Source organism: Euphorbia lathyris, chromosome 3, assembly GCF_963576675.1.
Source record: "Euphorbia lathyris chromosome 3, ddEupLath1.1, whole genome shotgun sequence".
Classification (NCBI taxonomy): domain Eukaryota; kingdom Viridiplantae; phylum Streptophyta; class Magnoliopsida; order Malpighiales; family Euphorbiaceae; genus Euphorbia; species Euphorbia lathyris.
Window position 1 is genome coordinate 73,858,743 of NC_088912.1, and position 72,089 is coordinate 73,930,831.

Below are 72,089 nucleotides of genomic sequence, written 5' to 3' on the forward strand. Positions count from 1 at the left end.
AGCATCGAATTGCGAGGTTGAATATTGGTACGAGCATCCGTCATCCTTGTGGTTGTCCCACAGATGACGAGTATATGGCATCATATCATGGAAAAAATCATTAGTAACGATGAAATAAGTTATTCACAAAAATAGAAAATAATATTTACAAATGCTTAAACTAACAATAAAATGTTTTTGTCTAATATTGCAAGAAATTATAAATCCCCGGAAACGGCGCCAAAAAATTGATAGCGCGAAGTCTAGCGTAGTAAATATGAAATGTATGTTACGATGAGTGCGTTACGACTATGGATGTGATCTTTCTAAATGCTCTATCTTTACTAGATGTCACTACTTAGGGGCAAGTGTACCCCGTCGTATCAAGTAATAATCCGGTTAAGACCGGGTATCGAATCCATGGGATTTATAATTGCAAGTATTAAACGACTCGGTTTTATACGTTATTTAAGCGGTGAATACTTTGAGTTGGTGTGAGACACAACTACAAACTACTCCTAACCTATTGGTGAGACAGATTTATGTAACGGAAAACTCCAAGGAATGATATGGGTGACGATAAGTTATAAATATAATATGCAATAACTCCGAATATATTCGGTTGACAATTTACTCTTGCAAAGACGACTACGTGTAGTTCGACCGACCCGTCAAGTACTTAGACTACGTGGTTCCTAGTCAAGGCGTGTCTAATGTTGGGGACCAGAAACTAGGGCCCGTAAGTTCCGTGGCTTGTCAATTCCTACGGTTTCCGGTTTGTCACTTCCGGTAAGGCAACACCTATATGAGTCCCTAAAGATAGCCCGAATGGCATCGGAAATCGCATTCCCCTACACAATAGTCAATTATGAGTATCAAAACAAGCAATAAACATCAACATGTATATAGAAACGGAAATTGCAAATCATATATTATAAATATGGAAAGCGTAAATGCGGAGTACAACCAAGCCTAGTACATAGGAAGAGTGCAAGCTAGTTAGCAAGTGAAGAGGGAAGAATCGGCCCTCAGAACTAGCTAACCGGACTCAAGGCCGTCTCTTAGGTCTTGGAGGTGGAACTCTCGAGCTTGGTGGACGAGGATGGAATGGAACTTTGACGAATGACGGATCAAATGAACAAGCTCTCAAGGTGGTAGGGTTTTATTACATAAAAACTGAATCTAAAACTAAAAGAACAAGAATTCTATCAAAAGAAGTAAAATGTAGCTATGTACAAGGTATATCTAAATGAGTGCTAGTCACTCTTATTTCTACATCAAGCTAGGGGAAAAATTGTAAGTTCACAAGGTATAAGTATGGAGCAACATTAATTTCTACAGAAATCCCATAATACGCCTCGCGTATGGTGGTGTACACCCTGCGTGTATGCCCATTCCGTCAGAAATCTCCTGCATGTGGACCTAAATCGGATCTTGCTGTCCCAAGTACGCCCTGCGTACTTTGATATACGCCGCGCGTGTTGGAGCTCTTGGCTAAAAAGAGCTTGAATTACACCAACTACGACCTGCGTATCCTGAAACACGCCCTGCGTATGATAGTTGACTTAGGAGACAATGCAGTCTGACATTTATGATTGGGCCAATTATTGCTTTCTACGCCCTGTGTAAGTTGGGTATGCCTTGCGTATTATGCATTGGATCCACGTGGTGTCTGCGAATAAGGCAATTATTTCTGACTCAATGTTTCACGCCCTACGCACGGAGTGATACGCCCCGCGTACTGGCATGAATTTTGCTCCTTGCTCGTACCTGAAATACAATTCTCGAGAGCCGAGTTAGCTTGACGTTTTATTTCATAAATTCAACTGTTAGACAAGGTGCCGAATGGCCTCGCCCGGGCGGACCGGGGGGTGGACACCTCATGGCGACGTAAGTGGTGATTGGCGCCGAAAGCAACCAATCATGGAATCAAGCTGCTCGGCAGGACCGGAGCTCGGAGTATGGAAGAGTCGCCACCCACGAATGGGAAAATGAACACCGATCCCTTGCGGGAGACCGGTGAGGGTTCGTGAAACTTAGGTACGAGCCGAGAAGGCTAGCTCCTTTCCGGAGAAAGGCTACTAGGCACCCCGACATAGCCCGGTTATGAACCACCGGCCTCCTACTCAGCGTGTTAGGCGATAACGGACTAATCACATATTTCTTTAAGTTTAAAATTCATTTGAAACCTTTTCTTTCTCGCTTTGAAAACCGTTTTGAGCATGTTATTCGAAAGCCATTTTAGTAAAGAATCACCCATTTTGCATAAATTTAAAGTATATAGGAGAGAGAGGGGGAGAAAAAAGAATTGATTTATTCACAGTGTGATTTTATGCTTCAGACTATACACTAACTCTAAGCTAATCTCATTCCCCAAAAATGAGTTTATTTACATGGTTCGTACCTTAATCGCCGTTGGAACAATTTAGGCACGTTTCAAAACCCCGTTAACGACGTTCACTCGAATCGCCGTTGGAACGACTCGAGCGTTTGAAAACGTTGAGCAAACATTTTTAATCTAAAAGCATAATTAAGCATACAAGTCAATTTATTTAGTACAAAAACCATTTAATTAGGAAAACAATTCAAAACTTCATTATTCACAAAAGCAATTTTAATTACAAGGTTCGCTTAATCCGTTGTTGGAACGAATTAAGATTTTAACACGTGATGCTTTAGGAAACAGTTTAAAGTGATAAGAAAGCCTTTTATTTACCTTAGGAACTTCTTAACAAATTAAGTTTAAATAAGCAAATTAAACTCTCTTTTTTATGATTTATTTCCCCCTTCCACTCAATTGAACATTACTTGAATATATGTACAAGAACGAACCATTTAAATCCCCCAAAATTCACAAAGTAAAACAAACTTGAAATATGTACATTAAAGTCCAAAAAAATGAAGTGAATATACATATATACATATATACATTTTTATCTAAAAATAAGGATATGGTTTAAAAGATAAGTAAAAGATACTAAATATATGCATAATAATGATAATACAAAATACTAAGTATAATACATTTTTATCCTACAAAAAAACATATGAAAATAATGGGCAAAATCCATAAATAGAAAATAACATTTATCTCAAAATAGTTTTACATAATAAATATATAAAGAACAACTTCCACTCTAAATAATAGCTAATATAGCTTAAATAAGCCAAAAACTATATATATATATATATACAAATATAATGCTTTACAAAACCAAATCAAAACGGATTAAATTCCAAATGTGAAATATAAGCTATATAATACGTATTTAATAGTTAGAGGACTCAAAAATAATTTTTATAATTATGTTACATAATTAAATATATATATATATACAAGCACAAATATCAAAAAGTTGAGAAAAGAGGGTTAAAAGGGTAATTTTCGGATTCCAGCAGATTACCGACAGAAAATCCGTCGCTAATCTTCTGTAAGTGACAGAAAAGGCAGAATATCAATAGCAGTCCCTATACTGTCCAGATTTGTTCAAACACCTTAGATTAGATCTATTCTATCGTTTTGGACCTCCGAACTACCCAAATTGGATCATAGTCTATAACGGAGACTCCTAAAACGATGTTTTCTTTTTAAAACGTCATTTAGAAATATTTTCCAAAACTTATAATTACAACGTTTTTTAATCCCGAACTACCTTTAAATCGGATCACGGTTCGTATTGGGATGTTAAAACGAGGTTTTTTATTTCAAAACAAAACCAAATGTTTATTTAATACGAGACAAAAATTAAATAAATACGGAAGATTTAAATAAAACGTGATAAATAAATAATTAACTAAATAAATAAAATTATAACATAAAAATAAATAAATAAAGAAAATAAATTAAATAAAATAAAACGAGTCTAGTCCTCGGATAATACCTCAAGATCGGTATTGACAGCTGAAGTCGGTTGATTCCACGAATCGTGATTTTCCGGTGTTTTTTGTGTTTTTGGTAAAATATTTAACTTTGGAAAATTTGGATTTTTTAGGAAAAAAATGTTTTTCCCAAAAAAAAATCACTTTCTCTCTCTAAAAATTTCCTTAGAGTGAGAAAGCTCTCCCAAAATCCTCCTCCTTGGGCGTAGCCCGACGGGCGTCGGGCTACGCCCAAAATATTTTGGGCCTATGCCGAAAATGTTGGGCGGATGCCCAACTTGCGTTGGGCGAACGCCCAACATTAGTTGGGCGCGCGCCCAACAGGCGTTGGGCGTTCGCCCAACGGATGTTGGGCGTCCGCTCCACCTACGTTGGGCGCTCGCCCCACGTCGTTGGGCGCTCGGCCAACGGCTGTCGGGCGCGCGCGCCCAGCGGCCGTCGGGCATGCGCCCCGCGCTGTCGGGCGCGCGTCTAACTGTCGTCGGACTCGCGCCGACTGCCGCTAGGCGCTCGCACCACGTCGCTGAGCACTCGCGAGCCGTCCACTCGACGACCGCAACTCCTACTGACCCCTTGTTTTTTTATTATTTTTTTTTGCTTTAAAACTACCGGAACCAACCGCTTCAACCGTCTTGTTACAGGTTTTCGTCACAGGTCCTCCGACTCGGTGTCTACATCAACCAAAAACAAAGATAATTAACTAACACTACGAATTTTATTCTTACTACGTTATTTTATTAAAACACTCTATTTTTGTAATTAAACTTATTTATTTAGTCTCAAATTAAACCGTAAACCACGCTAAAAGATAGGGGTAAAATACCCCTATCACATGTCCATTGGAAATGAATTTCAAAAAGCAATATTAAGGATCAATTAGCATTTTGAAATACCAAACTCAAACTCAAATGGTTCTCTTTGAAAGCAAGAAAATCAAATTCATGACAATTCTAAATACCCAAATCTAAACAAGACTCAAATGAAAACAAAAGTATATGAACTTCCAAAATACTCAAATCAAAACAAGACCCAAATCAAAACCTACATGGATTTCAATCCACACCTGTGAAATTATTCAAATCAAAACATCTAACCAACATAATTTAGCTCCTGTAATTAAGGTCATTAACATTGCTCCTCCTACTGTCACAAGTGTCCCTATCACTTTTGTCCAGCTATGCACTTTTCTTAACCTAACCTTCTCTAGCCTGAAATTAATTAATTCTATTCATATTAATCAATGAAAGTAATTAGAAGATAATTATATAATTAGTTTTAATTACCTTAATAACCAAGCCATGAGAAATGCAAAAGTTGGAAAAACATTACACATGGTAGCTGCGAAATACATGGTTCAATTTCAAGGAGATTCATATGCAAGTTTGTGAAACTATTCGATAAAATGAAGTTAACTATTTTATTTACCGAAACTAAATCAGCAGCTTCAACAAGCCATGTAACAAATTGGATTCTTCCGTAATTGTTATTGATGACAAAATGTCTATTTATACAGAGTACAGTTTATGTTGTATTCAAAGACTAAATCTACATACTGGCCTAGAACTGACTATTGTGATACAGTGTTATCTACAACTAACTAATATATTCTCTAATACAAGTGCCTAAAAGAGATTTATGTTCAATCAGATACTTGAAATGAGATCAAGTTCTTTCAATCCATGTTAATAAGAAGAATATTTTGAATAGGAATTGTTTAATCAATTAGCTATTTTATCAAAAAAGTTTAGTTTAGCATTCTCATTGGAGTGTGACAGAAATTTTCTCAAATCCAACCTATACTTAAATCCAATTCAAATTTGATCCCGATAGAATCAATTACTAGAATGTGAAGACAACTGTATGAATTCAAAGACAAATGGATCACAATAGGCTGCATACCAGACACATAATCTAACAATCACGTTTTAATAGCCAGGGAAGAAATGGAAACTCGAAGTTGGAAAAAGAAAATCCAAAGAAAACGAAAGAAGATGAAGAAAAAAATATATTTAAATTAACTAGACACTGAACCCCAAAAAACTCTCTTAAAATTCAAAATGAGAACAAACTCAAAACAATATTATGATAGAAGCTGCTCTAACTAAACAATTTAGGAGAAACATTTACCATCTCGTACTTGTTGCAGAGTGTAGCATACAGAGCTTCCATCTACAACAGAATGTAGTAGCCCATACTCAGTGACAATAACATAATCATACTAGAAAAATAAAACTATGAAAGCAAGTTCCTAAAATTACTAAAAAAGTAAGGAGGTTGAAGACAGACGAGAAAGAAGATAAATACACACCTTTACTTTCAATTTATCGAATGTAAGAAAAGTATCTTAATCCCTTTGTATAAGAACAAAGGCGATGTCCAAGATTGTGCCAACTATCGGGGAATCAAATTAATGAGTCACACTATGAAACTTTGGGAGCGAGTGATCGAACAAAGGCTCAGGAGGACGGTGAAGATCTCGAAAAAACAGTTTGGCTTTATGCCGGGAAGATCAACTATGGAAGCCATCCATCTAATGAGACAATTAATGGAGCACTATCGAAATAAGAAGAAAGACTTGCATATGGTTTTCATTGACTTGGAGAAAGCATATGATAAGGTACCAAGGGAAGTACTTTGGTGGGCCTTGATAAGGAAAGACATTTCGCGGAAATATATTGACATCATAAAGGACATGTATGAGGGAGCATGCACGAGTGTACGTACTAGTGTTGGGAAGACTGAAGAGTTCCCTATTACGATTAGAGTGCATCAAGGTTCCGCACTAAGTCCATTTCTTTTTGCCATCGTTATGGATGAACTAACAAGTTCACTTCAAGATGGTATACCATGGTGCATGCTTTTTGCAGATGATATTGTGTTGGTTGATGAGACGAAAGAAGGAGTGGAGAGGAAGTTGGAACTATGGAGACAAACTCTAGAATCTAGAGGCTTTAAGTTGAGCCGAAGTAAGACAGAATATTTGGAGTGTAAGTTTAGCGGCCATAGGAGTAGGGAGGCAGGGACAATCACCCTAGATGGGAGAGTTGTTCAGGCCTCGGATTGCTTTCGGTATTTAGGATCTATTATCCAAACGGATGGAGAAGTAGATGGAGATGTTGCTCATAGGATTAAAGCTGGTTGGTCGAAGTGGAAGAGTGCTACGGGTTTCCTTTGCGACCCCGGCATGCCTAATAGATTGAAGGGAAAATTCTACCGGACGACAATTAGACCAGCATTGTTATATGGTACGGAGTGTTGGACAGTGAAACACTGCCACATCCATAAGATGTCGGTGGCGGGGATGCGTATGTTGAGATAAATGTGTGGCCATACGAGAAAGATCGGGTGAGTAATGAAATAATTAGGACAAAAGTAGGGGTCACATCTATTGAGAATAAAATGAGAGAAAACCGACTAAGGTGGTTTGGCCATGTGAGACGTAGAGCTCTTGATGTGCTGGTTAGGAGAACCGAAGAGTGGCAAAGGGATGTAGTGGTGAGGGGTAGGGGAAGACCTAAGCAAACTTGGAGGAGGGTGATCGAGAGTGATATGAGTTAACTGGGAATTGAGGAAAATATGGTAGTGGATAAGACGCAGTGGAGGGAGTGAATTTGTGTCGCTGACACGACTTGATTTCACGGTTTTATACGATGGTTCATGTTAGCCGACCCCGAATCATTTCGGGACTAAGGCCTTGTTGTTGTTGTTGTTATTGACAGCATTCGTCTAAATTATGATTCAATCACTTTAATTTTTCACAGCGCAAAACCAAAAATGGGCGTGGATTTACACTTCGGAACCCTAGAATTGAACCACTACATAAAATGGATTCTTGAACAAAGAGAGAGTGAGGTTGTCCGTGAACGAAATCAAAATTTTCATTAGATATGCAAACTCAAACTCAAATAGTTCTATCTTACCAGAGTCACAGTCGCGCTGAAAGGAGGAGCTCAAAGCCAGAAGACGAGCAGGAGTACGAAGAACAGTATGAGGTAGGCGGAGGTGGAGGTGGAAAACGCAACCATGGAAGTTCCGTCTTGTGAGGAGAAGAGGGGGATGGGATGGGAGGCAGCTGCAAACCAGAAACACTAAACTTAAAATCCAAATTTATACTTAACACATTTGCGCCCGTCTCGTATAAAACCGATGCAAATAATTCAATTGATATTTACATCGGCCCGTTTAAAAGGCCGATGCAAATAATACAATTATTTGCATCGGTCCTGTTATGGGGCCGATGCAAATGATACAGTTATTTGCATCAGTCCTTGTTAAGGGCCGATGCAAATACTAAACATCACAACATTTGCGTCGGTCTCAAATAAAGGGCCGATGCAAATGGACCTTTTGCATCGTATTTTATAAGGGCCGATGCAAATAGGTCGATGCAAATGACTATTTTTCTACTAGTGAATCCACTTTGATACAACTAGTGTAGCATCAGATTCAATCATAACAACATGAAACTCTCAATCTGAGCCAAGATGAGAGACTTGAGGATTGCTTGAGCTTCTGCCGCCTCAACGGTAGCACACAGACAAATCATAATGCATGCGAAAGCCATAACAAGATCATTTGAATCCCGAGCAATCAAACCAGCTCTGCAATCACGGCTAGGTTGTTAATGAACCAAGGTAGTTTGCAAACTATTTGAGCTTAGCTCGGTCAAAGTTTGGTCAAAGATCGATTTGAGTGGGCTCGGCTTGAATTCGATCAACTGGAGTTATTAACGAGTCGAGCATGAACTTCCTTAAGTTTGGTTTGAAAGTTCGCTAATAGACTCGATTCTTTTTTAATTACTATATATAATTCCTTAATCTTTAATTCAAAATAAAGTAACTAATAACCACAGAAAAAAAAGAGAACAATTAGTCATGAATTTTAACTCTCAACTCACAAGGCTCATATAAAAAAAACTTAAAGAATACTCTAGGCATTTGGGTAGTCCGAAAATTAAGAATTCAAAGTTCAAAATACAAAAACCTTATAACTAACTAGCTTCTTCCTTCCAAAGTTCTCTCTCTAACTATCATACACACTAATATCACTAATAACTACCATCCATAACCAACCACACTCGCAACAAGGCAATCCGTGATCCGTGAGTTTATCTTCTCCAACCACTAGTAGCAGCTATTATTCTTAGAGCTCGACGAGGACAAATGATTGTTTTTATTTTTTAATCTTTTAAACTCATGTGGATATGTTAGGGTAAATTTACATTTCAGTATGTATTATAGTTAATTAGTTCCTAAATATAAAATCAACCTTGGGTTAAAAGGGTATTTTTAGCAGTATGAAAATGTTAAATCGGTTAGAATTGATAAACTAGGTTGTTGGATTAAATTGCTATGTTGTTGTGCTAGATTTATAGGGTTTGATTAAGTCATATGTGATCGAGTCCGACATCGTAGTATAAATCGGAAAGACGGGTTCAAATGTCCCATCACTAACTTATTTGTTTTACAAGTTTAATAGTTTTGGTTAGGGCTGTTCAATTGTATATGATTTGATATTAACTCGGGTTGTAATTTATAATTCTGAATTTATTTATCGCTTTCTGTACTAATGTGTGGTGAATATATACGTAAACTGCAAATAACATAGAAATATTGGTACTTTAACAAAAGACAAGTCTACGCGTTTATTAATCAAACTCTTAAAAATCTTTTAATTTATGAACCCAACTTTGAAGATATGGCATAATGTGAGCCCATATGTCATCTAAATTATGTTTCCGGATATTAATCTCAGGTGGCGACTCTGACATATTAAATTAGCCCGAAAACATTATAAAGGGATAATAAGTAAAACATACACTGGAAGGGACACACTTAGTGTCGTCCTAAAAAACGTTAATGTTCAAATGGAACACTTTTTGTCTTACCCTTTTTTTTTATCATGTTTTAAGCTAATTCGATATGTCAGAATCTCCACTAACTCATTTGTAGATTTAGCCCTTTCCAAAACGACGATGAATTGAGAAGTATTACGTGGTCCATCGGCCATGCCTTGTAGCCGATCAGCCACACCCTAAAAATACCAATTTTCTATGAAATAAGCTCGGGTTTCAATTCGTGATTCCGCACAACGTGAGGTCCACCTGTATATGCTGAGCACATGCAACTTAATCTGATCATTAGGGTCGGAAAAGTTCATGCTCACATCGCCGAGCCCCTAGTCATTCTAAACAGCCTTACTTTCGCTAGGAACTACGACAATCTCCGTCACTTCCGAAACTCAGATAAATGCATTAGAGATCTGATTGCTTATGGTTTATTGAGAAACCAAAAGCTATTTTTGAAGTATAAAAAAGTTAGCATAATTTATTTATATAGCTAATTGTTTTTTATGAATATTTTTTATTGTCTAAAATATTATTTGATTATCTAGATTATTTTTACTAACATTTGTATAATATTTTTATTTGAATAATTGTTATATAAAAACATATCATAACTAGTCTTTTTACATTTTAACAACAACTCATTTGTAGATTTTTGGGATATTGTTTATCAAACAACTAAATATAACAACTAACAATAAAGACGGTTGCCAGAACTAAATAGACTTATGAATTCATGTTTCCCGTTGAACTCGCGTGATATATAATAGTAAGACTTGAAATAAAGTTGAAATTGATAAATACAAAGTAGTATTATTAAGTTGAGACATTAATACACAAAATATACCATATCAAACACAACAATGGGTTAAGATACAAAAACTACTAACATTTTGTACCTTCAATCCACACTTATTATACATGGGAATAATTATACATATAAAAAGTAACAACTACCTTTAATTGCAGTCAAGATTATATAGTCTAGAATCAAGACGAGGAGTAAGAACAACTTCAAGGTTATGCTCCTTATGCATAATCATATTCTGACCTTCAGTCATATCCACAGGCTTATTATTAGGAGTGGTAACATTGAAACCTTGAAGCAATCTAGCAAGGCTCAAATTCATAACATGCATTGCAAAATTATTTCCAGGACAAGATCTTCTTCCAGCACTAAATGGTATGTACTCATAACTGTTCCCTGTTATATCCAAATATGATTTTTCATTCAGAAATCTTTCTGGTTTGAACTCCTCAGGATTAGACCAGAGATCTGGGTCTCTATGTAGCTTCCATATGTTTAGAAACAAGTAAGACCCTTTTGGAACAAAATATCCTGACATGTAACAATCTTCTCCTACTATTTTTGGTGTTCCTATTGGACCTGGTGGGTATAATCGAAGTGTTTCTTTGATCACTGCTGAGAGATACTCTAGTTTTTCTATGTCTTCAACTTGTACTATCCTGTCCTTCCCAATTTTGAGATCTAGTTCTTCTTGGCAGCGTTCTAGTACTTTTGGGTGGTTCATTAAGTTGGATAGAACCCATGTTATTGATATTGATGTTGTATCTGAAGCTCCAATGATGATAGTCTACAAGAAAACATACTAATACCATTAGAAAACAGGTTTGAGCAGGTTGGACCTGTCAGAGATTAATATAAGATCTATAAGATCTATGATTGGACCTTAACTATAAGCTTGAGCTTTTAGTTCAATTGGTTACGTGAGCTCATAAACAGATCTAGTTAGGGGCATAGTTGCAGTTCCCAAAAACCGTTTAGAGGCAAATTTAGACCTTTATCCCGACAATCTAAAATACTGAAGTAATATTAATGTAATGAAAAAGATGATTACCGTTGCTGTTCCTTTGATAATGGTAGATTGATCAAGGCCCAACTCTTCATCATCAGTAACTTCAGACAACATAACATCAATGAAGTCCTTTTCATCTTCATTTTTATTGGTATTCATCTTATGTTCTTCAATCCATTTATCAACAAGTGTACCAACTTCATCGCAAACATTCTTCATAGTTTTAACAACTCCTTTAATATCCAACCAAGCTATGAATGGAATAACATCACCAGGTACAACTTGCCCTGTAACATCAATAAGTTCCCTTATAACCTGACTTAAATTTCGACCCTTTACTTTTTCTCCAAGATGATTTCCATCAAAAACTCTCTTCCCTGCAACCATTCTTGTAATTGTGTTTAAGATCATCCGTTGAAAAGATTCGGTGATATCGACATGGACAGTGCCATTGTTGCCTTTGGAATTGTTGTACAGATCTCTGATTAGGTAATTTAGCTCTGAAATTGGAATGTAATTCAACATCTTAATCCTTCTCCCGGAGAGAAGTTTAAGGGTAGCTAATTTTCGCATGTCACGCCAATAGCGACCATAAGGGGCAAAGCCGAACGATGAATTGTCGTAGCCGACGAACTGGGCTTGAGTTGAAGGAGGGCGGGAGGCGATGTTTATGTCGTTACTGATGAAGCAATCTTTGATTCCCCGTTTGTCGCTAATAAAAACAGCACGATGCTTACCTTTATTACATGGAAATATGTTATCATTAGTTACCACAATTTATCTTGTGATATTTTGTGTAACTTTTTCAGGGGAAATTTGCGTCAAAATTTATCTTTTTTGTGGCACATTTGTTTGACACAAAGTTATCTTTTGTGGCGAACTAAATATTTTGTCATTAAAGTTATAATGCCGCACTTCTTGTGGCGAGTTTCGTCACAAAATGTTTTAGTGGCGTTTTCTTGTACTGTTCAGACATAGCTAGGAAACAAAAAATAAAAATGGAAATGGAAAGGCATAAAATGATATTTAAGAGGAGTTTCCGTGCAACATAGATGCTTACCAAGCCTTACAGAAAAGATGGGTCCGTACTTATCAGCGAAACCTCCGAAAATTCGTCCGAGACTTTGCTTATCTCGAAGAAGATGCATGTGGCCAAGTATAGGTATGCCACCTGGTATTTCTGGAACTAGCTTTGCCATTTTTTCGTTGTGATTTGGCCTCTTCCATAGCTTAATGAGTAAAAGCAGAGCTATAACCCCTGAAACTGCAAGTAGATTGGAAAACAAATCCATGCTTCCTCCACCTACCTAATCATGAAAAACCTTTTGTAAGTGACTTGCTTAATGCTGAGCATTCTTATAAATGCAATTACAAATATAGTAATTATGTATCTAAAACTTACTCAAAGGAGAAAATTTTGACTCTTTTTCGAGTATGTATTGTTTAAAAATACATGAATAAAAGGTTGTAATTAGGGAATTTCAGGGAAATCATTTAATGTTATAATGAGTAGCAGTAAAACAATACTAATATAATCACTACTATTAATTAAAAATAAATCATTTCAATTAATTTTTTTTTTTTTGTTTCATAGCAATTTCAATTGGAGAAAAGTTTAGATAAGAGTAGATGTGTAACACTATTAATTATTAATAACATTATTCACTTAAAATATCCAACTAAGATGTTGATATAATTATATATAAAAATAAAGATGTTGATATAATCAGTTGAAAAACTCGACAATAATTCAGAAAGTCAACAAAATTAATTTATGAAATAAACATATACACATTAATTTTATCACTTATTTTTTTTTAATACACATAAATTTTATCACTTATAAAAAAGAGCTGATGCTAGGAATATTTAGGATATAACGAAATAAATCTTTGTCTTCTTTATTATAATACTAATTTATGAATATTTATTTCGAAATTCAGGTTATATATGATATTGTATGTTATACAGATAATTGACAGTAAATAAATTGTCATTTGATCACTTGGAATTATGAGAACTTAACCGTTATTATTTCATATTAAACAAAATTACAATTAATTAATTAATTAAGTTTAATAACAAAATGAATAGTAAAACAAAACCGGCTAACCTTGAGAGAGAGGAAGAGAGATTGAAGGAAGGCGAAATTGAAGCCAGGTTTGGCTGTGGATAGGATTGAGGGACGGCTACAATTATATAGGCGTGATAGTGGGCTTAAATTACGAAATTGTCCACCAAATTTTATGAGAAGTCAGCGTCGATATCGGGGCCTATACGCCACTGGTAGTCTTTTTTTCCAAACTCGAGCTTTCAACATTTTTGACCATATTTATATAATTCAGATTTATATATTTGGGAACCATGAGAAACGATAACAAGGTGTGGTCAGCTTTTATTTTATTTTATTTTATTTTATTTTATTTTGGTCTTTGTTGTACAAAAACAATGTGAGTTTTGCACAATAAATACATTTGTACAAGACAAATGATCATCGAGTAAATTACACCCATGGCTACTGAACTTTATAATTTTAACATTATGGCCACTGAATTTCAATTCTTAACAGTGTGGCTACTGAATTTTACACTTTTTAACATCGGTGGTCACTCAACACCTCAAAACGATCGTTGACGGCCTCAAAATAAAAAATTCAAAGAGTTAATGATATTCTAAGGATTCTTGAAAATTTTCATTTTGAGGTTATTTAGGTGTTGTTTGGTTAGGAGAGAGAACGTATATTTTTTAGAGAGAGAAAGCTCCAAAAAATGTGATTTTGGAAAATAAAAAATGTGGTTCCATGGTAAAAGTCGTTCTGAACAACTTTAATTCTTAAATATTTTCATTTTGAAGTCGTTAACAATCATTTTGAAGAGTTAGTTAAAATTGAGTGATAATCAGTGTTAAAAAGTGTAAAGTTCAGTAGTCATACCGTTACTAATTGAAGTTCAGTAGCCATAATGTTAAAATGAGTAAAGTTCAGTGGCCATGAGTGTAATTTACCCAATAATCATCTTGTGTCACCCATGTCTTGCAAAGGCGCTCCTTACCTGGGGAGCTTCAGCTATACTCTTTACAGTGATAACTTTGGTCATAGCAATTGATTTTAAGCTTGTAAAACTGTTGAATCTTATAAATTTATAGAAAATCTTATTTCTTTTCTACGTGGAATCTAGAAGATTAGTTTAACTTTGGTTCATTTGAGTATCAATTTTTTATTTATCACTTTTTCGTTTTGAGTTTATAATATACTTTTAAAAAGATTGCATGATATAGAATATACTGACGTATTTCAAATTATTCTTGTTGGGTTTTTTAGATAGAAATAAAGAAATAAAATAAATAGCGGAAGTAATAAAATCAAAAGAACTACATATTCATTTTAATTATAATTTTATTCACTTTTTTTTTTTTTGTAAGATAGAGTAGCCTAAAGGCTACAAGAGACAAAACCTGGGGAAAGAGACGCCCAAGACGTCTTGGAGAAGGATTTCATGAATTACATTAGGGGGTTGATCAAGGATATGCAATCCTAACGGGAGATCATAGGCGAGGTTAGCCAAGCGGTCTGCACTTCTGTTTCCTTCACGGTACGTGTGGGATATCACCACCATCTAATCTCGGTTCAACAGCTCCTTAATAGCGTCAATCAAGTTACAAAACTCATTTGGATTGAGATTCTTTCCCTCCACAAGGCTGATCGCAGTTTGGCTATCAGATTCCACCTCCACAAATCTTAGACCCTTAGACCAAGCAAGCAATAGACCTTCTTAAATTCCCCAAAGCTCAGCCTTAGTGATTGAACAAGATCCAATATTTTTGGCAAAGCCTGTGATCCACCTGCCATCGTGGTCTCGGATCAAACCACCTATAGAAGCACGGAGAGAGTGGCCTTTAAAGGCCCCATCTAAATTAAGTTTGAGCCATTGGTGTCTCGGTTTCTTCCACAAGATTAACTGTTCGGCTTTGGGAAGGTGCTGGCTCTGGGCATCTCTCAACAGACAGTTATTAGTCTGTTTGACCTCTTTGTAAAAAGCTTTTATACTCTGAGAGAAATCAAACCAAGTCTTCAATTTATGCTCAAAAATTTCCAAGTTCCTATTCCTCCAAAGAAACCAGCAGGTGATCCCAAAGAAGACTCTCCACTCTAACCCCAACCATTGTGAAGAACACTTTAAATTCGACATGAGCCATGAGTCTGCCTCTTCCTGGGGTGAAAGGATCAAACAAGTTAGGATTGAGGAGATGAAGCTAAACCATTCGGGCTTTAGGGAAATCTCGTAAGATATGGATCATGTTCTCATCGCCAAGGTTACAAATAGCGCAAGGGCTAGTTAGGAAGAGGTGGCAGCGACATCTCTCAGTATTAGTAAGCAGTTTTCCTTTACAAACCAGTCAGAGAAAGCATCTGATTCGTTGAGGCCTTGGCCAATTCCAAATCCAACTCTAGTCTGAAGAGATGGTGGAGCCAAGTGAATCCTCCTGAAAAGCATATGCTGAGCTAACACTGAACCTGCCGTTCGAGGTTCCAATCCAAAAGCAACTGTCTTCCATTCGAATACTATGCGGAGGCAGAATAGAGGCAATCTAAAGAGTGCAAATATCGGGTAGCAGAGGGGTGAACTCGTTCCACTTCCAATTACCATTACAATCCACCATTTCCTTCACCCTTAAGCTTAAATCATAGTTTGCAAGGATGCCAGTAGAAAGGAGTTTCAAAGGGCCTAAATCACCCGCCCACGCATCAGACCAAAACCGGGCTCTAAAACCATCACAAATGTGCCATTTGGTCCCTATAACAACTTGATCCCTTACCTGCAGCAGGACCCGCCATAACGGAGAAGAGTTCTGCCTCGATTTAATCATGGCATCGAAGTAAAAGGAACACTTGTACTTGCTCATAATTATCTGCACCCAAAGAGAATGAGGCTTATTAAGTATCTGAAAGCCCAATTTCATAAGGCAAGAGTTATTCTGTATGCGCATTTTCCACATGCCAAGACCTCCAAAGTTGGAAGGGAGGCAAACATCATCCCACTTCACAAGGCTCATTTTCCTTTTATCTCCATCGAAGCCCCAAATAAACTTCCTGATAATGTATTCAACCCGCTGACAGAGAGAGCTGGGGAGAGGAGTAGACTGCATTGAGTAGTAGGGGATTGAAGCTAACACAGACTTGGCAAGGGTGAGCCTTTCAGCGAAGGAAAGGGATTTCGCTTTCCATCCTGAAAGCTTCTTATTAAGCATGTCAATGATAAAACTGTAGGTGACTTTGTTGATTCTAGAATGTAATAAGGGCATACCCAAACATGTACCAAGATTATCCGTAATTCGGAAGCCAGGCAAGCGAGCCATGGAGATTTTTTTAGAGTTCTCCAGATTGGTAGAGAAGAAGATGTTTGATCTATCTTTGTTGATCCTATGACCAGATGCCATACAGAATTCCTCGAAATTTTTTTGGATGACTTGGGCTTTAGGCGGATTAGCCTGAGCAAATAATAGTAGATCATCCGTGAAGAAGAGATGACTTAAGCAAGGACTGCCTCTGCCAAAGGAAAGGGGATGCCACAACTTATTTAAGGTAACACAGTTAATTGTGTGGGCAAGGTTCTCCATGCATAAGAAAAAATATAGGGAGACATGGGGTCTCCCTAGTGGATTCCCCTAGAAGGAGCAAAACTCTCCGTCGTGGTTCCATTCCGCTGAATTTGGAAAGAGACAGAAGTAATGCATTTCATGATGAGCTTAATCAAGTTAGAAGGCATACTCACCTCCTCAAGAGTTTCCCGGATGAAGTTCCAGTTGAGTTTATCATAAGCTTTCTCAAGATTGACTTTAATGGCCATCCAACCTTTTTTCCCTTTTTGCTCCTCATTGGATGGATTGCCTCTTGGGCAATAATTATATTATCATTGATATTTCTACCGCTAACAAAACTAGTTTGTTGGGGAAGAATCAACTTGGGCATAATTTTTTTAAGTCTGTTGGATATCACCTTGCTAATGATTTTGTAAGCCACGGTACACAGACTTATAGGCCTAAGGTCCCCAAAGGTTTCAGGTCTTCCTTTTTTTGGGATGAGGACAATGAGAGTTTTGTTTAGATCGTGGTTAAAGTCCCCATCCGGAAAGGCTTTTTTAACCATAGAGTAGAGATTTGGTGCAACTTCCTCCCAATGATGTCGAAAGAATCCTTTTCCTATGGTGAATATTGTCAAAGACATTCCTATTCTAGTCCTGGAGTTTGGAAGAAACATTCTGGATATTATCCGTCGCTACACTTAACTATGGTTTTTTTTCATTTAAATTAAATCTCTCTCCCTTCGTCAGATTCAACTCCTCTCTCTGCCTCATTGTTCTCTTCTGCCTCTTCCCCTGTAACAAAAAAAAAAAAAAACAAAAAATTAATCTCATTATCTTATAATTAGCACTTGATTAATTAACTAAACATATAATTTGGAACTTACTGTCTTAGCTTCATGGATGAATCGGAGAATCTCGAGCTCCATCCAAGGGTCATGATTTTGCATGAATATCCAGCCTTCTGTTATTTCCACAGCCTTCTGTTATTTCCACAGCCTCGAAATTGCTAGAGATTAATTTCATACACTTGAGGTAAAGTCTGGTGTCTTGCAAATTGAAGAACATCCACCACATTTCATACACTGAATAGTAAGATAGTTAACCTTGAGGAAGACCGAAACCACATCGCTTGAAACCCTGATGATGGGAATGGTTCTTTGACAGCTGTGGTGTTTAAGTGGCCTGTTGATTATATTATCCAGCACCGATGATGATGTTGCCTATATAATCGGAATCGGAATACAGTAAAACCTCTATAAATTAATACTCGATAAATTAATGAACTCTTTAAAATAATAATTTTTTCTAGTCCCGACTTGGACCAGTTCAAAAAATGATCAATTTTAATAAATTAATAAGATAATAGTTTTCTGGAACAACCCTTTATAAATACATTATATTATTACCTCTATAAATTAAAAAAATTTCAAATATATATGTGAATTATGTAGATATATATACTTAGGATAATTTAGCAAAATATGAATCTATAATATTTTGTTTTTTCTTGAAATTTAAATCTAGTTGAATTTCATCTCTAACCATTCTCAGTGCATTCAAAAGTTCCGGTATATCCTTGTCAAATTGTAACAAAAAATTGTAAAGAGTGGATGATGATATAATTGCTTCATTTCTTGTGACTCGTTTCAAAGGTACCGAATCATCATCAGCTTCATCCTCAATTGAATTTTGCATAATGCTCGACACAATTTCTTTTAAACTTTGGACTTGTAAGCATTCATTGTTTTCACCTGGATAATCCAATATTTGATTGACATCTATTGAATTGTGATAACCAAGCTGATCAATCATTCCATCAAGTTCATAAATGTCTTCAGTGGTTGCTTCCTCTAAATTCGTTGTGACAGATTCATGAGAAGTCTATTTTTCGTATGGTTTAAAATAACACTCCATATAAATTTATATAGTAATTCATTAACTATGATACATTGAATATTTAATTTATTTTTAAAAAAATTTAAAATCACTCTATAAATTAATAATTATTAATTTATCGATTAATTACTAACTCTCTAAATTAATAAAATTCTATGGTCCCAACATTATTAATTTATAGATGTTTTACTATATAATGACAGATGAGAAATGAAAATGCAATGTTAATTCAGAAATTAAATTAAGTACCAGGATGCTAGTCTGATCCGGAGTGCGAAGATCGTCGGAGGTGACAATCTGTACCGGTTAAGGTGGAAGACAAATGTAATTTAAATGAAAACAAATTAAAAAATGAAAAAAAAATAACCCTTCAATTTTTGACCAAAAATTTTCACATCAGCATTTTCTAACGGTGTTAACATTTTTTACTCTAACCGAATGAACCCCGAGGTACTTTTTTGCAAAACATAAGGTTTATTTTTGAACTTTTCCGTTAATATATTATTGGATAGAGATAAATAACTAATATTTTTATAAGCATATATTTAATAGTATACATTTATTTTTATAATATTTAATTGATATTCGGCCGGTTTCGATTAACATCGGTTTTTGGAACATCGAAACTGAAGCCGAAAATCGGTATTTTAAAATAGAAACCCACACACTAGCCCATTGATTTCGGCTAACCTCTTTTTCGGTCTGGTTTCAATTTGGTTTTATGATTTTTCGGTTTTCCAATTTTGTTTTTTATGCAAGTGAACCCCAACTTGTTAACAAAAGAAAGTAAATGGTAGGGAGACAGAAGAGGGGTAGCATGTAGGGAACGTAGAGATGTTGTAAAAGAAATGAAAGAAAGGGGCACTGAGTGAGAGGGGCAGAGGATGGATACAAATATTAGACTACAAAGGGCTAATATATTTAACTACAAGAAAATTGTTTTTCGGTATCAAGTGTTGGCAACAACAGAAAAAGCTGTTGTTATACATTACTTACATTTGTGGAAAAAAGGTGGGAACTTTGCCAACAATAGTTTCATTGCGGTAAATGAAATTTTTTGTAGCAACGACTGTATGTTATAAAGGTAACATATATTTGGCAACGACACACTGCAAAATAATTTGACTTTTACAACACTTTTAAAACAAAACTAAGTCCAAATCAGAAAAGCCTGATATTTCAAAATAAAGTCCATTTTCTTTTTTGATCTACATCGATGAGAAGCCAGAAGCAAAAGCGGTGGTGCAATTTCAACTCATGACCTAGATTGAAATCCAATCTCGATCAAATCGGTGTCACCAAATCGATCTTCATCAAATTGTTTCTCCAATCTCCATATGGATCTTCGAGCTTCTCATACGCACACAGATCGTGTCCTTTCTTCACGAGTGGTATTAATTGCTAACCCTACTTCTGATAGATTTTTTTTTTTCGATTTTGATTTCAATGGTCTTTGCTCGATGTTGAAACTGCTCCGAGTTTAAGTTTAAGTTTGCTTGAGTTCGAGTTTAAATTTGCTTGAGTTCCTAGTCTGCTTGAGTTCGTTCGAGTTCGAGTTTGAATAATTTTTCTGCCAAAGTTGCACTTGACTTTGGAACCCATTGTTTTGGTGCTACAATTTCAGGTCACTTCAGCTGCATTTGTTTGTTTCTTGTTCAATTTTTTTTTTCCTGAACACCAACTGTTTGATGAAATGCATTAACAAACGATTTACATTTAGTGGCTTCAAGTCTCTTGGCCTCAAGGAATAAAACGGAAAGGCTACCGTGTCCCTGCCCCTGTCCAATGCAAAACAATGCTTCTCATTCTCTCATGTAGTAACCCTGAGCAGAAACATCCCTGCTGATAATGTTTCAAATTATGATATGAATGCCCCAGTCTTCGACTTGGCTGCTCTGGATTCCATCTCAATCCAAGGGTCTATCTCTCTGGAGGTTTTTAAGGTATGAATTGTCCAGTCCATTCTACTGATCTATTGCTAGTCATTTCAAGCATTTGAACATGTGATATTTTGTTTTCATGCAGAGGGGATGGTACCATAATGTAGTTTAGTTGGGACAGGAACAAGATATTCCAATTCTGATAATAACGTACACAACATTGTATTTCCTCATCCATTTTTTACTTGTGCTCTTCTTCTGCCTAACCTGTTTTGTTTTGTCTGTAATTATTTAGCTTCCCTCTTTCGAATGTTGAAGGATTTAAAACATGGAAGCTTCCTCTGTGTGCTCCATCTAAAGAATATGCTAACGTCTTGGTAAAAGGCCTGGTGGAAGGAGGCAACTCTCAGGAGATGAAGCCATTGCTTACATAAAAGAAGCTTCTACCAGACCAATATGAAGAGAGCATTAGAGGAGTAGTATGGTGGTGAGGAAGAGGTAATGTAATTCAAAACTTTGATCGAAGAAGAGAACATTAAACTAGTGAGTGATATCTAAGATATAACTATTGAGTGATATAACTACTCAGGCGTTATATGCTGTAATTTTGTTGCTTATAGGGATTTATGAGGTGCTTGAGCTAAGGGATGGTGGATCAAACTACCTTGGAAAGGGTGTCTCCAAGGTTAGTGACGGAATTTTTTTATGTTTTTACTTATTTTCGATCTCAATTGTATGATCATTTACTGATCTGTGTTTACTTGTGTATTGAAGGCTGTTGAGAATGTGAATTCAATTATTGGCCCTGCATTGATTGGCAAGGTTAGTATTCGATCCGCTAAATTGCGGTAAAAGGTTATTTTATTGAAGGTTCGGAAGCTGGACGGAACTGTAAATGACTGGGGATGGTGCAAACAGAAGGTAGATCATTATATTGTTTTTAAGTTGTATTTTATAGGGAAGCTCAATCAACTGAAATAAGTATTTTATAGGGAATTGAGTTTAATGTTGTTAGCAAGACTTAAATATGCATGAAGATGAGATTTTTATTCCTCTGTTATGGTTTTCTTCCAGGCTGAAACATCTGAAATAGAGCAAAAATAAGGAACTCGAGTACATTGTTGATTCTGCTAACGCCACATTATCAAGGTTATTCTTTGTAATTGTATCAATTCATTTGCTATGTTTGAAAAAAACAAATCAAATTATTAGCCGGATAACCTTTGTTTCTATCATAGTAGTTCTACTTAGTATAATCTTCTTATATTGAAATACTTTTTTGGCGGTGACAGATGCAGCGGCAAAGGTAGGAGCGCATTGGACGGCCGAGGAGAGGCTGTCCCAGCTGTCGACAAACAACCAATACAGCAGCTTTAGCTCTCTGTCTTCCTCTCTGTATGTCCCTTCTTCCAGTTTGTTCTTTCCTTTATTTCATCTGATATTTACTTATTGTCACATAGGTGAATCAACAGGCCAACAGGGCAGAAGAGCCAGAGCTTTGTGGAAATTATCCAATCAGCTACGGGTTGTAGTCAGGATGATAATTTAGACCACGAGGATGGGTAAGTTTCTCTTAACTACTCATTGTATATTCATATCGTTTATTTTTAAAGAACCCTTTCTCTAGATAGCAAGGGCAAATGCTTGTTGCCGGGTTCCGACTCACGACCTCCCGCAGCATCTTGGATTCTCCTTTGCCTCTCGTTGTATTCTATGTGGTAGGGATTCTGAGTCCATTAACCACCTATTCATTAGCTGTTCTTTTGCAGATTCTCTTTGGAGGGCCCTTGAGTTTCACTTTGAGTGCTCTTTGCCTCGTTATTCACAATTCATCCACTTCTCCAGCTCTCTTCGTAGCATTCATTTTGGCTCACAATGATCTGGCGTGTTGCCGCTGTCACTTGCATCTGGTTAATCTGACATTGCAGGAATGAAGCAATCTTTAAGGAAGTTTCTCCTTCTATTCAGCACTCGAAGATCACCCTCTTTCGAATGATTCGAGAGTCCTTTGCCACTTCTAAAGTTTTTTGCTCTTCACGTAGAGATGATGTTATCTTATCCCGTCTTCTGGCTTCTCCTAGGCCGCCTCCGGCTCCCAACATTATTCCGGTCCATTGGCTTAAACCTCCTCCGGGTTGGGTTAAAGTCAATATGGACGGCTCTGCTTTTGGCACTCCAGGCGAGGCAGGAGCGGGAGGTATTTTTCGCAACTATCGTGGATTTCCCAAAGGCTGTTTTGCTTTTTCTACCCCTCCTTCTTTTGCTTACATGGCTAAATTGAGAGCCGCTATTTTTGCAATTGAAATTGCTTGGGAGAAAAATTGGCATCAGCTTTGGGTTGAGTCAGACTTAATGTACGTTGTTAATCTGCTTAGACATCGTTCCATGGATGTTCCTTGGAGTATTCGTCAAGAATGGTTGCATTGTCTCAGCATTTGCTCTAGGATGAACATTCTTTTTTCTCACATCTTTAGGGAAGGAAATAGAGTTGCTGATGCACTGGCAAAGTTTGGAGTCAATTGGTGGCCTTCAGCTCCTGCTTTTTGCCAGGAGTTTATCAATGATGACTTTTGTAGTATTTCTCACTTGCGTTTTTCTTGACTTTCCTAAACTTTTCTCCTCCCCCTTCTTTTTGTTTGCTCTCCTTCCTCTTCTCTTGTTCAAACACTCATTTTTCGTTTATTAATATTTTACGGGTTTGTCAGTTCTTGGGTCACGGGTGCTCACCCCGCCCAAGTTCTGTCTCGTCCCAATTTCTATCCAAAAAAAAGGGCAAATGCTTGTTCTATTGAATGCTTATAAAATGACTCTTATATTACCCAATGTGCTGTGCTCATTTATTATGCTTGGCTCATGTCTTGTTTTTATTTTGCTTATGGTCTCAGCTTTTCTCTTCTTGCTGCTGCATTGTCTCATGTTAAATTTTTCTATGGAAGGTTCGTATGTGTAAAAACCTTAGGGGTATTTTTGTTTTTTGGTGGTCATGATGATGATTATTTATTATATTAATTGTTTATACAGTTGTGCCTAAATATTGGTTTTATACAAATTTGATAATAGTAATTGGGTTTGCAATGCTTGCTTGTGAAGGGTTTAACAGGCAATTGCAGCTTCCTTACTGGGGTGTTCTGCTAGCTATTAGTCTGGCTTTCCTTTTTACACTTCCAATTGGTGTTATCCAAGCAACTACAAATCAGGTAACTTTGATTAAAACAAGGAATTCTTATTTGTTGCTTTTGTTTTAATGACTAAAAGTGTGAATATTCATGATTGTGCAGCAACCTGGATTGAATGCTATAACAGAGCTTATAATCAGGTACATGTATCCGGGAAGAGCACTAGCAAATGTGACATTTAAGACATATGGTTACATTAGCATGTCACAAGCTATTATGTATGTATTTAATCGGATTTTGATATTGTTGTTGTACTATTACTATACACGAATTTGTATGAGACTGAGAATTTTTTTTTTATTTCCTGTAACCATCAAATGTATATACAGGAAATAAAATATATGGTATTACTGATCAGAGATTCAATGAGAAACAGTTTCTGTAAAATTGGGCACTAATTTCTTTAGGGACGGATTACTGACCGATTTCTGTCGGTAAAGTGTACGATTTAAAACTAGGCACTACATTCTTTAGCGACGGATTACTGACCGATTTCCTGTTGTAATTTTTTTTTAGAAAATCGTCTCTAGAGGCGGTTAAACCGGCATTAGAAGGCGTCGCTAATAAAAAACCTTACTCCGATGCCGTAATAAAACCGTCGCTAATATATAGTGGCGGTAACCGTCGCTAAAGCAAAATAACCGTCGCTAAAGGGCTTTTTTTGTAGTGACAGGTAAGTCGTTGCAAAAACCTGATAAAACGAAGATTTTCGTTTTTGTAACGAAAAGAAATCGTTGCAAAATGTACAGTCGTTGCCAAAAATTATTTTAGCAACGATTTGCTGGGTTGCCAAAAATCAAATTTCTTGTAGTGTTTTTAGCTATAATTATTAATTCAAATAAACACAGCTTTAATTTCAAAATATAATATTGTACAAATTTAATAAACTATTTGTTATGAATTTTTAAATTAACACAAAATTAGTTTTTTTTGTTACAACTATATATATATTATTGTCACATATTTTCCCTTTTTAGTTATAACTATTAATTAATTGTAATAGAAAATATTTAGTTTCAAATAAAATTATTATAATGAATCAATAAATTATTTATGAAAATTTTGTTTAATTTGTCACATAATTAATTTTGATGACAACTATAAATATATCTTCACATATATTATAAATTTATTTACAACCATTATTTGTAATAAAAATAATAGTTACAAATAAAAAGTATAGTCACATGAAGTAAGTATTGTGACAATCATAATTATTTTCTCAAATATTTTATGCTTTTATTTACAATTATAATTGTAACAAAAACAAATCAGTTACATATACAAAATATTGTCACAAAAAATACTTCCTCTATTTATGATAAAAAGAAAAACATGTAACGAAATTATATTTTGTGACCCTTGAAAAATCATTGTAACAAATAGTAGGTTTCTTTCAACCATTTTTGTGACAATTAAAATGTTGTCATGTATTGAATGATTTCTTGTAGTATGGAGAAATCGGATTTTCTTACGAATATAATAACATTATCGAAGATGGCATATATTTTAATCACTGCAAAAATAATGGGCTTTAACAGCCGTTTATTAGCAGCACTTTCTAAAACCGTCCGTGGGCTTCATTTAAAAATAAGCCCATCTGAAAATCCACTCTACTGTTACAGAAAAAGAAAGGAAAGGTCTTAAAAAACCCTAATATTTTGAAAGACTTCCATCAAAATATTCTAGATCGTAAAGCTTGATCTGTTCATCGCCATCGCTTCATCGACCTCTTTTTCTACTCCTTTTCTCTGATATTTGTAGTTGAAATTATCTGAATCTTAGATTCTTCAATAATCGGCGCCATCTAAAACCTAGGATCTTAGTTCTTCCCATTTCAAGTCACAAGAGGTAACAACCTATCTAACTCGTCTTCTACTTCTCGTTTGTTGATGAAATGATATCTCTGTCAATAATTGAACTAAACTACATCATAATTTCTTATGCGTAATATTTTTATCTTTCAAGACGTAGGAAGGTAAGTTTCTCGAATAGATATATATAATTTTTCGGCTTTATCAAATGTGCAATTTGTCTGGACTAAGGCTTTGTTGTTGTTATCAAATGTGTAATTTGTCTATTTTATTTATTAATTTCTTCTGCAGGATGTGTTCAACCTACTATTGAATCTTAATGTGATAGAGTTGATTAAGGCTTTTGCTGGTAACAAGTCAATAATACTAAATATGCTTGTTTTTTTGGAAATATTGCAAGTCAATAATCCAAATGGATGTGTCTTGCTCATACTGGTTTTCATTTGTGTCAACCTTAGATTCAACCAGGTAAGTTATGATTTCTGTTTGTATAGTCAAACTAATGTCTTCTCTGTACCTCATCAATGCCTTTTGCTATTTTTCATTAACATTTCAGGAATACAATAGTTCAAAAGCTGCCATGAAACTCTATAAATTTGTACGGTGTCTGGTAAAAGTACAAAGGTGTGCTGGTAAAGTTGTTAAGACAGAGTTATTAGAAACTGCTCTATGCTCAAATGGTGAGTGAGAAATTATTTTACATTTTGTGCACTAACAATTATCTTGAAACAGGACGTTCTTTATGGGAAATTGATATCCTTCGTCATCACTACTGCCCACCTGTTTCAAGGTGATTATTTCATTAGTAATTAGTTAAATCAAGTATCACACTTCTACTTGTCTCTTGATATTTTACTTCATCCACAATTAGATTCGTTCTGTCGATAGAGAAGGACTTGATAGTTACTCTAATACTAATATCAGTTACTATAATACTTGCATTTGGTGAGGTAAATTCCTAATATTTACGACTAATCTTATTTGGAACTGCATGATTAATGTACTAAGAGCTTAATCGTTTTTTATTTTATTTTTGTAGATTATCCCTCAGGCTGTTTGTTCTCAGTATGGACTGAGTGTTGGTGTGAAATTGTTCTTTCTAGTTCAGTTGATTGTTATAGTCCTCTTCCTGTATGCTTATCTGATCAGTAAGGTAACTTTACACTTGATGAGTATTTCTCTTGAATTTCTAATTACACTTGTTGATGGAAGAGAACTTTGCACTTGTCACTTATCAGAAACGGTTAATCTAATTACGAAATCTTAATTCTCTTCTTAAAAGTGTTTTTAGGTCCAAATTTAATATGGTTAATCTACTTCAAATTGGATTTTGAAATTTCCCCTTTATTGTCTTTAATGCAAGATTAAATCATTTGCAGGTATATGAAGAGAATGGATGCGGCAATCCATAAGGCGAAGGAGCTGTCACAAGGTTTCTGCCTTCACTTGTTGCTTATTATGTCGGTTTCATGTACATGTGAAGAACTGACGTATCTGATCTTAATTTAGCTGATTCGATCCATTGGCTTGTGTATATCTAATAAGAACTTGCATAAATTTAATTTCTCGCACTTGTTTATTAAATCCTATTATCTGTTTCGCCCTTTCTTAGGAATCCAGTCTGAATCTAGTGTAAATTTGTGTTTGTTCGATTTGAGCCTTTAGCCAGATCTCTGAATTTGACAATAAGACCGATGTTCCTATATTCTTTATTGAATAAATATACCATATTACTTGATAACTTTCTGTTGATTACATAATCAACAGATAACTGCCATGTGAGGCCTTGTTTTGTTGCAAGCTACAACAGCAACTACAAACAGAACACTCAACACTGCAATTGTCACACAACAAGCAGTTGAAGTTCAATCCAGTTGCAGCTGCACTCTTGGTTGCTTCTTGTGACCATGAGTGCGGTGTGCACCTGAAGTTGTTTCCGTTGTATAACTGCAACTCTTGTTGTTGTTGTTGGTGTTGTCGTGCATATATGGGACTCTACTTGCCATGAGCTTGCACCTTTAGAGCAGTTCTGTTTTTTCTTTTCTTCTGGTGCTATCTATGTGGGGCTGTAATATTTAATGGGAAAAGTGTTATCCAATGAGAGTTTCATTTCATGTAGTTGTTGACTTTAAGCCCTTTTTGTTTGATTGCAGGTGGTACGATAGTTGCAAGCATTGAGTTAATCAAGGAACGTAGAGTTGAGAACAGACAAATCAAAGTGGTAAATAGTTCATAAGCATCCTTCTCGCATTTACGAAAATGGATATAGCTAATATCTCCACTAGAAGCCGTAAATGCATAGCTAGCTTAAGTTACAGGGTGTACTTTCTTATACCTGATAAGTGTATTGCTTGTGATTTTCTTGTGTGCTTGCAGGACTTGCAATCATAGACCAATGGCAGGAGTTAGAATGATGTCTATAATACATCAAGTGCATTTTGCTTCAAGTATTCAAAAGGAAGCACAATATTGGCTGTTAGAGGTTGTTATGTTGCAGCATTGGCACTCAGATGCAATGCCATTAGTGTCGAGGTTCCCAATGAGGACAGATGAGGCATCGACAACTTAGAAACAAGAGGGAATTCGTTTTATGTTTTTATTTTGATATTGAAATGACATTAGTGTTGCAATATCGAGGTAGTGATATTGAAATGACATACTCCGTTAAATGACATTAGAATCATATATTGAATTATGTATTGAATTTAGTAATATATCGAAAGTTGATTTTTTTTTATGTTATATGTTCTTTTTGAATTGATTTGCACATTTAAATTTGATTAATTAATAAATAATTATTGTAGGTAGGAAATTGGAATATAAAAGTAATATATATACTAAATAATGCATAAATTATATAGGAGCGTTTATGTAGTGGCGGTTTTAACCGCCCCTAGAGTTAAAAGAGAAATTCTAAAATTAGATATAGGGGCGGTTTAAACCGCCTCTACAAATTCATCGCTAATTTTTATTCTACCCCGTCGATGATTATTTCATCACTAATTCGTAGCTCCGGTCCCCTTTGGTGATAGATTTGAGGTGGTTTATAAAACCGCCCCTAGACCTTGTAGGGGCGGTTAAAACCGCCCCTACAAACCAAAAAAAACTGCCTCTAAAGGCAGTTTTTGTTGTAGTGAATATCTTATGTAATTAGGTGTCAAATTTCTTCTTTTAGCTTTTTTTTTTTTTAAGTGGAGATTAAAAACCTCTCAGAGATGAGAAGCAAAGTAAAAAAAAGAAAAACATAGCCACCAAGAAACTTCAAAAAATTTATCCATGTTTGCAGTTTTCTTTCGGCTTTAATTGGAAGATAAGTTTTTTTTTTTTGTTTTACTTTTTCTTTATTTAATAAAATTGTTGATCGATTTATTACTATGGTTGGTTTGATAAATTTTTCATTTATTTAGTTTTTTTTTTTGTTATTTCTCTCTATAAGTGATTGTGGTTTATATCTCTATATAAGTGTTAGCATATTTTTTCTTAATGGAAAGATAGAAGAGTTTTGTCTACCTAATTCATTGAAAGATTAAGAAGTTATTCACTGGGAAAACGATTCTGAAGTCAATTCTAAGTGAAATTTGTTTCACGTCGTTGTGTCAAAAACAATTTCAAACATTGTTTACTATTGCTCTATCACAATGTTTGATATCGAAGATGCAGATTCTAGAATTTTTAATGTCTTTTAGGATTGTAATTATCTTATTTTACCTAAAAATATACTTTTTTTTATCTATAAATAAAATAATTATCTTTCTTCAAAAAAATATTTGAAATGCTCTTAATTTGCTAAAATTTGTTTTAAAGTACGTATACTTTTTTTAAAGAAAAATACATATAATTAGTTCTTTGATTGATTGTTATTTTAATCATGTTCAATTTCTTATAAATACTAATTCATTCCTGAGTTAACGTGTCTTAGCTTATGTAATCTTATTTTGGATGTTTGGGCACATTTTATAATTTATTAATCTCTTGTTTTGTACATACTACATCTAACATAATGTAAAATTCATGAGTTTTGATCAAGCTAACCATTTGGTCAATTTATTCATAAATTTTATCTAAATTCAAGTTTATCCTTCTACTATTAATTAATTCATATAAATGTTGTTTAATTGAGCTTTATGTATAAAAAAATCTAAAAAAAAGTTCCATATAAATTCTTTATTATATTAGTGCAAGTACCAAAACTAATATTAGTTATAATATTATATTATTATTTATATACCATTATATATATATATATATATATATATATATATATATATATATTTGATCATTGCTCTTTGATGTTTAGCTACTCCAAGGGGAATTGTCCTATCTCTAGATTTAGATTTCAGTCTATGTGAATTCTGCATCCGGGGATTAGGGAGGTGATTGCTGATTTATGGAATGGAATGCATCCTAGCTTACCTCCTATGCAAGCTTTATGCGATAAACTCAAGCGACTTCGGCCGATGCTCTGTCACTGAAATAAAGTGATTTTTGGTAATATTGATATGTGTCTCATTGATGCTGATGAGTTTACTCCTGAACTACATCATGAGCAGATATGCTCATGCACACTTGGATAATATTTTGCACAGAAATGAGGTTTTTTTGCGTGACATGAGCAGAGTTAGATGGCTTAAGGAGAGAGATCGAAATACCAGCTTCTTCCATCGTATGACATCTATTCGAGCTGCTGCCTCTGGGATTTCGATCCTTTAAATTGAGGATGAGTTGGTCTTTAATCCGAATCAAATTAGGACACATATTGCTAAATTTTATTCGATATATATATATATATATTAAAAAATATTTTAATAAATAATTATAAACAAAATGATAAATTTATCTATTTATCATAAATTAGTTTAATGTATGATAATATTCGACAAATCAATATATTAAAAAACCAATAATATAGTAGTATTTAATTATTTTTACTATACGAATTAATATTGGCTTGAGTTGTTAAGGTCTTCCTTTAAACTAGAAAGTTCGAGTTTGAGTCCTGTTGGACATAGAAAACTTAGGAGCTGTTTAGTTAACTTGTTCCTGTTTACTGTTTGTCGTTTGTTGATAAGTAGTAGATATTACTTGTTTTTTCTGCTAAAAGCAGATATTTCAAAATTTTACCAAATATTTTTTTTATCTCATGTTTAGAATTAAAAGACAAAAAGGTAGTTTTGAAAAATGGAAACAAACATAAACTTAGATTGAAAGAGGATCCACCTAAAAGATTTTTGATGAACCTCGAACCGAGCAATTCGATAAATTATAGGGAAAAGTACAAAAATAAACCTTGTGGTTTGGACCATTTTCAAACGTATACTACGTGGTTTAAAAGTTTGCAAATTGGTACATTGAGGTTGATTCCGTTAACAAACATGGTCAAAAAAGACTAACGGTGTTAAAACTAATGAGGTGGCAGTCAAAGTCAAAAGATTTAAAGGGTACTTTTGTCTTTTCATTTATTTTATATTTCATAATTTATTATATCTTTAAAATTCAAAATCTTAGCCAATCATCTACTGACAGCTCAACTATCATCTTTCTCACACATCTGTCTCCTGCTTTCTCCCGAACATATGCATGTCTTCTACAGCTCCAATGGTTACTCCTTCCCTAAAACCAATTCTTCTACCGCCGGCTCTGCTTCCACCACCGTTTTTTCACAAAGCTTCGTCTTTCAATTCTTAGTCTTCCTAAACTCCTACCATCAACAAAAGAATTAACTCCAGTAATCCAATTTTTAATAAAACCCAATCAACCATCTTTATTTGTGCTCTTCTTCTCTTCCTCACTCTTGTCCTCTTTGCTCTCTCCACTTTCCAACCCACCGCCCCCAACATTCCTCAAGGCTTCTTCCTAAACTCCCAATCAATGCCTCTATTTCCTACAATTCCAATTTTTATTGGTTTTCCGATGCCAGAAATGAGACTAAGAACATCAAATTTTTGAGAGAAGATCAGGTTTTATTGTGAAGTTGAAATTGATTTAGAGATTGAGATCGAAATGGGAACGAGAATGGGGATGGAGGAGGAGGAGTATTAATACAGAGATGCGTCTTTCCGTCAATAACATCGCTCACGTCGTATTTTCTCCGTTCTGGAGATCTTAATTTCCTCTTCCTATCTCCTTATCTCCTCGATAGCTTCCATGAAAAATTTATCTGATAATCGATTACCTTCTCTCGTGAAGATTTACTCAATTTCTCCGCTCAATGCGCCATTCCGGTGGCCGGACCTATAATACTCTGTAATGGTGCTTCGGTTGCAGAGATGGAGAAACAGAAACTTTACCTTTATTTTTCTCATTTGTATTTGACGGAAGAGGAAGAGAGACAGGTGAGAGAAAGAGAGTACAGTATTTAGAAATTCAGTGAGGTGTCATTTAGTTATTGGGTAGAGTGTATTATTTTTAAAATAAAATCAATAATAAAATTAAAAGTAAATGAAATGACAAAAATATCCTTTTAATTTTTTGACTTTGACTGCCACGTCACCTTTTTTAACACCGTTAGTCTTTTTTGACCCTGTTTGCTAACGGAATCAACCTCAATGTACTTGTTTGCAAACTTTTAAACCACGTAGTATACGTTTGAAAATGGTCTAAACCACAAGGTTTATTTTTGTACTTTTCCCAAAATTATATATATATATATAAATAATATGTACTAACATTAATTAGTAATCATTTTATAAATTTTAATTTTATCGATTAGTTTAAAAAACATTAATGGCTATGTAACTTATGTTTTATTTAATTAATTACTAATTAATTTAATAGTGCATATATAACGATATCATATGAAATAAATATTATATAAAAAATATAAAACAAAGTAACTACAGTCTCTATCTAAATTAAAATACTATTTTCTTTCTCAAAATTAGTTATCTATTTTTAACTAAAATTCATTAAATAATGTTATTTTTTACTCTTGTATTAATATAGTAAATAAAATTATATAAAACTTAATTTAATATATATAAAAATGAATTAGTGATGAAAAGGTATACTTATCATTTTTTATAAAATTTATAGATGGATAAACTAAATAGGTAGTTTGTCAAAATTTAAAGACATTATAATATGTCTTTAAAAAGGTTTACAGTACTATTAGATCTCTGACTTATCTAAAATTTTGCCATTTGGTCATTTAACTGTATTTGGTTATATTTGGCCCATTTTTATCACAATTCGTGAAATTTCACCAAATTTTTTTTAAAAGTTAACCGAATCGTTATCTCATTGATGAGTAACAATATTTTGACACTTGAACATAATAGGGTTTAGTTTAGAATTTTTTTTAATCTAATTAATTATTTCAACATAATGTGGTAAAAAAAATTAAGAAATATTACTTGTCAAATTCAAGTGTCGAAATATCATTATTTGTCAATGAGATTACAATTCTGTTAAGTATTAATATAAATTGGGTGAAATTTCACTAATGATGATAGATCAGGTGCCAAATACGACCAAATAATAGGTCAAACCAAATGATAAATTTTTTAATAGATGAATGGTAAAATGATGTGTTAAGCCTCTTAAAAATAGAAAAACTATCTAATATAACGTTCTCAAAAAAAAAAAAAAAAAACTATCTAATATTATATGCACAATTTATGGACTATATACAGCAGCTATATATAAGTTTCTTTGACTGTTTTCTTTGTTTATTTATATTTTCTCCATACTCTATCCATAAATATTTATTATTTATACTAAGATTTGACCGGCATTATTATTTATTCCAAGTAAATTAATTATAAATTATAAAGAAAAACTTAATTAAATACCAATACATTAACACATTATCTAATTGACTGATTGAATATTAAATCGAGATATTCAAATGTTGTAGTTCACCTTTCAATTTCACAATCCCAACACATATATATGAAATAGGGTAAAGTTTAAATAAAACCCGTGTGGTTTCATTAATTTTCAGATAAAGGATTGTGGTTTACTTTTTGTCAAAACGAGGATTGAGGTTTTCAAATTTAGCAAAATAAGGATTTGATACTATTAAAATCACCGTTGACGACTTCAAAAATGACATATTTTAAAAACTACTAATATTCTAAGCAACTTTAATTCTTCAACTTTTTTATTTCGAGATTATTAAGATGATAGTTGGTAAAGAGAGAGAAAGATAATGTTTAGAGAGAGAAAGTTTCAAAAAAGATGATTTTCTAAAATCGAAAATGTAGTTCCATAGAAAATATGGCATTGAATAATTTTAATTCTTGAAAATTTTCATTTTCAGGTCGTTAAAGATAGTTTTAATAGCATTATTAAAAGTGTGAAACTTTAATCCTCGTTTTGACAAAAAGTAAATCATAATCCTTTATCTGAAAATTAGTGAAACCACAGGGGTTTTATTTGAACTTTACCCTATGAAATATGCACGTCGTAGTAGCGGTAAAATACCTTTGTTTTCATAATTCTTATATTTAAATACAGCCAATCTATAATTTTTTATACTCTTTAATTAATTAGACTTACCTATAATTTTCTAAAGGCTTAATACACCATTTGCCCCGTGAACTTGTCCAAAATAGTTGATTGCCCCCCTAAACTTTCAAAATGTCTCGACAGTCCTCTGAACTTGCATAAAATGTTCAGTTAGCCCCTTGAACTTGCGTAAAATGTAATTAATTAATCATTCGGTTGTAAAAAAATAAATCAAATGCAGAAGATATGTTACGAGTGCCTTAGAATGTTATTACATACTTCACAAAATATATTAAAACATGTTAAAAAAGAATTTCTTACTTATTCAACTATAAAACATTTTCTTTTCTAATATTATAATCGCATACCCCGATCTTAGTCGTTTTACTTTTTTAAGATGCGTGCAACATATATTCCACATTTAACTTACTTTTTTACCACCGAATGATTAATTGATTACATTTTATGCAAGTTCAGGAGGCTAACTGAACATTTTATATAAGTTCAGGAGGCTATCAGGGGGCCAATCAACTATTTTGGAGAAATTCAAGGGGCAAATGATGTATTAAGCCTTTTCTAAATCTCTCTTATGTCACGGTGAATAGGTGATGACTTCTATCTCTTCTTTTTTTATACTCTTTAATTAATTAAAATTGATTGTATACTTACCTATAATTTTCTTTACTTACTCGTTAATTAAGTCATTTTACATTTCTTGTATATCTTATATCGATCTAATTCATTTCATGCGTTAATTTTTCTATATTATCTAATGTAATACTGTGTGTGTGGAAGTCTTACTTTGATTTTTGAGCACATTACTTATTTCAAATATCAATATGTATACTTTGAACGTTATTCTGGATTGGTTTATTAATTTATTATTATTCCAAACTTAAATCATTGTTATTGCCGGACTTATATGAATATATATACACTAATCTTTGACCGGCGATATTCTTTATTTACAGAACTAATTATACATTCTAAGAAAATTTAATTAAGAACGTTATCAAATTATCTACTGAGTTGATTGAATTTTGAACATATGAATTATTTTTAAATTTAAAAAAAGATATTCCAAATCTTGACTTAGACCTTTTAATTTCATAATCTCTATATGCATAGTAGCGGTACCATGCCAAATCTGTGCGAGGTAACACCCCGCATTTTATATATGGGTAATTAATTTATTAGTCTCTATATTAATTACCCTTTATTATTTACCTTCAAACTTCAGAAGAGAAAATCCAATTTAGAAGAAGACGCTATTTGTAACAAGAAAAAGAACAGATCCAATGCTTACGAATTTGAACGATTAAGAAGAAAATCAAGAAGAAGAACACTCAAAGTTGATTTCAGATGCATTAGAGTTTAAAAGAAAGGAAAATAAAGGAAAAGAAGAATGCAAATCCAAATTGACTAACAGAATCTTCATGAGAGTCTAACAGCAGGGACTAAACAGTTCATCGAGAAAAACGTTAGGGACTAAACAGTTCACAGAAAAAAACGTTAGGAACTTTACCGTGTGTTTTTAAAATACAGGGACTAAACAGTCTGTTTTATCAAAATATAGGGACTAATAAATTAATTACCCTTTATATATTTAGGCTGTTATATTTCAATTACAGGAAAGACCCCTTAATTTTTATTTTTGTTGTACCATGCATTATCTTTTTATTTTATTTTCTTGAATGACTTAAATAACAATTTCATATATATGCTACGTTAATTTTTTTTATTTTTTATTTTTTTTATTGTAAACATAGAAGGCTAAAATCCCAAAAGCATAAGAAAGAAAAAAAGCAAAAATCATTGAAAAATAAGAAAATTTTAGAACCGACAAATCTGTTAATAACCAATCCCGACAATCATATGAAAGGATTCCCTAAAGACCTGCAGAGGGCACATCATACTTATGATAACCCAATGGACTAGAACCTACGAAATTAGTCAACCAGTCAACAACATGATTACCTTCTCTATAGGCATGCACAAACACAACAATCCAATCTCTATCTCTATCTCCTTACAACAAAGTATCAGTATGGATAATGAATCAACCACACTAGTTATCAGATGAAGCACGGTTCTTGAATCAATCTCCATGATTGTGCTTCTAAACCCCTTCTCCCAAGCCAGGCCGAGACCAAAATATAGTTCCCAAAGTTCAGTTAGAGAAGCTCTACAATAGCCAATGTTGGCTCCAAACTCGCCTACCCAAAGACCATTCACATCCTTAATCAGACCCCCGCCCGAAGCAAGCCCATAATTCCCTCTATAGGCTCCATTCGTGTTAACCTTGACACATCCCTCCTCCTACGGGTGCCAATGGATCCAGATACTCCAGTTGACGTCCAATCGAATATCAACCATAGCACCATGAACCCGAGTAAATTCTTCACAATAGCGCACCACATGATCAATAATGTACCTCAGCTGAGAATTCCAATTAAACACTCATTTCTCCACTTCCATATCCACAAAATAACAAATGCAAACATGACGAGCCATGGAACATTCCGAACAGTCTCATCCGCACTCAAATTCTGATATAGCCATGTTGATAGGTTACCCGCAAAAAATGCAGGACAGTAACGCAGCGGAACAAGTCTTGACCAATAAGTCAAATCCATCGTACAATCCCCTAGAACATGTAATTCTGTTTCGTCAAACGAGCATTCTGCACACACCACGGAGTTTGTTAGACGATGTCGCACACGTTTCACATTGCCAATTATCAAACCATGGGCAACCAGCCAAATGAAGCTTTTGATTTTCTCCGGAACCTGATTCTGCCAAATGATTTTCCAAATGTATGTGCTAGCAATCAGGACCGGATCACCCAACAACTCCTACCCCCATAACCGTATACGCGCCTGATGTAGCCGGGGACCAGAACCATAGGTCGTAGATCAAGCTTGAGGGACAGACGGCTAACGCAACAAGCTTTAGCAGGTCCAACGAACACAACTTCTCGCGAAGACGTTCCCAGTTCTAGCATTTCTGCCACACATCCTAGTACGTGTAGATAACTGGTGTGTATAATATGGACGCTAGCAAGTGTACTAGGTCGGATGTAGCAAGAGTAAGCCAAGTGTCGTATTCCACAGGAATTGAGATGGAAACTATGTGAAATATTACCTTAACAGTTGTTTGAGTGTACAAAATATATTTAAAGTTGGTTTTATGAGATTTTTATACTAAAAATAGTAAATAAATACTTATATAAAAAATAACAAGATTAGCACAAACACAAAACAGGTGGTCAGTACATATTTTATCCCTATTCAATAAGAATGTTAACGAATTAGGTCCGGGTATCTTTCTTCCTAAAATCACTAAGATCCGGTCTCTTATACTCTAAAGATACCAAGAATACAAACAACCAAGTCTCCTTGCACTATTTATACCCAAGCATTAAGTTCTAAAAAGCATTTCATAAATGAAAACTCCAATGCGTGGCTATTCGCATATCCATCCCTAGCGATACATGCAAATAGGTGGTTCCAAGATTCAAGAGCACTCTCATGTCATCTTTCATCACTTAAACATAAATTGATCAGATCTAAGCATTAAAATCCCATCAAAAACCATTCAAGATAAACATTCTTCATTAAATAATGGGATAGAAATACTTACTACCACCAGCCCAAGCTGGCCAAGCTTGCTAAGGAAGCTGTTCCCTCATTTTCATGAGGGAACAACCTCGAACACCATAAAAAAAGGTCTCTAAAGAGAATGTGGCTGGAGATAGAAGATGATAAGATCCTTGCAAAGTAGAAACATTATTCTATTTATAATAAAACAAAAAGTTAATCTAGGTTAAAAGGGTAAAACAGGAAAACATCTGTTTGAACAGTAAAATCAACTAACCTTAGCCATTGGATTATAAAGATGTCTTAGAATGGTCAAAGATGGTTGAATACAACTGTATGTCACTTCTTATCTCTTTTGCAAACGCTGGATCCGCGTGTAAACCCGTTTACCAACTTTTTGACCCGAATCTGGACGGAAACAGGTTGTTCGTCCTTTTGCACAACTGTTTGCTTGAATTTGGTTGTTTTGTCAAAATAGATATTTGTAGTTTGGATATCCACTTTTTGACCCGAATCTGGACAGAAATAGGGTGTTTGATCCGTTTGCACAACTGTTTGCTTGACTTTGACTGTTTTGTCAGAATATCTATTTGCAACTTGGATATTGGCTACAAACTTGGTCTTTTATGATCTTCTCCATTAATGTTCTTGCCCATAAATCTAGTCAAATATGCTCGTATCAAATTACCCCCCAACTTAGACATTTGCTTGTCCTCAAGCAAAATAGAACGGATAACAATTGTTCAAAGAGAAATAATAAAGATGATATAGAACAAATACAGCAGCAAACCATAAGTAGTAGAATTTATTCATGCTTCAATTACTGAGATTATTCGAAGTTCGAGTCAAAGAAAAGAACTAAAAACTGATTAGGTCAACAAGAATTTAAATCTGAAATATTTAGCATGAAGTGCAATTTGATCACAAAGCAATTGCTAATGGGACACTCTTCCTCACTCATAGTGTTTGATATTTAAAGGTTAAGTGTTTAAGCTCTCAAACAGCTATGCAAGCACAGAAAAGATTATGACTTTGCAAATCGATCCAAATAAAGCAGTCCATAACTGACAAAACATAATCTAAAGGTCCTGAAAGGGTTGTAACTGGGTTAGGGTATTAGGATATGGAAGTGAAAACATTTTGGGTGAAAGGTAGTTGTTGAGTTATTGAGTGAACATTCATTTTCGTTTGGAGGGAACAAATGTGTCCAACAAGCATGTATACATTTAAGAAGAGCAGTTATTCTGTTATTTTTTTAATATACATTCTGCTCCTCTTTCTTTAGAAAGATTGAAAAAACAGTGCTTGAATTGTTTTCTTATTTAGGACAATAGTGAACAACTAGTTATTATGCCTTAGAGTATTTTACTCAAAACAACTCCCGAGGTTAATTGTAATGATTTTCAATGAATAATTGGTGAAGGGAATGTGTGTAGGGTAAGAAAAAATTAGTCTTAATTAATATATGTGTTTATAAAACTACTTTTTATGTGCTATAATTAATATATATGTAACCGCGTGAAACACAATGTTTTTGCAATTTAGGGATTCTGGTTCAGAATAGTATTAATTTCAGTCTCAATAAAGAGTGTGTGACTCTTAAACTCTAGTTTTTGTTCTTCGATTGGACAAAACGGGCTTCACCATCGTGACTTGAGATCCCAAAAACCCTAGACTAGAAAAAGTTTCAAGAGGAAAAGGTGATGGGAAGACAACGTGCGTATCACATGCGCTCCAAAAAGTAGCCTCTCGCCATGTATCGTGCTATGATGTATGGCACCATCCAATCGTGCTACGATGTAACGTGCGTATCACATGCGCCACTTGTGGCAATCATGCTATGATGTATGGCACCATCCATCCAATCGCTGGATGTGGATCCAACGTGCTGAGTGCATGAAAGGCGCGTGTCGGTGCGTAAGAGGCCGTCCGGTGGTTTTTTATTACCAATTTTTCGAGACCCTATTTTTTGCAATTTTTCTGATTTTCGCTTTATTTTGTTTAATTTTTGGAAGGAAAAAATATTTATTTTAAATTTTTTATGCCAAAATTATTTTAAATTCAAAGAAAATGTTTTTAACTATCAAGAAATTATGCAATATTTTATAAAAATTGCAGAACACGGGAAATGATTTTTTGGAGATTTCCATATCAAAGATGTGTTTTTTTATTATATACATTAAAATGATTTGTGTTCGTAAGATGATTTCTTTTATGTTTTTTTATAGTTATGACTCGTTGGAAGATAACTCCTATTGTTCCTCAAACTCCTTGTGAATGGACCAAGTTAAGAAAGTTGAGAAAGGAACTCGTACTGATTTGGCTCAAGAAGTTAGTGTGGTTAGCTGGTATATGTTGTGTCCTGAAAAAGCTAACTAGAAATGGTGAAATGGATATTGAGTAGTTGCGGCGACCTTCTCATTCTCGTGTTGGATATGGCAGATCCTGATTTATAGGCATATTGGATGGTAGTTCTAAGTAGTCTCTAAGAAAACCCCAATATTTCTTCTTGGTAGGATTCCCTACTCTTGTCTTATCTTCCTTGGACACTAACATGATATTCTTTTTGCTTTGGTGATTCTTCATAGCCCTGAAGAACAATTGAGTGTTCTAGTCCCCCAAAATTTTCCATCGATACTTTTACTCAAAGTAGCTCCCTTCGGCTATATAAAGATGACCATACTCTTTGACCGGAATCTTTCCTTTGTCATACTCCTACTTCTACTGCATGGAAGAGTGCTTTCTTTAATAAGAAAAGAATTGATTGATGCTACACAACCACTCTTTCACAAGAAATAAGATCGGAGAATAGAAAATTGGATCGATCTTATCCCGAACATATGAGTTCTAACTATTGTCGTTGTTCTTATTGTGGGATCAAACAAATAAACTTTCATAGATAATAGAGGAAGAGTATAATTGATGGAAGAAAATTCTCTTCTAATTCTCTTGCCTTACTACTTGTATTGATAGGTATTTATAGATTACAGACATGACTCTTGGTAAACAACATTAACTCTCTATAAATACAGATACAGATACAGAAATGACTCTTGGATAATACACTGAACCAAATTAAAGACTATTAATTATAAGTTCATTATTTCAACACACCCCCTTAAACTTATAATTTTTTTATCCCTTAGTAACACCAAGAACAGCTCTCAATCTGCTGAAATCTTCCAACTTCAAAGCTTTAGTAAAAATATCAGCAACTTGATCTTTGGATGGTACATGCTTGAGTTGAATTTCTTTCCTTCCAATGCATTCTCTAGTAAAGTGATACTTGGTGTCAATGTGTTTGCTTCTATCATGAAAGCTCGGATTTTTAGCCAATGCAATAGCTGACTTATTATCAACAAAAACATCAGTTGCTCCATCTAGAGCAAACTTCAAACTTTTTAACATCCGTCTCAACCATATTGCATGACAAACACAAGAAGCTGCTGCAACATACTCTGCTTCACATGTTGAAAGTGTAACAATTGCTTGTTTCTTAGAAATCTAAGCAAAAACAACAGTTCCCATAAAAAAACACAAAACCAGTTGTATCACTGAATCCATACAATCTGAAATTGTTCTGGGAAGAGTAAAATAGACCATAATCCAGTGTACCTTTGATGTATCGAAGTATTCGTTTTGCTGCCTCCATATGAGTTAAAGTTGGAACCTCCATATAACGACTAATGAGTCCAACTCCATATAAGATATATGGCCTTGTACATGTCAAAAATCTCAGCCTTCCAACCAACCTTCTAAACAAAGTTGGATTCACCTTTTCTTCATCATCATGCTTTGACAATCCACTGGCGTAGAAGCTGAATTACATTTATCTATCTTGAATTCTTTTAAAATAGCTTCTGCATATGACTTCTGAGATAAAAAAGACACCTTCATCACTTTAGTTAACTTCAATGCCCAAATAATATGACATTAGCCCCAAAATTTTCTTGGTCAACTTGCAACAAAGCAAGAGGTTGTGTAGGTTAATTGTGACATTGAATACATTATACATTTAACAAAAGATAAGATGTTTCACGAAAGAACAAAGTATATTCATACGGTATCACTTTGTTCGAGAAGTTATGATTGCCAGAAATTTTTTAGCTAAAAAGATTCATACTTCTCAGAATCCTGCTGAAATGTTCAGTAAACATACATCATCTACCAAGTTTGAGTTGTGTAACGACTTGATTGGACTGCCAGAGGAGAGGAGTAATCTGGATATAATAGTTAAAGAGAAGTTTGTTAATATATTGGTCTTGGTTGGTCAAATAATAAAAGTTTCTCCTTACTCATGGAAGTAGGCATGAATTGGCCGAACCACTTGAATTTATTGTGTTATTTATTTCATTTTATTTTCAATTGTTTGATAATTCACAAAAGACGATGATAATCTCCAAACATCTTATATATTTGTGATTATATAATACAATTTCAATCTTTACAGTTTGAAATCTCTTCCAAATACATCAATTGACAGATTGATAGCAGAAAAGGTAAAATATACAAACGAAAGATAAGTCTCGATTCGTCGCTGATACATTCGTCGCTGAAAAGAAATAGGGCTAAGGAGTTAAAAGGAGTGGCTGATTAACAATAGCATTCGTGGCATTAACCATCTTAACTGGACATGTAAATCCATCATCATCCATATATAAAAGATGCAAAACCTTGCTAACTCTCCAAGCTAGATCTTTGCAGCTTTTAGGGACAACACTACCTTCTTTTCTCTTCACAACTAACCTTAACAATTCTCTCTTATGACTCTCAATTAGTCTTTCTACTTCCTTCATACTCGTTTTCTCATCAACATCTCCTCGGCCATGTTCCATCAATAAACTCACACCATTCAATTTTCCTTCTGCACTTTCTCTCTGCAATACAACATTGTGTTAAAACAATGTATGATCAACAAATGCTAAGGGTATAATTATACTTTCGATAGTATGTACCTTAACCGTGACGCGATCGTTTAGAAGCCGGGCAATGATGCTGACATGTAAATAAATACTATTGTATTCTTGACTTGCTACAACATGTTCAGAAAGTTCATACCCCATGAAATAAAGTGCAATCAGAAGCACAGGTCCTAGCCCAATAGTTATATGTCCAGCTGCTAAGTACTCGTACATTGTAGGGACCAAATTGTATCTTGCCCATTCTGCCTCCTTTAGCATATTTTTCATCACTAATATCCACTGCATATACATAATCAAATATTTTTAATTTAGAGGAAAGTAATTGAGCTATTTATATTAGGAATTAAAATTAGAGAAAGTATTTTGGAATCACTTACTAAATTAACTAAGTGAGTTCGAACACATCGGCCTTGTTGTAATCTGGCTTTGGCGGCAAGTTGATTGATTGTGCCATACATTGCATTAAATATTATCTCCACTTTTTCAGATTTGAATCCAATCGTTAAGTGATCATCCCATCTGTATTTGTTTGTTTCTATTCAGTTTATTTTCATATATTCATATATAAAAGAAGAAATTAAAACTAAGAAATAAGTAAATAAATCTACTGCGGACATTTTTTAGCGAGAGTAATTCAGCTCTTTATGTTCGAATGGTTGTGCGGGGCAGAACAAAAGGGGTTAATTGGATAAAAGTTATTGAACTTCCAAATTCTGTGGGATTAAACTGTTAGATGTAATAACAAAAGTTATTCTTGTGCCTCAACATTTGGTGCACAATTGTTTCTATGAGATAACGGAAAATATCGTCGCCAAATCTGTAACCAATTCTGGAGAAAAAAACATTACTGACGAATATTTGGGTTACTTGGAGTGCGGAGCATAACCAAATACTTGGGGGTTAATTGGAAAAAAAGTTATTGAACTTATAGATTCTGTAGGATTAAACTGTTAGATGTAATAATAAAGTTATTTTTGTGTGTTAAACCTTTTGGTGCAATTGGTTCTAAGAGATAACAGAAAATACCGTCGCCAATTTCTTCGTGATATCAAATCTGTGACAATTCTGGATATAATAACATTACCGACGAATATTTACTTTTAGCGGCAGATACTTTCATCGGATATGCTTTTATGATTATTATTTTCCCCGGGAGTTGACGGACCCTCCGTGACCCCTATCCCTACCCCTACCTAAGTTTATAAACTCTATGTTTATATTACATTCCTTTTGGCTTAATTTGATAATATTTGCACGAATTTAGGGGGTGTTAAAACAGATTGGCGGGTCGTGTTATATACGTGCAAAATTGAATATATACGGAAATAATAATAATAATAATAATAAGAGGAAGTGCTAAATGTGTACTTGTGAAGAAGGTCAATAAGGTTATGCAGTTCCTCCATTGAACCTCCATAGTCAAAGAAATCATCGACAATTGTGACAAAAACAGTGTTTTGTGCCCATGAGATTCGAGCATCAGAGTGCTGAGGATCTGAAAGTATTGCGGCAATTGTAAAAAAACCATAGGCAGTCTTCTGCCTTGCAAATTTCAGAGTGTCCAATTTGTATTCTTTCACCCACCTGCTCTTTATTATAATATACAAATTATTATCATCAAATCGAATTTTGTTTTTTAATATATATAAGAATAAGAGTCAATAAATGACGATTCAAATAATAATAACAATACCTCTCAAGATAATCAAGTTCCTTGCGATGCATGGCTTGGCACATGTTAAAATCTTGGGATGCAATTGTCAACAAATCTTTGTTATCAATATTGGAAGACCTAGTAAAATATAATTATTTTAGTATTTTACTATCAAGGTGTGTATCTAATATATATTTATATAACATTAAGTCAAAAAAAAAAAAAATTAAATAGATATAAAATAAAATTTCCATATTGAATTTGCCAAAGGGTCAAACCTATCCAAAATATATACATATTTTTATATGATCCAATGCATCATCAGGAAATGAGTCACGTTTGTGATTAGCATATTAAATTGAAATGATTAAAATATGTATAAGAATTAAAAATAATCTTAACATCTATGGGAAAGTACAAATATACCATTAATTTTTTTTGGAGTGCAATTTTACCCTCATTATATTCTTCTAACTCAGTTTTACCCATTTGTAAGTGAATACCGACAAACATTATCGACCAATTTCAATTTGGTAACCTTGACCGATTTACTAACAAAATTTCTTTTTATAAAAAAGTGATATAATTAAACTATGACAAAAATGATGAGAGTAAAATTGCATAACTATAAAATACTAATGATATAAGGTGCGTTTGATTCTACTTTTTATAGCTTCTTTTGGTTGGTTTACTTCAAGCAGTATGGATAAAAATGTTTTATTAGAATTGAGAAACAGTTATTGATAGTTATTAGGCGACAAACAGTAAAATAGTAAATAATAGTCAGACGTATCGTACCTATACGATGTCTTAAGAAGTGGGACGTCATGTGCATTGTAATTATCAATATAAGAGCGGGTTTCAAGTCTATCCAAATTAGCATATGGATGTCCCAAAGCAAAATTAACCTCTTCGGACAAACTCTTGTTTTCAATTAACCCTTTCACTAACTGATCTCTGAGCAAAATGCTTGTCCAACCATAAATTCTATCAAGAACAGGTTCATTTTGCAAAATTCTCATTTGGGAAGCTTTGTATAACTCAAGAATGGACTTGGTATCACTTTCATGTACACTAGCTGAATGGTAAAAAATCTCTTTTTTCTCAAACTTTGCCAACGAATCTGTTTCCAAAGTTATACATAAGTATTAATTTGTATAAATTGATCAAATCTGTGAAAATTTTTTAGTATAATTGGAGATAATACCTGAAGTAATATCATAACCATGCTTTCTCAGAAGCCGAAACCCCATTGCGCAACTTCCAGGATCTAAAAATATTTCTTCATTCCCTTCCATCCAAGATCTGTTCACCAATTAGAAATTAATTATCTACATTGGAACTAATAATGTTTTCAGCTACTTTCACCTATTATCAGCTAGTTTTAAGTATCTTCACTTAGCTTCTTTAAAAACAGAATTTAAATGGCGACGAAATTTACCGACGCATGCAATATACCGACGCAAGAACGACGAAATTTCCTTAAATTTACTGACGAATTTTACGGAAAGGTAAAAATGAGATGTGATTTAATTTTGAATGATATCCCAATTTTTTTTTAAAATTCGGGAGGATGAGTCACCTGTATGTATCATCTAGTAGATTTGTAATTTCGTCGGTGAAATATCTGTGGATCCCAAACTTTTCCAAAATGTCGATTATATTTATTCTGGTATTCACATCCAGAGGATAAAGTGTAGGAACTGAAACAAAGAAAAATATGAGAGTTTAATTGGAGGTAATAATACTAATTAAGAAGAAAAGAAAGGATTAATTATGATCATACCAGCACCATTATCAAATTGTTTGATTAGAGATTTCAAATAATGGAGACATTTTTCGTCACCAATATGAATAGCGGCAGCAGCAGTAGTAGATGGTGAATTGAAGAGTGAGCCATTGCTTCTTTGATATTGCAGAAGCTGTTTCCAATCGTTTAATCTATTCAATCCCTCTGCAAAATATGCTAGATGGCTTGTTTTTCCTTCTTCCAAACTGCGGTTTTAAAAAAAATTAATTATGATAAATTAATCATGATTAAGTTAACTAGTACAAATTAGTAATTAAAAAAGTAAATTGATTAATGCCTTGTGATATGGAGATGTGGGTTGGAGAGCATGTTGTGAATTGAAGAGTTATTGAAAGGAAGATTGATGCCTAAGTCGATGGCTTGGTGAATCATGCCTGGAAATATGATGTCAAACCCCATAGGTGATCGTTGACGAATGTCTGTGGCTGCCCATAGATTAGTTGCGATGAAGTCCAGCCCTATTTACCATGCACATACAGTCATCATATTTAATTAGATTTGTCTTCTGGGTATAAACTAATATAATACAATAAAAAAAGGGTCATTTTGTGATTATCAAATGCTCATGGAAAACCTATTTATGTGTTCAAATTTAATTAATTCCTTCATGTTGCTAGATTTTGAATTCGGATAAAGGATCAATAAATTAACTTGACAAGATAATCATCTGTGAAATTACCAATTCATACGTCATTTTTGAACTAATTGATTAAAAGCATCAAATTATATATGAAGTGAAGTGATATTTCATACAGTATTTTGGACTAAAAAGTTGACCATTCAATTCCTAGTAAGACTATTTATAGTTGAATTGCAATAAATTATAGAATGACATGTGTTTGTAATTCTTTAGGTTATCTAAAGAAAGAATAATGTCACATGTAATATATAAGAATTATTCTTTTTTTTTTTTTTTTATAGACGGTTGATATTTGCCTGCTATGATTGGCTTGTTAGAAAATTAATAAGTTTAAACTCGAGTCTAATATCTTGTTCGTAAACTGTTCACGACCTCCTTGCCAAAAGGTTGTTAAATTTATTTATGAATTTCGCTTGTGAACAATTTATTAATTATATTCATTTGAAAAAAAAATTAATAAAAAATTAAATAGTTTTAAAACATACAAAACTAAAGTTTACACAAAAAATACATTGTTTTACCTTTCCCCTTTATAGAAATACTATTAATAGTAAAAAAAAAATCGAACCAAACTTGCTAACGATCATGTTTATGAAAATTATAATCGAGTTTATTTATATTGTTCATGAACCTATAATCCGTCAAAATTAATATAAAAACTATTGTTGAATCTATAACTACTAGCTTAAATTTTTAGTTCAATTGATTCCATGACATAATATCAAAGTCCCAAGTGATCAAAGGTTCGAATCGTGACAAACTCATGTACTGATTAAATTTCAATACATGGTAAGGTGTGCTTGTATTCTATAGGCTTCAAGTCTTAAGCATATATTTATAATTTTGTTAGGGAGAAATTTAGAATTTGTCCTCTCTTTTCTATTTAATTGGTAGAAATGTATAGAGATAGAGTGAAAGTGTACCAGTATGGACAAGCTTGGGGGCCAAATTCCATTTATGCAAAGAAAGTAGGCAGGCGAGAGTGGAAGAAAGAGAGTCTTTAATAAGAAGAGGATGAGAAGGATAGAGAGACCATGATCCATCTGGATGTTGATTCTCCATTATCCATTTCAGACATTCTGGAAATAATGGTTCAGGCTCTGATGAATTTTGAGAAGCTACCATTCCAACCCAAGCAGTATCATAGGAAGAAGCACTACCAAGTAAAGGTATATTTTTCCTCACTACATCTCCCATTTTTTTTAAATTTACGTCCTGTCACATACATTTCTTACTCAATTAATCAACACAGACAAAAACTAAGTAATTATCATAATAATAATAATAATAAAAGTGAGTTTGTCTTCTTACTAATAATGTCACCTTCCCATTATCCATCTTCCTCAATTTCAAAGGCGCATCTGTTAAACGGCTAATGTCATTATCATCAAATATATCATAATAAAATATTAAATTTTAGTTTATATGAATTTTTAAAAAAAAAATCATATGAAAGCAAGAAAGAAAAGGAAGCTTTATTAAGTAGAAAGATAAAGAAGATGAGTTTTATTTCCAAAAATACCAGTGGGAGCATGGATGCTGGTGGTTATGGCATGCTCGGAGGAGGTGGAGGGTGTGCTCAGAGAAGGACTGGATAGAGATACTAACATTTTTATTGTATATTACAAGAGAGTAGAAGAGAAGAGAAGATATTGATGTGTTAAAACTTTGGTTGCACTAACATTTATATATAAACTCTCCATAAAACCTCCAAACGACACCCAACTTTCTATTTTAATATTTATTACATGCAACCAAACTAAAAAGCTTAATACATCATTTGCCCCATTACTTATCCAAAAAGTTTGATTGGTTTCAAAGTATGTGGATAACTCTCTGAACTTGTATAAAACTTTCAATTAGCTCTCTGAACTTGTATAAAACTTTCAATTAACTCCCTAAACTTGCGTATAATTTAATCAATTAATCACTCGATTGCAAAAAAAAATAAGTTAAATGCAGAAATTGTATTATATATGTTTTTAAAAAGGTAAAACGATCAAGGTTGGGATATGCAGTTCTAATATTAGAGAAGACAAATTTTATAGTTTAGCAAATAAAAACTTCATTTTTAATCTATTTTATAAATTATGTAATAACAATCTAAGACGTGTACAATACATATTTCGCATTTAACTTTTTTTTTTTTGCCACTGAATAATTAATTAATTATATTTTATGTAGCTCTCGAAGACATTGTGAAAGTTAAAAGCTAATCAAACTTTTTAATAAGTTTAGGAGAAATTATATATTAAGCCAACTAAAAAACATTAATTTATTACATCTTCGATGCATAAAGTCTCCTCATACACTTGGACTTGGATAAACATGGAATGGATACAGTAGCATTTCATTTCCTTCTGCTTGGCAACCCTATTTTTGGTCAAGCCCACGAATATTGCCTATGGACGAGTTTTTCTTTTTTTTTTTAATAATGTATGTATTTATTCAAAGAGAAACAAACTCTCCTCTGCAAAAGGTTTCCAAAAAAACAAAAAAAACTCTCCTCTGAAAACATAGCATAGCAGACTGAATACGCAAAACAAAACAAAACAGCCTCAACAACCAAAAACAAGACCTATCACAATAATGTGTTCCAAACTACAATAAGTAAAAATTGGGACTGCATATTAGGACCGATTTCTGTCGCAAATTTTGTCACTCATTCCAAATTTGTTACATATTCTTAATAGTCCTAAATTACATACAGATCTTATACATTTAATGATGCGGACATCTCCGAAATAAGAGTCGAAAAGATGGTTGAAAAGGAGCGTTGGAGTGGAAAGTCCTCACTCGGTGTGTGGCTTTGCTCACACATCGTATGAGGCTGCGACGGTCAATGGAGAAGTTGGAATCATATCCCCACACGCTATGCAATGAAGTCACACGCCATGTGAGGATCGAAGGAACTCCAACCCAGAGCAGTAGGTCGGCCACTCGACAAGTGACACCCCACTCGGCGTGTGGATGAGTTGCCACTCGGGGTGTGACATCCCACTCGGCGTGTGGGGCATAGTTTCTCCAGCAAGAATTAGCTAGGGGACAAGAACACTCTACACAAACACAACCACTCTCAATCACAACCATTCAATATAAGCCCTAAAATCAAAGCACCATATTGCACCATATTGCACCAAGTGTCCTAGTCCTTTTGTCCTTTTTATTCCTTAATATAGTGGTATTGCTTGGAGAGCAAACCTAGGTAGCAATATAAAATGTAAGCTATTTGGCATTTATCTTTTAATGAGAATTAATCATAATAAAAGTGTTTAGCTTTTTACCTCATTCACCTTTTCATGGTATCAGAGCAAAATAAACTCTGCTCTTTTCTTTCAAAGCTTTAAATCATTAAGCTCTAATGGTTGTCCCCGTCATCAGTACGAGCATCCCGTATCATCTTACGCAAAATGAAACCCCATCTTTGGCACTTGTTTCTCAGGTTCTTACCGGACCCAACTATCACCAATGGGCTCAATCGGTGAAGGTGGCACTGATGTCCAAGAACAAGTATTCCTTTGTAGATGGAACCATCACAACACCTACCGTCGACAACAATATGTACAACTAATGGGAGCGCTGCAACAATATAGTGATGTCCTGGATCCACCATGCCCTCTCCCCGTCGATAGCACGAAGTGTCATGTGGATAGACAAGGCTGAGCAGGTATGGTCTGACCTAAAGGAGAGATTTTCCCAGGTTGACTCGTTGAGGATCCTTGAACTGAGAAGGGAGATGCACGTTTTAAAACAAGGGAATGGTAGTGTAACGGAGTATTACACGAATCTCAAAATCTTATACGACGAACTTACTAACCTCAAACCCATGCCCAAATGTTCATGTAGGCCTGCTTGCTGCTGCAGTGCCTTCAAGGTAGTCCGTGACCAACAAGAAGCGGACCAAGTAATGACCTTTCTTCAAGGGTTGAACGAAGGTTACTCGACCATTTGTTCACAAATACTGCTCATGGAGCCTTTACCATCATTGAACAAGGTATTTGCCTTGTCCATCCAACACGAGAGGCAAATAGGCCTAGCACCTGCCAGACAGAGTGACTCAGGTGAGAGTACGCCATTTGCTGGATTCACAAATTACCAAAATAAGCAGAATGGTTACCGAGAAAACAACAGGAACTCCAACCGCAAGGGCAACGACAGCAAAAATTCCTCCTTATGCACCTTTTGCGGCAATACCAGTCACACCGAGGACATCTACTTTAAGAAGCATGGCTATCCCCCAAGCTACGACAACATGAACAAAAATAGCAACTACAAAATAGCACAACCAAAAGCCAATATTACCACAAATCAAGGAAGAGAAGAAGGGGACTTGGGAGAAGAGGAACTTACTCAAAACGATAGGGACCAGTTTGTGCTTACCAAGGATCAGTACTAGAAATTAGCTGCACTTCTACCACACCACAGACAAGGAAAGGCGTCGACTTCAAACAGCAGTATCAACACCTTCGCCATAGACACTAATTCTAGTAACGCTTCTAACCCTCTTGATGGGTGTCGAATCCACCAAATAAATATTTGTTTACTGACCGACTACTGGTTTGCAGATATGGTAATTAAAGATCGTACCCTAAGGATTAATACTGATCGTTCCGTATTATAACTAAATCTAAATGAAAGTAAATGGGGGTGAATGATTGTTGGGTTGATTATTTTGAGATGAACTCTGTAAAGTTGAATTGCAATTAAATTGTGTTACTCTTATCTGACAAAAATACCGATCAAGGGATAATCGCAGGCTCGACAATTATTTCCTTTTTGATCATCGAAAGTACTAAAATATCATAATTAACGTGACCCGAGTCAGTTATAGTCGTTCCTTATTCATTACCGACCTAATCCTTCCTTAATTGTAAAGCAGATCCTAGAGCGCCTAAAGATAAGCTCCTATTCGACAAACAGTCCTAGCTTAGCGCTTGGAATTTAATCTGTCGAAAGCATTAAGAATTAGAAGGACCTAACCTAAGTTAACCGAATTCTTAGCGATTTCGATTCAAACCAAATTACATGTCCATACGCTTGGTATTAGTTAGGATTTCAGATGATTACAAATCCTACGGCCTAACGTTGTTTCAATGGATGAGAAACCCGAAGTCCGGCCGAACTAAAGATTAAACTTTCATTGAAGGTCTAATTTCATAGATTAATAAACATGTAAACGGATCACGAAATTAGATTGCTGAAATTAAGAATGACAATCTCACAATTGGAAATAATACTAGCCTTTGATTAATCCCTTAATCGATAAAAGGAAATTAGCTACTCATAGCCATGAATCGACTATGATAGCTTACAAAGATAAAAATTGATCAAAGTAAAATGAGAATGAGAAATTGTGCCAAAAGCTTACAAAAACCCTAACAAGGAAAAATAAAACTATTAATTATCAAAAAGTGTCTTCCAAAAGCAAAGGTGGGTTTCTTTTATAGTGTTGATTTAAGAATCTTCAATCTCCTGAGTTCCCTCCTTGATTTCAGGGATTTTCTTCGTTCAAAACATGTTGTTGAAACTGTGGAGATAAGTTAGTTTCTGATTCTGCTGACTTGGCGATCTGAATAAGTCGACCCTCTTAGTCTTGGGCAAGACTAAGCCAGTCACGTCCGCAAAACTAAACTTTGAGTGAAAAAGATCCAAAACGGCCTTCCAAGCCTTCTTTTCTCCAATTTGATCCTTGAAATCACTTATGCAACAAAACAAGTGAAAAGGTTCTAAAACGACATAATTAAGAATGGAATATTCATAAAATGACATAATAAACTTATCGTTTTGGACGCTTATCAAATTACCTCACACTTGCCAAATGCTTGTCCCTAAGCATGTCTATGTTTAAGTCATTATTCCCCCTTTTCAAATGAGACGTTCTTACTAATTTTTCCAATCCCCCTAGCGTTATGAAGATCACAAACCATCGACTCAAGTAGAAAGGGACTTTTGTCATCCCAAACATGCTTGCTTTATGTATGATAAGGAATAAAGCAGTCAACCTTTAATGAAAAAAAGTTTGAAAAACGTACCACCCTCGCTGGATTTCACTCATGTCGCTCAAGTGTTTGGGCAATGATTTATTTTCGGGAATCACTCAATTCACAATTCTAGAATGAAATTACCATAAGCTTGCCAATATATCAAATCTCCACCACTTAGCATGAATTCAAGACACTAAATCAAAAGGACTTAAAACAGGGTGTAATGTTGGCTTGGGGTAAGGTTTGGAAAGGAAACGAAAAAGGTGATTGACGAAAATAGGAATGGCCAAAGGTGAAAACCAAAACACAAATATATACGAAATACTCACAACCTCAGATATGAGTGAGGCAGACTTAATTGACTGTAAACGAATTGGACTAGACAAACTAAATTTTTTTGTTTTTTTTTAGACATCTTTGAAGCACAACCACATATATATCTAAAGGATCATTCATTTGAATCCTCATACTTCGGCGAACTTGTGGTTAATTTGAATGTGGAGATTGCTCGAAGCAACAACTAAACACTAAGATAAATAAAACACCAAGATGAATGAGAGAATATGCAGACTCTGATGGCTAGTATGTCCGTGGCCAAGGGACTTAAACAGGGGTATGTCAAGAATGGGGGAAAGGCTCAAATGTGGCTAACTAAGGGCTGGTACTGTTACTTTCGTTAGTCTTGGGCAAGACTAAGGGTTCAAAATTTATTTGGAGTGGCTGGAAGAAAGAAAACCTACTGCCTTTATCATGTTTAATACTTGGATTCATCAATGTGGTCTCGAAATGCATAACATTATGGCAAGTTCTAGAATTCCAAACTAGAATTGGTCAACACTCAGAAAAATAGAGCAAAGTGTAATGTTTTTGCTCTGGCAATTTGGCTCAAAATAACTTTCCATAAATTGGGGTAAAAGTGGTGGTACATGTTTCAAAACGTTTTTCAAATCCGGGTTGAAAGACTTCATAAGCTTTTAAACAATCAAACAAGGCATGACGGGTTATCTACTCATCCTTGACTTTTTCAAACCAAAGGTTGTGAACTTTCATAAAACAAGGGGGCCTGTACTAAACTAGCTTCGGTTGTCAGCAATTTCAAGTGTGGAATAGGGACGACAAAGATAGTTAGGAACATGCATTTGAGTGCCCACCTCACACTTAGTCAAAACTCTGTTTATGCACAAAATTTGGTGGGCACCTCACACTTAGTCAAAAACAAAAATCTGCACAAGTTTAGCACACAAAATTCACAGGACTCAAAAAAAACAAAAAGAATAAAGAACAAGCTCCTAAAAATTAGCAAACCCTTCCTGTAAGACTCAATTGTCCCTCCCCCACTAATATCATGCATCGTCTCGATGTATAAAACAGAACTATGAAGAACTAAGGGCATCAATGAAAATGAAGTGGCGAAAGTGTAAGAAGAACTGCCCTGTGGAGGAGAGAAACAACTGAATCAAGGGGCGAAGGGATGCGGAGGAGTGAATCCAACTTCCTTGAAGTAGGCTGCCTGGTTCTGGTAAATTTTTTGAATGGTCTCTTCCATAGTGCCAATAACGGCGGCCAAGGAGACTAGTTGCTCGGCTGGGTCATCAGGTTGCTGGTTGGGATTTGAAGTTTGTCCCTGTTCGGGAGGAGGTGCGGCTGAAGACGCAAATTTCCTTGGAATCTGTCCTTCGTGTGGGGGTAAGTCTCCTGCAGGGATAAAAGAAACAGAACCTCCTTCCTCGGTCCGGATTAGCTTCATAGCTTTCAACAGATGTAAATCGAAAGGTACCATGTGACAAGCAATATGCAAAGGGAACTCATCCACATTAAGTGCACAGAGGTTAACAGCCAAGCAAGTGATGATGTGCCCTAAGTGAAATTTAGCTACCTTTTTCATCATTTCAGAAAATTTTAAGGCCAGCCAATAGCCTAAATTGACTTTCCTTTTAGTCACCATGCACCATAGGAAGAATAATTCTTGCTTTGACATAACAGTTGGGTCCTCATTCCTAGCTGAGTAATTAATAGCCAAGAATCGATGCATAAAACGTAAAGGTTCACTCAAAATTAAATTTGCCTTAGACTTTGAGGGGCTAAAAACAGTATTAGCTAAACCAGTCAACTCAGAATAGACGCTCACGGCATTAAACTCAGCAGGATAATCACAAAGCATGGCAGAATAGGCATCAGTGTAGCAAAACTCTCTATCAAACAGGCCCAAAGCTACATTAAACTCAGCCACAGACAGGTTATGCAATCTATCACATAATTGAAATTGAATACATGAGGCCTGTGATTTCTTCATTTTCTTCTTATCTATAGTGAATGCGCTAAAGAACTCATGCATCAAACAGTTATAAACAGGATAATTAAGCAGCAAAAATGGCTTCCAGCCAATGTTATCCATCAAATCATTCATATCAGACCTGATATTTAGAGCAACTAAAGTGGGCTCATGCAACCAACGACCAGCAACAAAAGTTTTAAGTTTCAAAGAATTGTACCTCTGTTGATGCACCGGTAAGTCGAAAGTCATCTCAGTGTCGATGATGATGGGTTTGGACCGTTGTGGTCCTTTCTCCAAGCGGGCCCTGGTCGTTTTCTTTGGTCGGGTGGAGCAAGTGGGAGCTGCGGAAGTTGCGGGGGGATCACTTTGAGTGTCTAAATCTTCCGATTCCGCTCGCTCGAATGAGGCATTGTGGGAGCTAGAATCGGTTTCCATAGAGTCGGTAGAGCTCGACTCAGAGAGTTCAATGGAAATGGTCCTCTTTGGAGGAGGTGGAGGCGGGGGAACAAGTCACTGGGACTTCCGAGTCGGGGCCGGTTTCCTAGATGGCGGGGGTTTCCTTTTCCTTTGGATTTTTGGTGGTGGAGGATGGTGGTCAGATACCTGAGGTGAGAGTGCCGGATCGGTGGAAATTGGGGGATCGTGACTCGCCGTTGGTGCTGGGGAGTTCGAACCTCCAGGGACTGGTGAGTGATGGTCCACCGTTGGTGAAGAAGGTGTCGGGTCTGCTAGAAGTGGTGAATGGTGGCTCGCCGGAGCTAGTGAGTGTTGAGAATTGGTAGGAGGCGGCGAACTCGCAGGAGGTGGTGATTGGTGGATCGACGCTGGTGTGTCGTCATCGGAAACAGCTTCCTGAGTCTGTTCTAACATAGCAGCTATCTCGGAGGCGGAAGGGGAGTGGAACCGGTATGGTGAAGGCGGCGCGGGTTCCGTTGGAGGCGACGACTAGTTATCGGAGGGCTCCTTTGGTGGAGGAGTTTCGGTTGCCATTGGAGCCTTTCCTTTCCTCTTTCTCGAGTAACTGCGAAGGTTTGCCGGTGGTGATGGAGATTCGACGTCTGTGCGGTATTGGCGGGGAGGAGACGGAGGTTGATGGTGGCGGCTCCGTCTGGGGATGTCACTGAAGTAGCCGTCCATCGAGTTAGGGGGAGATGAGGGGTTTAGGGTTTTGGTGAAGATGAAGGGTTTAGGTAGAATGGGTTAAAGGGGTTTAATCTTAAACGGGAAAAAGGGAGAGTAAATGTATCAATTTTTTCTTTTTTATTTTTTTACCTCTCACTTAAATTTTTTAACCCTTTTGGGCCCATTGTGCCTATCTTGTTTAATTCCTTAGCCCAACTTCATGAAAAACCATCATTGCTACCTGCAAACATCAAAACAAAACCCAGAAATCATCCAAGGAAGGGATGATGTTAGTTAAGTTAGTTGAAGATTAAAAACAGTGAAAAAAAAACTGAAATGAAAAGAGCGACTGGTCTTGGGCAAGACTAGTCTCAGGGCTGCCTCCCTGTAGCGCTGCTATTTTACGTCTGTAGCCAGACGTAACTGAACGTCAGTATTCAGTTTTTGGGAAGTTCGAGGCAAACTTCTTCAGTCCCTTGAGCTTGGAATCCCTCGTAAAACGGCTTAAGGCGATGCCCGTTTACTTTGAAACAATTGTTATTCTTCAGACTTTCAATTTCCACCGCACCATGTGGGAACACATGTTTCAATACGAAAGGGCCAATCCATTTGGTACGTAGCTTTCCTGCAAAAATCTTGAGTCGTGAGTGGTACAAAAGGACTTTTTGCCCGACTTGGAACTGCTTCCGTGTGAGTAGGCTGTCGTGGTAATTTTTGGACTTCTGTTTATAGATTCTTGAACTCTCGTAGGCTTAGGTTCTCAGCTCCTCTAACTCCTGTAGCTGTAACTTCCTTTCTTCCCCTGCTTTATCATACGCCATGTTGCATTTTTTAACCGCCCAAAATGCTATATGCTCCAATTCCACGGGAAGATGACATGGTTTTCCGTAAACCATCCGGTAGGGAGACATCCCAATAGGAGTTTTGTACGTTGTCCTGTATGCCCATAGGACATCCTCAAGCCTGATGCTCCAATCTTTTCTTATGACGTTTACCGTTTTCTCCAGTATAGATTTGATTTCACGGTTCGAGACTTCAGCCTGACCATTGGTCTGTGGGTGATAAGCTGTGGATGTACGGTGGTTAACTCCATATTTTTTAAGTAGGGACACCATTATTCGGTTGCAGAAATGAGTTCCTCTATCACTGATTAACACCCTGGGCATGCCAAACCTGCTGAATATGTTTCCCTGCAAAAACTTAACAACTGTTTGGGCATCGTCAGTCTTGGTGGCAATGGCTTCCACCCATTTCGACACATAATCAACTGCCAATAAAATGTACAGGTAACCAAAAGATCTTGGAAATGGGCCCATGAAATCAATGCCCCATACGTCGAAAATTTCACAAGTTAAAATTGACGTAAGTGGCATTTGACTTCGCTGGCTTAAATTTCCAGTTCTCTGACAATTGGCACAAGATTTGTAAAACAAATATGAATCACGAAAAATATTGGGCCAAAACAAACCACATTCGAGTACTTTTCGTGCTGTTCGCTTGGGTCCAAAATGGCCTCCGCAGGCACTCGAGTGGCTGAACTAGAGTATGGACTCGACTTTGGTTTCTGGAACGCATCGCTGAATCATTTGATCAGAACAGTGTTTCCACAAATAGGGCTCGTCCCAGACGTAATATTTGGCTTCCTTCCTCAATTTATCTTTTTCGTTCCTGGTGAAGTCTTCCGGCATTACCCCTGTAACCATATAATTAACCAAGTCAGCATACCAAGGCTCAATTGTATTGATGCTAAACAAGTGTTCGTCGGGAAATTCGTCTTTGAGCTCTCCATTGTCATTGTCCGATGAGAGGAGCCGGCTAAGATGATCTGCCACTAAGTTTTCAGACCCTTTTTTGTCATGTATTTCAAGGTCGAATTCCTATAGCAGAAGTATCCACCGAATTAAGCGAGGTTTCGCGTCTTTCTTCTTCATTAGATACCGCAATGCTGCATGGTCAGAAAACACAATGACTTTAGTACCAAGTAAATATGAACGGAATTTTTCTAAGGCAAAGACAATAGCTAAAAGTTCTCTTTCGGTGGTCGAATAGTTGCTTTGTGCATTGTCAAGCGTTCTCGATGCATAATAGATAACGTGAGGTAGCTTATCCATCCGCTGTCCCAGAACAGCGCCGATTGTGTAGTTGCTAGTGTCACACATAATCTCGAAGGGGTAATTCCAATTTGGTGGTTGGATGATAGGCGCTGATACTAGCTTTTCTTTCAATTCATCAAATGCATCCTTACAAGTCTGATCGAACTCAAATACGACCTCTTTTTTTCAGCAATTTACACATGGGCTGTGTTATCTTGGAGAAGTCTTTAATGAAACGCCGGTAAAAACCTGCATGGCCAAAAAAAGAACGAACTTCCCAGACACTTCCGGGGTAAGGTAAAGACTGAATTACATCTATCTTTGCTCTATCTACCTCAATTCCCCTAGCTGAAACCACATGTCCTAGAATTATACTCTGATTTACCATAAAATGACATTTTTCATAATTTAGGACCAGATTAAACTTTAAGCATCGTTTCAGTATTTTACCACGGTTGATTAAGCATTCATCAAAGGAGTCACCGTAAACAGTGAAATCATCCATGAATACTTCGATAATTTGCTCGATATAATCAGAAAAAATACTTACCATACACCGTTGAAATGTCGCCGGTGCGTTGCATAATCCAAACGGCATTCGTCGGTAGGCAAATGTACCGAAGGGACATGTGAACGTCATCTTTTCCTGATCTTCGGGTGCCACCGGAATTTGGTAAAAACCTGAATAACCATCCATGTTGCAATAAAATTTCTTCCCGGCCAATCTTTCCAACATCTGATCAATAAAGGGGAGTGGGAAATGGTCTTTCCTCGTAGAGGCATTTAGCTTCCTGTAGTCTATACAGACGCGCCATCCATTTTGCACACGAGTCGGAACCATCTCACCCTTCTCATTTTGAACCACCGTAATCCCGGTTTTCTTTGGTACCACATGGACCGGGCTTACCCATTTGCTGTCCGAAATTGCAAATATTATGTTGGCGTCTAACATCTTTTGGACTTCTTTCTTCACTACTTCCATCATGGGCGGATTCAGTCGTCGTTGAGCCTCACGTTTTGGTGTCGCTCCTTCTTCAAGGTGAATTTTATGCATGCACATTGATGGGCTCAGACCTTCCATATCAACTATTGTCCATCCTATGGCTTTTTTGTGCTGCCGTAACACTTTGATTAACTGTCCTTCTTCCTCCGGGTTTAGCATGTTCAAAATTATTACCGGCAATGTCTCTTCAGCCCCCAAGTAAACATATTTCAGATGTTTGGGCAGTTCTTTTAACTCCAATTGAGGTGCCTGCACAATGGATGGTAAAGGGGGCTGATTAGCTTTAATTTTTGGAACATGTAGAACATTCCATACCTGCTGGTCGGATTTTTTCAAGGCTTCGACAATTTCTTTTATGCTTTCCTCCATGTATTCGCTGTCCGCGGTCAGGCTCTCACTTAGCGCCACCTGCAACTTATCTTTTCCACTCATATTAAACATATTTTGGGTCACAGGTTCAATTATGTCAATTCCACACACAGATGATACATCAATCGGGTATTTCATGGCATCATACACATTGAATTGGACAATCTTACCGTCAAATTCCATGGTCAGTATGCCCTTATGGACGTCAATTTTAGTTCTCGCCGTGGTTAGGAAGGGTCTTCCAAGCAATATCTCGGAAGATTCCAAGGTATTGTCGTCATTTTGCATATCTAACACATAAAAATCGGCTGGGAAAACTAAATCATTGACCTGCACTAAAACATCCTCTAAAACTCCCTTTGGGTAAACCAAGGCTCTGTTTGCTAGTTGTATTACTACGCCTGTTTCTGTTAGTGGACCAGCGTTCAAAGCAGAGTAAATAGATATAGGCATAACATTAATTGATGCACCTAAATCGCACGTTGCTCTCTTGATACTAGTGCTACCAATTAAACATGAAATAGCAAACATACCCTTATCTTTGCATTTTTGGGGAATTTTTCTTTGTAATACAACAGAGACATTTTCTCCTACAACTACCTTCTCATGTTCGGCTAGCTTAGTCTTATTCACACATAATTCTTTCAGAAACTTTGCATATCGAGGTATTTGCTTAATTGCATCAAGTAAAGGGATGTTTACCTCTACCTTTCGAAAGGTTTCGAAGATGTCCCTTTCTTCCTTTTCCCTCTTTGATTTGGCTAGTCGGCTAGGAAACGGTGGTCTGATCACCAAAGGTGGGTCCTGGTCCTCAACTTCTTTTCCTAGAAGTTTGTCATTTGTTGAGCTATCAGTCTCTTTTCCAGTCACTTCGTTTTCTTTCGTAGTGGCCTGCTGCTAGACGCAGGGTGGCTTAGTCTTGGGCAAGACCAAGTCCTTTCCGCTGCGCAATGTGACTGCACTTGCGTTCTGTCTGGGGTTTGTTTCAGTTTGTGAAGGCATCTTTCCCTGTGTCTGAATTGCACTCAACGAGGTCGCAATCTGTCCCATCTGTTTTTCTAAGTTCTGTATGTTTGCTTGAAGACTGGCGTTCACCTTGCTTTGTTCTTCCTGAAACTTAACCAAGTTAGCAATGACAGAATGATCATTAGAACTAGATGCCATACCTGAGTTTGGGTCGGACTGGGGAGGTCTGTACTGTTAGGGCATGTGGTACTATTATGGAGGATTTGGTTGCGGAACATTGTTTTGCTGTTTATAACTCAGGTTTGGGTGATCATGCAATCCGGGGTTGTATGTGTTCAAGTATGGATCATACCTCCATTGGGATTGTCCTTGATACCCGAGAGCGTTAAGCTGTTCTGGAGTGTCCTCCTGCAATGTAGGGCACTCATCCGTAGCATGTCCGGTCATCGTGCATATCCCGCATGCCTTTACCTGTACTGCTTTCCCTAAAACCAAATTCTGAACAAGAGAGGTCAGAGAATTAAGCTTTTCTTCAATTGCTGAAGTATTTACCTCATATGCCTTCCTTGAACTCTCTTACTGTCTTCCGAATTGCTGCGATGTCGCTGCCATGCTCCGGATTAGCTCTTTAGCTTCTGCTGGAGTTTTATCTATGAGATTTCCCCAACTAGCGGCATCTACCATTCTTCTTTCCATGCTCCACATCCCCTCATAAAAATATTGAACGAGAGAATGTTCAGTTATACCGTGTTGGGGACAGCTTGCACAAAGCCTTTTAAACCTCTCCCAATAATCATGGAGCGTTTCTATATCCTTCTGTTTGATGCCGCTGATTTCTCTACGGATCATTGCTGCTCTTGAGGCTGGGAAATATTTTTCCAGAAATGCTTGGGTCATTTCTACCCATGTTGTTATGGATCCCGAAGGTAGATTTAGGAACCAATCTTTGGCTGCATCCTGCAAAGAAAAAGGAAAAGCTCTCAATTTAACTTGTTCCTCAGTAATTCCTTGTGGGCTCATACCTGAACAAACATCATGGAATTCTTTCAGATGGTTGTGTGGATTTTCACTCTCCATCCCATGGAACTTCGGTAAATAATGAATCAGTCCCGATTTGAGCTCGAAGGCTGCGTCCAAGTTCGGATATGTTACGCACAGAGGCTGTTGGTCAGCTTGGGGGGCGTGTAATTGTCTGAGGGTTGCCATGGTTTCTTTTTCAATTTCAATGATTTCAACTTCCTCGTCTATAATTTCTTTTTCTTCGCTGGAGCTATGAATTCCAAATGCTTGTGATTTTTGTAGCCTTATCTCTTTATGAATTCTTCTTGTCAACAACTCTATTTCTGATTCGAAAAGGAGTTCTTTAGAAGGTTCAGACCTGGTCATATACGAAACAAAATCAAGTTAGATTAATCCCCGGCAACGGCGCCAAAATTTGATGGGTGTCGAATCCACCAAATAAATATTTGTTTACTGACCGACTACTGGTTTGCAGATATGGTAAGTAAAGATCGTACCCTAAGGATTAATACTGATCGTTTCGTATTATAACTAAATCTAAATGAAAGTAAATGGGGGTGAATGATTGTTGGGTTGATTATTTTGAGATGAACTCTGTAAAGTTGAATTGCAATTAAATTGTGTTACTCTTATCTGACAAAAATACCGATCAAGGGATAACCGCAAGCTCGACAATTATTTCCTTTTTTATCATCGAAAGTACTAAAATATCATAATTAACGTGACCCGAGTCAGTTATAGTCGTTCCTTATTCATTCCTTACCTAATCCTTCCTTAATTGCAAAGCAGATCCTAGAGCGCCTAAAGATAAGCTCCTATTCGACAAACAGTCCTAGCTTAGCGCTTGGAATTTAATATGTCGAAAGCATTAAGAATTAGAAGGACCTAACCTAAGTTAACCGAATTCTTAGCGATTTCGATTCAAACCAAATTACATGTCCATACGCTTGGTATTAGTTAGGATTTCAGATGATTACAAATCCTACGGCCTAACGTTGTTTCAATGGATGAGAAACTCGAAGTCCGGCCGAACTAAAGATTAAACTTTCATTGAAGGTCTAATTTCATAGATTAATAAACATGTAAACGGATCACGAAATTAGATTGCTGAAATTAAGAATGACAATCTCACAATTGGAAATAATACTAGCCTTTGATTAATCCCTTAATCGATAAAAGGAAATTAGCTACTCATAGCCATGAATCGACTATGATAGCTTACAAAGATAAAAATTGATCAAAGTAAAATGAGAATGAGAAATTGTGCCAAAAGCTTACAAAAACCCTAACAAGGAAAAATGAAACTATTAATTATCAAAAAGTGTCTTCCAAAAGCAAAGGTGGGTTTCTTTTATAGTGTTGATTTAAGAATCTTCAATCTCCTGAGTTCCCTCCTTGATTTCAGGGATTTCCTTCGTTCAAAACATGTTGTTGAAACTGTGGAGATAAGTTAGTTTCTGATTCTGCTGACTTAGCGATCTGAATAAGTCGACCCTCTTAGTCTTGGGCAAGACTAAGCCAGTCACGTCCGCAAAACTGAACTTTGAGTGAAAAAGATCCAAAACGGCCTTCCAAGCCTTCTTTTCTCCAATTTGATCCCTGAAATCACTTATGCAACAAAACAAGTGAAAAGGTCCTAAAACGACATAATTAAGAATGGAATATTCATAAAATGACATAATAAACTTGTCGTTTTGGATGCTTATCACCTCTCCTCAATAAAAACTCACGTTGGATCATCGATACCAGAGCCGCATACCACATAGTTTGCAACGTTGAGTTTTATAGCTCGCATCACAAAATAGATAACTGTTGGGTTAGTTTGCCGAATGGAGAGAAAGTAAAAGCAGAACATATAGGCACAGTTATTTTAAGCCCTAACATGGTCCTACATCGAGTCATGTGCATCCTAAATTTTGACTATAATTTGATTTCAACTAGCAAGCTTTTAGAGTCAAATGAAGTGTGCATTCTCATCACTAGCTCAACATGTGCAATACAGGATACAAAGAGTGGGAAGAAGATTGGCTGGGCTAAAGAGCGAGAAGGGTTATACTATCTCGAATCTCCATTGCCAGAGATAGCTAGTAGTAGTTCTGTTTGTTTATTTTCAATCAAAGTCAGTATGTGGCACTCACGATTCGGTCATCCCTTTTATGAGTGATTAAGGGCCCTAGGTCTACCATATAATGATTTTAAGTCAATTAAAGAAATGCCTTGCGACATTTGTCAAGGAGCTAAACAAAAGAAATAACCTTTTTCAACAAGTAGCAGCATAGCAAAAAAATCCTTTCGACTTAATACATGTAGACATATGGGGACCGGTTAAAGAGTCACATTCAAACAAACATGACTTCCTAACCATACTGGATGACTACAGTAGGTACATATGGGTGGCTATGTTACATGACAAGGGGGAAGCAAGGCCGACTTTACAACATTTTTGCATTCACACAAGCAGGCAATTCGGCAGAGAAGTAAAGAGCATAAGGTCAGATAACGGTCTGGAATTCCTAATGAGAGATTTCTATCACAACCACGGAATTTCACACCAAACCTCATGTCCTGAAACGCCTCAACAGAATGGCCGAGTCAAGAGAAAGCATTTGGATATCGTGAACACTACCAGGGCATTGATGATACAAAGTTCATTGCCTAAGACCTACTGGATAGAGGCAGTCAGCCATGCAGCTATTTTATAAATAGACTGCCATCCACACTAATACAGCAACAGACATCGTATGAATGACTCTATGGTGAAAGATACGACCTTGAGGAAATCAAAACCTTCGGGTGCCTGATGAGGATCTAGGTAGAGTGGTAAAATATTATGACGAGTGTGCTTTAATTATGATTATGATCTTTTTAAGTGCTCTAACTCTACTAGACGCTACTACATAGGGGCAAGTGTACCCCGTCGTATCAAGTAATAATCCGGTTAAGACCGGGTATCGAATCTACGGGATTTATATCTACAAGTATTAAACTACTCGGTTTTACACGTTATCTAATCGATGGATACTTTAGTTTGGTTTGGGTGACAACTATAAACTATGGTGAAACAGACTCGTGTAATTCAAATTCTTAATGAAGTGATGCGGGTGATGATAAGTTATAACATATGATAACTAACTCAAAACATATACGATTAATACTTAACTCTTGCAAAGACGACTATCTATAGACCAAACAACTCCGTGAGGTTCTAGGGTCGTGATTTCCACTTAAGGCGACTCTAATTCTTAGGATCAGAAACTAGGGCCCGTAAGTTCCATGGCTCGTTAATTCCTACGGTTTTTGGATTGTCAACTCCGGTAAGGCAACACCTATATGAATCCTAGGGGATTTCGGAGCTCGTAAGCGACCTACACGATAATCAATTATAAGTATCAAAACAAGCAATAAGTAATAATACGTATAGTGGAAATGAAATCGTAAATCATATATTATAAATGTGGAACATATAAATACGGAGTACGACCAAGCCTAGTACATAGGAAGAGTACAAGCTAGTTAATAAGTAAAAAGGGAAGAAGAATCGACCCTTACGACTAGCTAACCGGACTCAAAGCCGTCTTATAGGACTTGGAGGTGGAACTCTCGAGCTTGGTGGATACGGATCGAACGTAACTTTGACAGAGTGACAGAATGAATATACAAGCTCTCAAGGTGGTAGAGTTTTATTACACAAAATCTGAATGAGGAAATGAGTGTTAATCACTCTTATTTATACACATCAAGTTCGGGGGTAAAATCGTAAATACACAAGTTACAAGTAAGAATTCACATTGTTTGTGTAGGTTTCACATGGCACGCCCCACGTGGAAGGGAGGACGCCCCGTGTGTCTGCCATTTTTCCCATTCCGTTGATAATTTCTTCACGCGTGGACCGATTTCAGAACTGTTGACTCAACCACACTCCGCGTAGACCGAAGTACGCCCCGTGTGGTTGAGCTCCTGGAACTTTTGTTGCTGGTTCATACCTTGCATGCCCGGTTCATGTCTGGGGACGCCCTGTGTAGGTGAGCTCCTGGAACAATTGTTTCAAATTCACACCTTGAACGCCTCGTGTACCATGTTCTACGCCCCGCGTGGTAGGTGTTGACAATGTGGGAACGCGTGGGTTGACTGTCGTGATTCAGGTGGCATTGTCCTACGCCCCGCGTGTAGCCTTCCACGCCCTGCGTGTCTGTTGAATTATCACTTGTTTATTTTCTAACTTGTACCTGCAAAATACGATCCTCGAGAACCAAATTAGCTTCACGTTTTATTTTTCTAAAATTAATCAAAAATAAAGGAAATTAACTAAAAACACAAAATTTATTTTTATTTTGTTATTTATTTAAAAGCATACTATTTTTGTAATTAAACTTACTTATTTAGCCCAAAATTAAACCGTAAATCACGCTAAAAGATAGGGACGAAACGTCCCTATCAGTGCCTAGCATACGCCTCAACCTTTGACAGACATAAGACAAAATTCACAGACAGGGCAATGAGATGCGTTTTCCTAGGATACAGAAAAGGCACAAAGGGTTTTAAGCTTTTGAACTTAAACACTAACGACATTTTCTTTTCCAGGAATGTGAAATTCTTTGAGCAACACTTTCCTTTTTCAGAGACAGACAATGGAGTGGATGCATCATTCTACAACGAAAATGAGCTAGAGCTCTTACACAAGACAATACCAGAAGATGAAGAAGACACATAAATCACAAACACACAACCAGCAGAAATATCTCCAGCAAATACAAACGAAGATGAACCAATAAACAACAGTGCAGATATCATTGCAACAAACACATATCAAGTAAAGGAGAACCAGAGGCCAACTAGAGCACGGAGGATGCCTACATACCTTTGGGACTACCATGTAGCCCTGCTGCAGGGGCACTCCTTGCCCAAATTTCCAAATTCACCACATTCTCTAGACAGGCACCTCTCCTACAACAAGTTATCCCCAAAGAAGACAGCTTTCGCCCTCAACATCGCCTGTCATACTGAACCTGATTCACACAAACAAGCCAGATTAGACACCAACTAGATAATCAATGAATGAGGAGTTGGCGGCACTAGAATCAAACCAAACTTGGGAGATAGTGACCTTACCTCAGGGTAAGAGACCCATTAGCTGCCGATGGGTGTACAAGATTAAACACAAGGCGGATGGCAGCATATCACGGTTCAAGGCATGGCTCGTGGCGAAAGGGTATGCTCAGCAAGAGGGAGTAGACTTCCTTGCCACCTTCGCACATGTAGCAAATTTCACCACATTTAGAATGTTACTCACAATAGCAGTAGCAAAGTAATGGAGCATACAACAGCTCGACATAGACAATGCCTACCTTCATGGAGAGCTGCATGAAGACGTCTACAAGACACTGCCATCTGGTATGGATAGAACTTCCCCAAATGAGGTATGTAAGCTGAATAAATCGTTGTATGGGCTTCGTCAGGCAGGCCGACAATGGAACACCAAGCTCACTGCAACCATTGTATCTATGGGTTTCATCCAATCAAGTGTGGATCCTTCCTTGTTCATCAAGAAGGTCAAACAGTCTATCACAGTGCTGCTCGTCTACGTCAACAACGTTATCACCACATGCAATCATGAAGAAGAGATCACTACAACCAAAAGGCATCTCCATCGTTCCTTCAGCATTAAGGACCTCGGCAATCTTCACTACTTCTTGGGTTTTGAGTTTGTCCGCGGCTCCAAGGGGCTCCATATGTCACAACGAAAGTACACATTAGAACTACTTCAAGACATGAACCTAATAGACTGTAAACCAGCATCTTCCCCTGCTCTACCAGATCACAAACCTAGCACACAACCAACACCATTGACAGATATCACCGCATATAGAAAAATTATCGGAAAACTACTCTATTTAACCCATACCAGACCCGACCTTTCATACATCGTTAATCAACTTTCACAACATCTAAATCAACCAAACACAGACGACCAGTGGAGGGTTCATAGAATCTTATGCTACCTGAAAGGTTCGATTGGTCTTGGGCTATGGTTTCCATCCACTAACGACCTTCAATTGCAAGCCTTCAGCGACTCGAACTGGGGTACTTGCACAGAGACCCGAAAATCCATCACTAGATACGTTGTGTTCCTTGGCTCCACCGTTGTCTCTTGGAGGTCGAAGAAACAAAATACGATATCCCGATCTTCCTCCAAAGCTGAGTACAGGGATATGGCCTCTACCTCCTGCGAGCTTCATTGGCTCAAGTTTCTAGCCACCTACCTCGACGCACCTCCGCGAACGGCGGCCCTCTTGTTCTGCAACAACATCTTCGCCATGCATATTGCCCAAAACTCTGTCTTTCACGAACGCACGAAACACATCGATATTGATTGTCACGTGGTTCGTGAACCGGTTCAATCTGGTCTCCTCCGCCTGATGCCGATCTCCTCAGCCTTGCAACTTGTTGATCTCTTTCCAAAGGCACAACACTCCTCTCACCTTCGCTTTCTGGTTAGCAAACTCGGATTGATCAACGTTTATCAAGCCTAGTTTGTGGACGGGTAATGAAAATATCGCTCAATAAACATACTTTGGAGAAGGAAGAAGAAAGGTTTCCCTTTACAGAAGAAGAACAGAAGTCTTTGGACAAAGTACAAGTAAAAGGAAGCCAACAAAAGTCTACTTAAGTTGATCGAATTAGACTTTTGGGTTGCCAAGGTTAATTCAATCATTTCTCACTTATAGGGACATTTTTGTCCATTTACCTCTTTAGCACATTCCGGAAGCTTGCCCACTGCCTTATGGTGCACCACACTCTACACAAACACAGCCACTCTCAATCACAACCATTTATCATAAGCCCTAAAATCAAAGCACCATATTGCACCAAGTGTCCTAGTCCTTTTGTCCTTTTTATTTCTTAATATAATGGTATTGCTTGGAGAGCAAACCTAGGTAGCAATATAAATATGTAAGCTATTTGGAATTTATCTTTTAATGAGAATTAATCATAGTAAAAGTGTTTAGCCTTTTACCTCATTCACCTTTTCAGGAAACAAGGGCTGCCAGAATTCTGATTTCTTATTATTTACTGTAATGTCACTCATTAATTTACTGTTTTGCCACTTAGACTTATTTCCCTAAATGTCATTTGGCATCCTTTTTCCCATCTTATCCCTACCATATTTTATTGTCTTGTAACCCTAACTAGGTTATTTTAGTCTTTACTTTAATATAAGGAGAGCTATATAAGCCTCTTTATTTTTAATGAAAAACAGCTTTTGATGAATTAAAGCTTTTAGCCTCCATTGGAGCAAAGGTATCAACCTTGGGATTAACTCCTTCAAGCTAGACTTGAGAAGAAATTCTTTGCGGGTTTAAGATCAAAACTCTCTAGTTCCATTACAATCCATATCAGTTGGTATCAGAACCGAGTTGTTTTCCTTCCTGAAGACGTCTTCTTGGCAATGGTTCAACCCCGTCCACCACAATAAGCAATGGAGTCCATTGAAAAGAGATTTGAAGATATGGAAGCTTGTATGAAAGGATTTAGAGAAGCCCTCATGGAGCAAAATGAAAGGCTTGATGCAAGGATGAGAGAACTATTTGTTTCTCTTGAGGAGTTCAAGATAGAGATGCAGAATACTCATCCATAACCCACCGAAGGTAAGAACGGCCTCAACCCTAACGTTTACCGATCCCACCATTATCTCAACTTCAAAGGTGATATATTCAACCACACGTGGGTCCTAAGGCATACGAGTTAAGGCATCCTAACCATGTTGTTATTCACAATGCTGAAAGTGATAGTGAGGGCAGTGCATTTGATGATTTTGAGACTAATAGGGTTACTAGAAATATGGGTATTAATGATGATGTTGGTATGGTTGGCCATGGGCATATGAATTATGTTGGGGGGAACCTATTTTGGGGAGAATGTGAATACAAGAGGTGGGTATGTCGGTAATTTTGATAGGGACGATGCATTTAAATTAAAGATTGACTTGCCGTCATTTGGAGGTGAGCTTGATATAGAGGGGTTTTTTGATTAGCTATCGGAGGTTGAGAGGTTCTTTAAATACGCAGGAATACCAAATGAGAGAAAAGTCTGCTTAGATGCGTATAGGCTAAAGGGTTGTGCCTCAGTTTGCTGGGACCACATTAGTGCAGAGAGAAGAAGATGAGGGAGGGACCCAATAAGGTTTTGCCTATAGATGAAGTCAATGTTAAGGGAGAGGATTCTACCTACCGACTATGAACACTACATTTACAGTTGTTATTGTGGATGTTCACAAAGGAGTAGGAGTGTCCACCAATACACATCGGAGTTCTTGAGGCTTTCTGCAAGGGTAAACTTATCGGAAATCAGAAGGCAAAAGGTCTCACGATACCTTGAAGACTTGAGGTACAATATACAAGATAGAATTGACACCTAAATGGTCATCTGGGTATAAGATGCTCGGAACTTAGAATTGAAGGCGAGGTCTCAATTGAGTGTAAAGAGTCAAGGGCACTCTTTGAGGATGGGTGAGGATGGTAACAATTCCACTCGGGAACACTTAAAGTCCCTAAATGATGGGAAGCAAATTGCAAGTGCTAGTGGGACCAAAGTGTCTAGTACCAGGAAGATGCCCGTCGGGAATGGAATGCAAGTGTGTGGGGGGGGGGGGGTTCTATCCACACTTCGAAACACCAACTCCTATGCTAAACCGGCACTTTTCAAGTTCTTTCGATGCAATGAGTTGGGCCATAGATCCAATAAATGCCCGAAATGAAGAAGTGCTAATATGGTAATACATGATAGTGAAGAGGAAGATGATGATGATGAGGTGTATTGTGAACCCATTGATAGTGGATCATTCGGGGATGGACGAGGAGTCCATATAAGAGTGCTAATGTCGATTGAGCAAGAGCATAATCCGAGACACCAATTGTTTAGAACTTGATGTTTAATCCATGGGATGAAATGTGAATTGATTGTTGATGGGGGAAGTTAATAGAACATCCTTATAGTAAAGCCTCTTTAAACAAATTCAGCTTGGTACCCGAGCTTGATCTGAATCAATATCGAGTTGGTTGGATCAAATATGGGGAGAAGCTTAATGTCACTCATTGGTGTAAGGTTCCTATTTCCATTGGGGCTTAAAAGGATGAGGTTATGTATGATGTGGTTGAGATGGATGTGTATAATTTACTCCTATGGAGACCTTGGCAATTCGACCGAGAGGCCTTGTTGTCCTCAGATGAGACTCTAGCAAGTGCACTAGATACAAGTAATAAAGTGATAAGTTAAGTATCGTCTCCACAGGGATTGAGATTCAAATCTATCAGAAATTGTTGCTAAACAGCGTGTGGGTCAAACATGTTTCTCCTTTTTAATTTGATTGTGTGATGTTGGTTACGTGAGAGAAAATAGATCTAATGGTGTAAGAAATAAGATAACTTGGTAATGATTTAGAAGATAGAACAGGCTCGGCACTGCCGAACAGGTTGTGCTAAGCCTTACAACATTCCAATGAATACCAAATAATGCCAATGAAGCCAAAGTATCAGTTTTTATGCGAGCTTAAGTCAACTTTCATGTGTTCTTAAGTTCCTAAGATTTACTGGAACCTTTAGCGTCCTAAAGATACGTTCTTTCTTGTATTAAGAACGAAACTGCATTTCTGATTAGGAAAACCCTTGACACAACCATCTAACTGGTCAGCTTCGAGGTTGGGAGATTAATAGAGATATCAGTGAAGATGCAAGCAGTGTCCTAACATCCATCTAACACATGCATAAATGCCGAGGCATGAAAGTTAAATCCTCATCAATCACAGCATGGGCAAAATACTAAATATTCATTAATAATGATATAAAACTTACATCACCGGCTCGGCCTGGCCGTGCCCATTCAAAATAGACTACTCACTCATATCGAGCAGTGAGTAATCGGTAGTTCTTGAAACCTTTAGAGACTCCATTCGAGCTCTCTTTTTCTTTCTTTCTCAAACAACTATTCTATCACTAAAACTACTAAAGTTCCGAACTCCCTATCTTTCCTTTGCTACGCCTACTTAAAGGAGAAAGACAGGGGCAAAATTGGTACAACCTTCGTACCCTTCCAGAAAATAAGTCAACTAAAAACTAAAACAAAATAAACTAAAATGATTAAAGATCCTTTTTGACCCTTGAACACTCAAGGGTTGATACTTCTTGTCATCATGCTTCTTTGAGTAATGCCGCCTCTACACTTCTCCACCTGCTGCTCTGTCTCTGCCTCTGCCACCTCTGATCTATCGATGTCCGTCATTGAATAATCCGGCGTTTAACCGCTGGACATAAGAAAGGCTC

General features: G+C 36.2%; 3 protein-coding genes and 1 long non-coding RNA gene across 16 annotated transcripts; 2 read left to right on the forward strand and 2 right to left on the reverse strand.

Moving 5' to 3' along the window:
- Nucleotides 1–10,485: 10,485 nt before the first annotated feature.
- Nucleotides 10,486–13,779, reverse strand: LOC136224965 (cytochrome P450 CYP82J17-like). Of its 2 annotated transcripts, none has more exons than XM_066013391.1 (4): nucleotides 13,634–13,779; nucleotides 12,581–12,827; nucleotides 11,563–12,257; nucleotides 10,486–11,298 (listed from the first exon to the last, which is right to left on the reverse strand). In XM_066013391.1, the coding sequence occupies exons 2-4, from the start codon at nucleotides 12,810–12,812 to the stop codon at nucleotides 10,663–10,665; spliced, it is 1,563 nt and encodes a 520-aa protein (XP_065869463.1). In that variant the 5' UTR covers nucleotides 12,813–12,827; nucleotides 13,634–13,779; the 3' UTR covers nucleotides 10,486–10,662. The 2 variants fall into 2 exon arrangements, with proteins under 2 accessions (XP_065869463.1, XP_065869464.1); XM_066013392.1 differs by having other exon boundaries at nucleotides 12,581–12,823; nucleotides 13,634–13,704.
- Nucleotides 13,780–20,164: 6,385 nt separating this feature from the next.
- LOC136223500 (oligopeptide transporter 1-like) lies at nucleotides 20,165–24,421 on the forward strand. 11 transcript variants are annotated; one of them, XR_010685985.1, is made up of 12 exons: nucleotides 20,165–20,389; nucleotides 20,719–20,941; nucleotides 21,024–21,376; nucleotides 21,499–21,563; nucleotides 21,653–21,799; nucleotides 21,953–22,027; nucleotides 22,171–22,273; nucleotides 22,339–22,440; nucleotides 22,648–23,075; nucleotides 23,764–23,814; nucleotides 23,979–24,075; nucleotides 24,157–24,354. XR_010685985.1 is itself a non-coding variant. In XM_066011528.1 (12 exons), the coding sequence occupies exons 9-12, from the start codon at nucleotides 22,871–22,873 to the stop codon at nucleotides 24,388–24,390; spliced, it is 597 nt and encodes a 198-aa protein (XP_065867600.1). In that variant the 5' UTR covers nucleotides 20,165–20,389; nucleotides 20,719–20,941; nucleotides 21,024–21,376; nucleotides 21,499–21,563; nucleotides 21,653–21,799; nucleotides 21,953–22,027; nucleotides 22,171–22,273; nucleotides 22,339–22,440; nucleotides 22,648–22,870; the 3' UTR covers nucleotides 24,391–24,421. The 11 variants fall into 11 exon arrangements, 3 of the variants coding, with proteins under 3 accessions (XP_065867600.1, XP_065867602.1, XP_065867603.1); XM_066011528.1 differs by having other exon boundaries at nucleotides 23,969–24,075; nucleotides 24,157–24,421; XR_010685987.1 differs by lacking the exon at nucleotides 23,764–23,814.
- A 1,900-nt stretch (nucleotides 24,422–26,321) lies between these two features.
- On the forward strand, nucleotides 26,322–28,526 carry LOC136224919 (uncharacterized). 2 transcript variants are annotated; one of them, XR_010686671.1, is made up of 5 exons: nucleotides 26,322–26,658; nucleotides 26,908–27,021; nucleotides 27,248–27,300; nucleotides 28,022–28,089; nucleotides 28,245–28,526. It is a non-coding gene; the product is annotated as an uncharacterized lncRNA (long non-coding RNA). The 2 variants fall into 2 exon arrangements; XR_010686670.1 differs by having other exon boundaries at nucleotides 26,322–27,021.
- A 13,776-nt stretch (nucleotides 28,527–42,302) lies between these two features.
- On the reverse strand, nucleotides 42,303–48,600 carry LOC136223686 (terpene synthase 6, chloroplastic-like). The gene is made up of 13 exons (XM_066011809.1): nucleotides 48,464–48,600; nucleotides 48,253–48,302; nucleotides 47,865–48,156; nucleotides 46,579–46,759; nucleotides 46,278–46,486; nucleotides 46,074–46,194; nucleotides 45,699–45,796; nucleotides 45,290–45,614; nucleotides 44,531–44,629; nucleotides 44,206–44,421; nucleotides 43,215–43,356; nucleotides 42,871–43,116; nucleotides 42,303–42,792 (listed from the first exon to the last, which is right to left on the reverse strand). The coding sequence occupies exons 1-13, from the start codon at nucleotides 48,549–48,551 to the stop codon at nucleotides 42,484–42,486; spliced, it is 2,376 nt and encodes a 791-aa protein (XP_065867881.1). The 5' UTR covers nucleotides 48,552–48,600; the 3' UTR covers nucleotides 42,303–42,483.
- Nucleotides 48,601–72,089: the final 23,489 nt, after the last annotated feature.

Excerpts from the sequence above, each read along its gene's own strand:
- LOC136224965 (XM_066013391.1), bottom strand. The coding sequence starts at position 12,812 with ATGGATTTGTTTTCCAATCTACTTGCAGTTTCAGGGGTTATAGCTCTG. Across the intron at positions 12,258-12,580 it reads CATCTTTTCTGTAAGGCTTG|GTAAGCATCGTGCTGTTTTT; the intron begins GTAAGCATCTAT and ends CATGTAATAAAG. Across the intron at positions 11,299-11,562 it reads TTATCAAAGGAACAGCAACG|ACTATCATCATTGGAGCTTC; the intron begins GTAATCATCTTT and ends GTTTTCTTGTAG.
- LOC136223500 (XM_066011528.1), top strand. The coding sequence starts at position 22,871 with ATGATTCGAGAGTCCTTTGCCACTTCTAAAGTTTTTTGCTCTTCACGT. Across the intron at positions 23,815-23,968 it reads GTTAAATTTTTCTATGGAAG|GGTTTAACAGGCAATTGCAG; the intron begins GTTCGTATGTGT and ends TTGCTTGTGAAG. Across the intron at positions 24,076-24,156 it reads TCCAAGCAACTACAAATCAG|CAACCTGGATTGAATGCTAT; the intron begins GTAACTTTGATT and ends ATGATTGTGCAG.
- LOC136223686 (XM_066011809.1), bottom strand. The coding sequence starts at position 48,551 with ATGTTAGTATCTCTATCCAGTCCTTCTCTGAGCACACCCTCCACCTCC. Across the intron at positions 45,797-46,073 it reads CTACTAGATGATACATACAG|ATCTTGGATGGAAGGGAATG; the intron begins GTGACTCATCCT and ends ATTGGTGAACAG. Across the intron at positions 43,117-43,214 it reads GAACTCACTTAGTTAATTTA|TGGATATTAGTGATGAAAAA; the intron begins GTAAGTGATTCC and ends ATGTATATGCAG.